Below are 60,948 nucleotides of genomic sequence, written 5' to 3'. Positions count from 1 at the left end.
GCTGACGCACCTAAAGCTTAGTACGTGCTTAACAATAAAAAAGTTTTTATATCTTGCTCTAGATTGATCAAATTCAGAATAAAATTGATGCATAGTAGTTTTAATTGTTTGCTTACCTGGATTCTTTGTCATTAAGTTATATGTTCTATTATTAAACAGTAATACAAGTTCTAGGTTCATTGGTTAACCCAGAAAACTGGCCAACAGTTGCCTAAATTACTAGGCATCCTCTTACTAAGCGGAGAATGGGTTTTGTTGGGGAAGAGAAAAGGGGTTTTATTCAGTTGACTAGAACATGATATGTTTTCATCATCTCGTGACGTCTCTACCGTTAGTCACTTATCTGACCTACTAATTTTGAGAAGACAGTGGTTTCAGTCATCTTTAGCTACCTAGTTATTAAAGACAATAACTTAAAATAGTGTGCTGTGGTGAACTGACAATTAAAATAATACACTATAATTCTATATAATACAATATATTCTCACTGAATCTTATTCTCTTTTAAATGAAGCGATCTCATGATTTAGCAAATCATTGACTTCTTTCACTTAGAGATTTTGAATGTAGTCATCTAAACCTCACCTCCGTTTTCGTTTTCCCTTTTGTCTTTCAGTGAACCTGATTGGTAATTTTTGCAAAAAAAATGCAATGAAACTGTATAACCAGCAGATGGCAATAATGACTTGTAAATCAGAATTTAACATTTTAGGTAGTTTTAACTTTTATTTTTAAAAAGAAATATCACTGTTCTTGTAATATATCAGTTTACTAAATATGAAATTTAGGAAAATTCCAAATATACCTCTGATAAAAATAATTACATTGCATATTTCATTTTTCAAAATAATTAAGATATTCATCATGGCCAATGTTTGGTTTTCCATTTAATATAGTAATGACTTTGCTTTAATTGATTCAGATAACTTTTAATCAAACTTAAATGTTACTTTACACAAATACATAGATGTAAATTTAAGTGGGTAGCTCAGTTATGTCTCTGTCTAGCATGGTTATAGGGAACGGGAAAGATAGAAGTAGTTTAATGAACATCATTTTGAAAATTTAAAATTTCGCACCTGAAATTTGATCATTTAAAATACTAATTTCACTTCACTTGATACTCTCTGCACAAAAGATGGGTTTGTATTTGTGCTGTTTCACAGTTTCTTTTACGTTAAAGTACTTCTTTCTCTTTTATGGTGCAAGGAGTTGGAATTGCCACCCCAGGGTTTATCGCTAGTCTGTCATTAGTCCCAAAGATGGTAACAAAATTCTTAGGATCTCATAATTCTGTCAGCTAAAATTGAACTACATATCCAAGATTCTTTCAGAGCAATTTGATTTACTAATTTTATTTATTTCCATTAAGAAGTTTTTAAAAGGTAAACCAGCCCAGCCAGAGGGGCCCGGTGGTTGAAGGGCAACCAGGAGGAGGTCACAGTTCAATCCTCAATCAGGGCACATGTCCTGGCTGCAGGCTCGATCCTCAGTGTGGGGTGTGCAGGAGGCAACTAATCAATGATTCTTTCTCATCATTGATGTTTCTATCTCTCTTTAAAAATCCATAAAAATGTATTTTAAAAAATAAAATAAAACGGTAAATCAAATGGGATTTATATTTTACATTTTTGCATCTTACATTTTTGCAAGTCTTCCAATAAATTCACAAAGATGAAAAAAACGTTTTTGCTTCAATATGTATCTCTATTTTTGTCTCCCCAAAATAGGATAGCCATAGGTATATGCTTCTTGGTGGCTATTTATTTTCTAATTTAACATGTACTATATACATGTTAAAAGATTTTTTTTCAAATTTTTCTTCAGTTACCTCTGCTGAAAAATATATCTTTGCACATGTATCTATACTAATAAAAGGGTAATATGCTAATTAGAGCGGATGTCTTTCAGGTGACCTTCCGGATGTCCTTCCGGACAAAGCCGCTGCAAAGGGCCCAGGCTCAGGCCAGTAGTGGCAGCAGCAGCAGGGTAATGGGGGCGGTGCCTTCCCCTGATCTGCCAGGTCGCCTCCTGCAGAGGGAGGCCAGACTGCGGTTTAGGCCAGGGGCCAAGGCAGAGCCGGTTAGGGGTGATCAGGCCAGCAGGGGGGCAAGGTAGGGGCAATCAGGCTGGCAGGCAGAGGCAGTTAGGGGCGATTAGGCAGGCAGAGGGGTTAGGGGCAATCAGACAGGCAGGCAGGCGAGCGGTTAGGAGCCAGCAGTCCCAGATTGCGAGAGGGATGTTCAACTGCTGGTTAGGGATGTTCAACTGCTGGTTAGGCCACGGGGATCGGGCCTAAACCAGCAGTCAGACATCCCCCGAGGGGTCCCAGATTGGAAAGGGTGCAGGCTGGGCTGAGGAACACACCCCCCCCCCAATGCACAAATTTTGTGCACCGATAATGAACAACATAAACTGATGAACAAAAACAGACCCGGAGACAGGGAAGCATCGATCAGACTGTCAAACCTCAGAGGGAAGGTAGGGGAGGATGGGGGGAAGGGGGAGAGATCAACCAAAGGACTTGTATGCATGCATATAAGCCTAACCAGTGGTCACGGACAACAGGGGGCTGGCGGCATACATGGGGAGGGATTTGGGATGGGAATGGGGGGATGAGGACAAATATGTGACACCTTAATCAATAAAGAAATTAAAATAAATAAATAAATAAATAATAATAATAAAAATTAAAAAAAAACAAATTTTGTGCACCGGGCCTCTAGTCCTATAGAATAAAAGCCTAAAATGCTAAGTGTCCGGTCATCCAATTGTCAATTCAACCAATCAAAGCATAATATGCTAATGATATGCTAAGGCCACTTAACCACTCACTATGACATGCACTGACCACCAAGGGGTAGACGCTCTGACCAGTAGGTTAGCTTGCTGCTGGGTCCAGCCGATTGGGACTGAGCAAGATGGGCCAGACATGCCCTGGAGCCCTCCTGTGGTCCCTCCTTGGCTGGCCAACCTCCCGTGTCCCTCCTCAGCCCCTATCGTGCACTGGTGGACTCCCTCGGGCTGGCCTGTGCTCTCTCGCAATCTGGGACTCCTCAGGGGATGTCAGAGAGCCGGTTTTGGCCTGATCCCACAGGCCAGGCTGAGGGACCCTACTCGTGCTTGAATTCGTGCACCAGGCTTCTATTATATTATAAAACAAGTGTTTTAGACTAAAACCATTACATATCTTGATTGATTCATTTTTAAACAGTAACTTCACAGCCATTGAATTACTTTGTATGTCATGCTTAAATCCTGGCTGGAGGCAGGCCTTCTTCATAGGAGAAAGTGGAAAATCACCACAAAGCAGACAGCTTGAATGTACACACATCTGCGTGTGCTGCTTTGCATACCACTGCCAACGTCATGCAGATGTCCAGAGGAGAAAAGGCATCTGTGATAAGCTGGAATTTCTGGGAGTTCTGGTCTACTTTCTGTGTCTACAGGGGCCTATTCTCCTTTTACCACTGGAGCTCTCTCAGCCACCCATACTCTGAATGGTTCCCCAGGCCTATGTCCGGTGAAATGAGACCTCCTTCACCATGGGCAGCCTTATATAGGCATGTTTCATTAAAAGGCATGTTTCATGAATTAATGGATGAAGGAGAACTCCTTCAACTCCTACATGGGGAGACAGCCCGATTGCATAGTATATGCTCACTGACTTCAGCAGAAGGGTACTCAGTATACATTGTTAATTGACAACCAACATATGCACAACCACATACATATGTACATATAACACACTGGTGACAGCTCCATGGACAGACTCCAACATATTGAGATTATTTTTACTTACCACCAAAGTGACTAATACAAGAATTAGCACATTCAATACAAATAGGCAGAAGTCTTAGAATATATTAAAGAACAAATTGTAAAATATATATGGGCAGATTAAGTGCAAAACAGCAAACACAGCAAAGATACATGAGGCATCCGGATGCTATGTTTTATATTACATGATATTTTAGATTGATTTAAGATTTAACTTCGATTATGACATAGTGGTCTAGAAATATTACCGGATCGGGCCCAGTGTGTTTTGGGCTGTTTATTTCTCTACCTCTGATGTCCTCAACTCTGAAATAAAAACTTTGGACTACATGGCTTCATTCGATTCTAGTTAGGATGTGGACATATATTTATATAGCTGGAAAGATGTACCTGTTGAGTCATCCAGTGCCCTGTACCAAATTCTCTTCCTCCCAGGGCTTCCCTTCTCTCCAGCTCTGTGTTCTGATTCCAGCCTGAGGGTCTGACTCTCTGCAGTTCACCCCACAGTGTGTGTCCCCCATCCTGTCCTCCAGTGGCGGCACCTCTCACTGCCAACCCCGATGAGCACAGTGTCCCCATCTCCCCTCGCTCTAACCTGTTCAGCCCAGCCCCCACCGGCTCCCACGGCACTCCTGGTCTCTTCCTCTGGCTCCTCCCTGACTTCACTTGCTATCCAGTCTCTAAGTACAGTGGGATCCATTGTTCCTATTTTCTAATCACGTCCACCTTCGCGTAGGCTACATGGAAACTAGAACCTGTGCCTAAATGAGTAGTAGGCACTTATATCAAGCCCAGCAGACTGCTCTGTGGGCAGCAACATCCTGCTTTCACATGGCTATTACCCACCCACAAAAGAGGGAGGTAGAACTCCAAAATTCCCTTCTGGCCTGCAGTCTGTTCAACTCTTCCTGAGACACTTACCAGTGACAATTTAGTCGATTAGGAGAAAAGGTGTTGAGTTATACAGTCTTTACATTTTTTAGTTAAGGCCCTGTACCTGGGCTCAGAAAAAAAAAAAAGGCAAGAGAAATGGTGTGTTGTTGTTTTTTAATTCTTATATTTCACAGCTATTTGTGTGAGGAGTTAGTGTAGTGTGTTAGTTACAAGTAAAGGCAGAACCTGGGGATCTGGCTTTCCCACTTACTGAAGGCCACGTAATCTCTCTAAGCCTCAGTTTTCTCATACTTTAAATGGGAGTAATAATAGCTCCTACCTCATAGATTTGTTGCAAAGATTAAGCAAGATAATGTATATAAAGTGTGTAAATACAGTAAATGTTTTATAAAAGGTAGCAATTATTACCATATCAAAACTCAGGATGGAGAAGAATTATTTACATTATCTTCCCAAAGAACCAGCTATAATTCTTCTCGAAAAAAAATGGGGGGAGGGGGTAAAAATAAACTAATATAAATTGAGAGCCCAGGCCACACAATGCTCTCAAATAGGCAATATTATCTTCTTTTTACAGATAAAATAAATTGAGGCAGGGAGAAGATTCTAGACCACTCACTCTTAACTCACAAATACACAGGGTTTTACTTCCCTGGAAGTTCTCAAAGTTGACAAGTTGGGCCCTAAAGAATGAAAAGAGAAGATTTGCTGGCTATCTTTTTTCTTTTGCATTTTAAAATAACAAGCTTTAGTGAGATATAACTCACATACCATAGCATGCATTCTTTTAAGTGTAGGATTCACTGACTTTAGTATATTCACAAGGCTGTGCAGCTGTCACCACTATCTAATCCCACATTCTCCCGAGTTGTGTGGTGCTGTCTCATTGATGTTTTCATTTGCGTTTCCCAAATGACATGGGAGGTTGAGCATCTTTTCATGTTCGGTTGTGATCTGTTTATCTTCTTTGGTGAGCTCTCTGTTCAGAGATCAGTTGACTGTATTCATGTGGTGTCTTTTCTGGGCTCTCCATTCTGTTTTGCTGATCTTTTCTATTGTTTCACCAAGAGCATACCGTCTTTATTACTGTACCATTTTGGTAGTTTTGACATTTGGTCCTGTCAGTCCTCCAACTTTGTTCTTCTTCAATATTGTATTGGATATTCTGGGTCTTTTGCCTCTCCACCTAAACTTTAGAATTGGTTTCTTTTTTTAAAATATATATATATTTTTTTGTTGATTTCAGAGAGGAAGGGAGGGGGAGAGATAGAAACATCAATGATGAGAATCACTGATCAGCTGCCTCCTGCACGCCACCCACAGTGGATTCCTGTCCACTGAAGGAAGCAACCACACCCCACTGGGCACATCGGGCAACCAGATCTCTGTTTCTAATACGGATCCCCAACTAAAAGGAATCGCTTATCAACCACTGATAACAGGGATGATGATTATTGTTTTGCCATGAAAGGCGAAGAGAGGCTGAGGAACTGTATCAGCTTACAGGAAACTAAGGAAACATTTAAAAATGCAGTATGTGACCCTGCTCTGGATCTATCCTGAGGGAAAAGGTATGCCACAGAGGACACCACTGCGTCATTGGACATCACTGGAGTACCAACAGCAGATCACAGCACTGTTCCATTGTTAGTGTCCTGAGGTTGCTAACTCTACCGGGATGTTTCATGGGACCTTCTTGGTTTTAGGAAATACACTTTGAATTACTTAGGCATAATAGGGAATGGTATGTGAAGCTTACTCCCAAATGATTCAGAAAAACCACCTATATATATATATAAGAGCCTAATATGCAAAGTGTCCCCTCAGGAGTTCAACCAACCAGGAGTTCGATCGCTCGCTATGACGTGCACTGACCACCAGGGGGCGGCGCAGAATGAAGGGAGGCCCTGGCCCGCAGCTGGCAGCTGCTAGGGAACCTACCCGTGCACGAATTTCATGCACTGGGCCTCTAGTTTGTATATATTACGTGTGTATGTGTGTGTGTGTGTCCAGGTGCACACGTGCACTACTATGAGTGTAAATACTAAAAGAAATGAGTCAAAAAGTTAATAATTGGACAATCTAAGTAAAGAGTACACAGGGTTTCTTTATACTATTTGCGCACATTTTCTGTAAGCTTAGAATTATTCCAAATAAAAGATTGTTACAAGTTGGTGTTTGGCATGCACGGAAAATGCCAGGGAACAGATTAGACTTCTGCGAGCGCAGGAGGCGTGATAACGTCAGCTTCTGAAGGACTGTCATGCGGAAGAAGGATTAGGGCTGCGTTTGGCTAATCTTATTTGGTGTCAGCCTGCTGTGTAATGTCATTACATCACATCCAGGAGCTCAGGGCTGGAATGAGAGGCAGGCGTCCTTTAAGCTCTGTGGCGTCTCCATATCCTTCTGCGCAGAGGGGCCAACTCCCCGCACTCTTGAGTGCTCATGGGAGAGGGGTGAGTGAAGGGGACCAGGGGGTGGGACATTTGGAACTAGTGGGGACTTGAGAGCAATGTCTTCTCTGTGGGGTTCTCAAAGGCAAAACCCAAACCCTGTGTAGTAGTCCCGTGGGCTGTGTCTGCCCGGGAGTGGCCAGCCATGACCTGTGGCCTCACCAAATCTTCCTCTTTTCTTCCAGGGGTGGAAATGGGTACCCGAAGTCACGGAACAAAGTGTCTCGGAGAGTGGGAGGCGTAAATGTGTGTGTATGTATCAGAACCACACGTTTTTCATGAAAGAAATGAATATGCACACAAGTGTACTTCTGTACAACTTTGGGTAATATATAATTTTAAGCTGTTTACAAATAACATGTAATGCTTCAAATATTACATAATGTTGATAATACATTTCTAGCAGAAATAAATATATTGCACTTAAAAAGAACTTTGTTAGATGTTACTTCATAGTATTAGGCTTATAACTTCTTTTTTTCATAAAACCTTTCCCATGCCCTCCCCCCAGCCCCCACGCACACACTTCATTACAGTGACTGCTCTCACGCAATTCATGAAGCAAATGAGCACAGCAAACAACAGGCCGGTGATACGCTCTCCTAAAAAGGCTAATTCTTTTTTTTTTTCCCTTTAGGAAATCAAAGACTTTTTCTTTTAGGGTTCTGAAACTAAGAAAAAACAAAACAACTAAATACACTATTATAATGTACCAGAAGTAAAATACAACAAACTGTATTTTTTGTCCAGATGTAGCATTTCACCAAAATGTTTTTATTTTCGTATTGTCAGAGGTGAGGGGGTTGGAATTATTTAAGGCATGGACAGAGAAAGAAGGGCCGGAAAACACCTTGGGAATCTCTGCCTATCAAACATTTGTCAGTGAGCCTTTGCACATATAAGCACGCTGAAGAAAGGTAAGTATTGGACTGTTTTTTAACTGGTGTGGAATGAACAGTAGTAGTGAAGAAAGCATTTTGATTTTCCAAAGTGAGTTTGTAACCTTCCCTTTGCTTGTACATAAAATCCTTGCATTCTGAAATCATGTAGAAATGTATAAAATCCAGCGTCCACCCCAGGGGGATTCTCCAGAGGAGCTGCTGAATTCCGTGCAGGGCTTTCTTTCTGTCTAGGCCATCTAGATTTAGGGTATAGCCCTAGCTGGTTTGGCTCAGTAGATAGAGCATCGGCCTGTGGACTGACGGGTCCCAGGTTTGATTCCAGTCAAGGGCACATGCCCAGGTGTGGGCTCGATCCCTAGTAGGGGGCATGCAGGAGACAGCCAATCAATGATTCTCATCATTGATGTTTCTATTTCTCTATCCCTCTCCCTTCCTCTCAGAAATCAATAAAAATATATTTTTAAAAAGTTTATAGATTTAGGATATAATATTGTTATCCTGGTGATAACTATCAAGTGCATACATGTTTAACAATGAAAACAGTTTTCCTTAGCTAGTGAAGGGAAGACTGGGTAAAAAGAGGGTTTTTCTTACAACATGTGACCCTGCACATTGCATAGCCAAAGTTTTGAACTTGAGTTACCGAGTCGTGGCGAAGCTTGACTGCCTCACTGATGGGGTGGTGCAGTCACGCCACCCACTTGATTGGAGCCCTATTTTCTCCATATAATTCAGCTTCAATACAAGCAGGACAGCCTGAAAGGCGAGTGAGAACTTCAGAATGGGGATAACTACCCTAACATCTTTTGGAAAAACTCAGAGGCAGTATGGGGTGAGGATGCTTTACCTAAGAAGACTCATTTCTTGGGCTTTTACAGGATTTCCTTTTTCCAAAATTGAGCTGCCAGGTGTTTCCTTTTTCTTCTTTGGGAGGGGTTGGGATGTTGTTCAATGATAGAGATGTGGATAAGGGTGGAGGAGGGGAGACCCCCCCAAATCCGTGGGACTCCCATATCAGAGCCCTACAGCGGAGTTTTGCTAGATGGTGAGTCATCAGGACGCTTTGTATTGCTCCTCCTGTGTGCCCACCCACCAGGAACGGGGGTACACCGTCCGGACAATGTACCATTGCTATAAACTCAGAGGGACCGGCAATGAAATATAAATTCATTACTGTAGACCTCGTGGCCCCATAATTTGGGATGTATCAGACACAATCTGAATGTGTTCGTCTTCGCACTGCTAAGGGTGGGCAGAGGGGGGAGGGGGAATTTACTAAGTAGAATAAATAACAGAACTTAAGAGTTATTGATAAAATGCTTTTAAAACAAATGACAGATGCAGGCCCTACTAAGCTATGAATTCATTTCTTTGGGCTCGAGATACAGCAGTTGTGGCTGGGCCTCTTTCTATCAGCTCTGCGCGTTAGCCATGCTTTTGATACCTGAGGGGAAACCTTGAATTCGCGCCACATAACTCATGCTCTTTCTTAGTCAGCTGGCATTCCGTTACCTAGTTCTTGTAAGTACTTTTGGTAAAATACACTTAACAGTTTTAAATCTTGAATGCCCAAGGAGTTAAGTAAGAATCAACCATCTGAAAAGCTCATAGGACTCGGGTGGGGTGAACGCCTACCCTTGGTTCCCATGGCGACAGTGACTGACGGGCGGAGCTCCACGTCCCTTGTGCTTTTTTTTTTCTGATTCAAACAAAACCCAATACTAATACATCCCATTTACCGTTTCAGACGTGACTCTCCGATAGCATGCTTTGCTACCTTAGTCTTCTCTAAGCACTCTACTTATTGTTAGTCTTATTGCTTGATTACCAAGGAAAGTTACGAAGTCAGGAAATACTGGTGTAAACCCATAGTTAACAAAAACACGCACCCTCCTTTGAGACACACCGATTGGGGAAAAATGTCAACATAGTATGAAAATGACCCTTTCATTCTCACTGAAAGGCAAGTTCAGGGACGATTTCCTCCAGCAGACCAGCAATCTACCAGGGTCTTGAGTAGCATCATGTAAAATAGCATCTACTTCTGCTGTTCCCGCTGGAAGCAGCCACTGTCTTGAAAGGAGCCACTGGCAACTGGCCAACTGTTCAATATCAAATCCCCATCCTAAGCTCTGTGGCGACTGAAACATTACTCATCACTGCTTCTTAGAGGAAATGCACACTGCGCTGCTGTGCTTCAGATAAAACTACCTGTGGCGACTATAGCATCGCGTGCCAGGAGCGGTAAGCCGGCCTAGTGTCGGCCACAGGACCCAGATGCCGGGTTGCCTCAGCCCATGCTTCTCCATCCGTAACCCGGGGACCGCAGAGAACGGCCGTTGCCAAGTCCGACGACAGCATCCCATGCACCGGCGGTGCTGTCTCGCCTTGTCTCATAAGCCGCAAGCGCCCGAGAAGAGTATTTGATGTGGCGAAGCCTGACGTGAAAACAACCCAATAAAAAAACCCCAGGGGCGTCGGAGGTGGTGAGTGTATTGCTTTTACTCTGAAATGCACCTCCACTCTCCGCAGCAACCGTTCCCATCCCTTCGAACAGAGTCAACACTTTTGCAGTCAGACGGAGTAAAATGGTTATTACATAGAAAATTTAAATTCCATTAGAATAGAGTTTGGGGGAGCTGCGTGAAGGAGACGGGGTGTATCCTGCAGCTAACTGCATTGTATCTAAAGCTGATGGTCTATAAACTTCATTAAATGTCTGCGATGAGGGTCACCAACTGCTGCAAAATACCAACTGCCCTACCCTGACCGTAAATATTTGGATCTCTGTTGCCTCAAAATAAGAGAGAGAATATATATATAACTAAAATAGAATGAGTTACTATTCCACATCAGAGGAGGGACTGAGGAGACAGCAAGAGCTGGAAATAAAGTGGATACGTGTCTAGATTTACTCATAAGCAATGCTTCAGTGTCAGGGAGTCATTGAGCAACATGTCGTTTCCTCGGACAGGCTAGAAACATGGGGAGGGCGTCACTGAATGCAGAGTGAGGAAAAGGGCAGATGAGCGAGGTGGACGTCTAACTCCGTGTGAGCACGGGCTCACTGGTGGCTACCCAGGCGCTCAGAACGGTCCCTCGCAAATCCCTTCCGTCGCCGTGGCAGCTGACCCAACCACAAGCCAGACCCACCCACCACACGAGAATGTGGCCCGGTGCCTGGTACCCTCCTCAGGGCCTCCCAACGCCGAGGACAGACGCAGGGGCCTTGGCCCCCGTGGCACAGACGTGCCTTCCAGAACAGGGCCGCCAGCTCTTCATCGCCGCTCAGGGGACAGGGCTCCCGTGTCCTCCTGGAGCCGCTGGAGAACGCGCCCCAGCGAGGAGATCAGTAGTAAAAACAAGCCCCCGGATTTACACGGTCACACACAGAGCCTTGGCTTCCAGACTGTGTACAAAAGAGTCTTCCTACCTACATGGCAAGGGTTTGCAAGGACGGAATGAGGAAGCAAGAAGACAAGACGGTGAGCAAGCGCCCGCCAGGCCCTGGCCCCTCATTATCACAGAAAGAACGGCGCAAAGTCATTGCCAGCCGCTCACACAACAGGATCATCCGCTGATGGCGGCGCCTCCCCCAGCAAGCGAACACAAAGCAAACCCCCACATGCCCACACCACAGCGCCCGCCGCGCGTCCCCCCGCCCAGCTCCCACAGGAGAGACGGGCTCCCAGTCGTTCTGCCCGATGCCGCGGTGCTGGGCAGCCTGGCCTCTCTGAAGACTCTCCTCACCTGCGGGAGGCAGAAAGCAACTCTACACTGATTTTACACAGGACTGCATGGACGCCGCGTCTTGAACCCCTAGGAATAATGCACTTTAAGATTCATCTGCCTTGTGTGATTCAACTGTCTGGGGAAACTGGCATCCTATCCGTTGCAGAACTTAGGCCGGCTGAGACCTTTACACCGATTCTTTCTCGAACCCAAGAGCCCCCCCACACACACACAGCTCCAGATGAATCCTGGTCCGTGGTGCATTCCCTCCGGCTTCGCTGGGAGTCCAGCTCTCCTCCTCAATAGAGCGCATGTCTCCTGGAGATCCCTCGCGCCAACCCTTCTCCCCCCCACCCCCCCCCACCCCAAAGCCTGTCCTTAGTTCCATACCCACTCGCACATTCGGGGTTGGGGTTCTCCTGCTTTCAGAAGAGTCATACGAAAGGCGTCATGACGGCGGAGGAGTGGCGCAGTCCTTGGATGGCGGCGTAGGGGCCCTGCTGGAAGTAGTGGTGGTACCGGGGCATGTGGAAGGAGGGGAACGTGGGGCCGCTGCCCTGCATGGAGCTGGCGATGGCCGAGGGGGTCAGAGGCATGCCGAGGCGGCTGTAGGGCGGCAGAGAGCCCTGGATGGGGTGAGGAATGGGTGTTGCTATGGACGCTGTGCTGGTGCCCAGAGCCGTCAGGGACTGTGGGTGCTGAAATCCAGGGAAACTGGAGGACGACGACACCCAGGAGCTGAGAGACAAGTTGTCGGATGTGGTGAAGGCTGACCCTGAAAGGGGGGACCACGCGTTAGACCGGAAACTCGACGTCAATGTGCAAATCGAGACGTACACAGGGTGTCCCCCAAAACTGTATACACACGGTAACAGCTGATAGCTCAATTTTAAAAATGAAATATACTTTCATAATCACTGTCTTAATAATGATTCAAAGGATGTGTATATATTTTGGGGACACCCTGTATCATTTATCTGTAAGGATCATATTTCTTATTTTAAGAAATACGTCAAAGATCTATAATCCAAAAAGACAAACATGTCGACCATGAGGCAAATCTACCTTTCCAGATACAAAATCATGTATTACATATTTGGAACAGAGCATTTCCTAAGTAGGTAAAGACAGCTCATCCGATGGCCTGCATACGCCCAGAGAGTGGCCAAACCTCCGCATCCACCTGATGGGCAGGGGCCGATTTGCTTCGAAGGAGCTGCAGGGAGCCGACACCTGTCGGAACCTCCGAGGCCTCCCCGTAAGGAGGGCGGGCCAGGGGAGTCTCCCAGAGCTACGGGGTTTCCAAAGCCTTTGAGAGAACCCACATGAGCGTTTCCTTTTCCTTTTTTTTTTTTTTTTCAGCTTCCACGGTTCTTTATTAGCTATTCGACAACTTACAAAGTAACTTTTTCTTACCTCGCGGCATCCAGATGCCTAAACGAGAGTGGACATTAAATTTTCCCACCGGATAATTTCTAGTCGTGTATGTGGGTGTGGTTTTAAGAGATGTCCTGTTCTTTGACGTTGTGTGCTCTTTCTATGTGACGGACATTAAAATATGGCAGAGGGCGCTCTGTCCCTGCAAACACCCCTGTGCCCCGGGCCGGGCACCTCTGGTCTCCCAGGTGCAGAAGGCTCCTCCCTGGGCCTTTGGACGGAGGAACTTCCAGTCCCCCTCCCCCTCCCGCTGGGCCACTGCCTCTCCATAATGCCCTGCACTGCGAGAACCTTCTCTTTGAAGTGTTTCCCGTTTTAGTCATCATCCTCACGAGGTATTCCTGACCGAAGGAGGACGGATTTTCAGATTATAAAACTGAGGGTCAGGCAGACTAAGGGACTGCCCCCCAAACCCTCCAGCTCTTTGGTTAGGAGGTCACAGACAGGTAACGCAGAGGCTCGAGATTCTTCTACAAGAGATCCAAAGCCCAGGAAAGCTTCGGGCAGCAGCATCTCTTAAGACTCAAGGGCAAAATACTGAACTCTGAGCCCTCAGGGGCTGTCCCTTCCTGAAGAGGCTCCTGAAATAACGTTGGGGCCAAGCGTACCCTGAGGTCAAGGTCTCATCCCGCGCCTGCCTCTCTCCCTTGGGCGCTGGGCATTGGGCTCCCGGCAGCTGCACCTCCAGAGCATCTTACCTCGGGTTTGTGCCGTCTGCACCTCGTCCCCCAGCACGTCCTCATCGCCGTAGGTGCGGATGGGTGAGCGGGCGTAGGAATGCTTCTGAATGAGGCTCTCCACGCTCTCCCTGGGGGAGAGAGCAACGCGCCCAGTAAACGGAAAGGCAGGTACTCAGGGAGCAGAGGGGCCTCACAGATATTTACTAGGAAGATCAGTGTCTCAGCCAAAAGACCTCCTTCCGGGAAAGATGACACGCAGAACATTTACAAATGATTCCACTGTAGAGCTGTGGAGACAGCTGTAAACAAAACTCAACAATCCAGCCCTAGCTGGTGTGGCTCAGTGGATAGAGCGTCAGCCTGTGGACTGAAGGGTCCCAGGTTCAATTCCAGTCAAGGGCATGTACCTTGGTTGCGGGCTCGATCCCCAGTAGGGGGCGTGCAGAAGGCAGCCGATCGATGATTCTCTCTCATCATTGATGTTTCTATCCCTCTCTCCCTGTCCTTTCCTCTCTGAAACCAATAAAAATATATTAAAAAAAAAAAAAAACGAAACTCAAAAATCCATGCCTAACGAGGGAGGAGGCTAGAGGGAAGAGAGAGACAGTAGGGAAAGGTGTAGCATATTAGGCGGTGACAGTCGTGCTGTAGAAAAATAAAATGAAGCGGGATTCGTGATGAGAACTGTAACTGTGAGGATTAAATGAGACACGGCATTTGAGTTACCCCAAACTGTGTCTGGCATTTAGGAGGTACTCAGTAAATGCTAGTGATTTATAAAAGTATAACGAAAGCAGGTAAAAACGTTTTATTGTCTTAGGTTAGATTTTCTCCAATTTAATTCTACCCATCTGAATAATCCTAATTCAGAATAGTATGATCCCAATAAGAGGGTTTTTCTCAGTGAAGGAAGCTGAAGGCAGCAGAGAACTTGACTGGAATGGTATCTGTGGTGCTTCCATAAAATTACATCCACCACGAGAGATAAAATGGTAAGCTTTAGTGAGTCTGTGTCACTTGTTTAAGAGTGTAACCTACTTTTTAGAATCCCTTAAACAGACTTGTTGAGTCCCTTGAGTTAGACTTGTTAAAATGAAAATATCTGATCACTTCGTAAGAGGTACCAGTAAACATATTAAATGGAATAATGTTATATATGCTAATAAACATATGAAGGGAAAGGATAATTTGGCATGACATGGACCCTAATCAATCAATTTGCCCCTTATCAGATATAGGGTGTCCCCCCAAACATGGATACACACACGCTGAATAATTTTAAAGGCAGTGTGGCTTCATTTCATTTTCAAAATTGAGCTGTCAGGTGTTAAAGGGTGTATCATTTTATGGGGGACACCCGCATTTTCATCTTTGTATGTCCCCACGCTGATAATGTTGGACCCCCAAAGCCTGCACAGACAATGTCACTGACTCAAGGACCTAATTCACTACAGTGTTGGGAGAGGGAGTGTCTTCTTGGGTAACCTGGGTCCTTAAGAAAAAAGTCAAGTGAGCTGAGCAACCCTTACTGAAATGACAACCCTTACTAACAGGGCATTCAGGCCCAGGTCCTTTTAGCCTGAGCCTCGTGCCAGGCTGCTGAGATATGCGGTTATTTCACATGAGGAAGGCACTTGCTTCCCATGCCCTAGAACATATTTTCTCTCTGCACAGTCATGAAGGAATGACCACCCGTGGGCCCATTAGGGATGGTGTGTCGCTGAAAGTGTATTCCTCTTCCCATTTTAGGCACATACACTGCTCAATCCGAGCATTTAGCTTGAAAGCAGAGTTTAGCATCTGCTCGACACACACACACGAAAAGTCATTTTCCGAGCAACACAATGCATCACTGCCTGGTGAAATATGGTGCTTTTCTAGAAGAGGCACATCATATTCATTTTGTCCTTGGTAGACCACTGGTATTGTTGCTTATTCTCGTCTCTAGGAGGGAGGGGGGAAGGGGATTTTATCGCAGTGATTTACTTGTGCCGGGCCGGGGAGGGAACTGCAAGCAGTGGCAGTTCTTATACAAAGGATGGCCTAATCGAGTTACTGCCTTTTAAGTGATTGAAGACAGTGGTGCATATCAGGGCCATCTCTTCCAAGATGTTACGAGGAGTAGACAGCCCTTGCTGTTTACGTCTAACCCCTGTTTCCAGCAAAATGGAAAGTGCGAAGAATTTATTTAGCCTGGAAACCGATAGGGAAGATTTCTAAAATACTGTATCCTGAAAAATAACAATGACTCGCCTCATACGTTAAGTGATTTAGGTATTGCAAGGTTTAACAGCGCCTTGTAATGCTCAGTGCTGTTATATCCCAAAGCTAGAGGTGGTAGTTTTAATGGACCTACTTTGGATTTAACAGATAAAAGAAACGGGGACTATGACTGAAGGTCAGCCTTTCTAATATCTACGACTAAATTACTTCTCTAGGCAGAAAGAGCACATCAGCCCCGGCCAGCGTGGCTCCGCTGGTTGGGTGGCATCCTACGCATCGACAGGTTACCTGTTCCATTCCCGGTCAGGACACATGCCCAGGTTGTGGGCTCGATCCCCAGTAGGGGGCGTGCAGGGGGTAGTCCATCGATGTTCCGTGCTCACAGCAATGTTTTTCTTTCTCTCTCCCTCTCCCTTCCTTTCTCTCTAAACACCAATAAAACTATTTTTTAAAAGAGTACATCATATCTCAGGTATTTTTTTAAGATTTCTTCCGACTACTTTGTAGCCATCAGTTCCAAGAATACCATGTGAGAGGCACCGTCATGTTCAGGAGGTGGGCAGGACGGAGGGTAGCTACAGTGCCCATGTTGATCCCGCCAAAATGATCCGAACCATTTGAAGTCATTTCAACTATCTGTTCAGACTCTGGACGAGCAGAACCAACAGACTCTACCCGTTTGGAACGGACCGCCCTTCCTGTGTCTTTGAAACTGGAGAGCAGATCCCTCCTTGAACCGGACCTCCCTCCTCCCTCCCCTGCTCCTCTGCACCAGCAGGCACCTCATGCGTCCTCCGCTGCCCTGTAGATGGGCGGCAGCTGCGTGTGTGCTGAGTGTCTGCGCTGCCCACTGCGGGCCTCGGGACCAGCGGAGAGCAGCGCTTTTTCTCTCCGGCCCTGGTGCCCACGCGTCAGTGTGTGTTAGGGACTGAATGCCTGTGTCCCCTCCAAGATTCGGGGCTGAAATCCTCCTCGCGGATGCACTGGAATGAGGAGGTGGGCCTTTGCAGACAATTAGGTCTCGAGGACGGAACTCTCGTGAGTGGGATCAACGGTCTCATAAGAAGAGACGGGGAGGAGAAGATGGCTGTGTGTGAACCTACAAACACGGAATCTGCCCACACCTGGATGTGGGATTTCCCGGGTTCCGGAACTGTGAGAAAGAAATGTCTGGCCCTGGCCAAGTTTGGCTCAGTGGATAGAGCATCAGCCTGCGGACTGAGGGGTCCCAGGTTCGATTCCGGTCAAGGGCATGTACCTTGGTTGCGGGCACATCCCCTAGTAGGGGGTGTGCAGAAGGCAGCTGATCGATGTTTCTCTCTCATCGATGTTTCTAACTCTCTATCCCTCTCCCTTCCTCTCTGTAAAAAATCAATAAAATATTTTTTTTTAAAGAAATGTCTGTGTAAGCCATTCAGGCGATGGAATTTTTGTCCTAGCAGCCCGAGCAGACGAAGACAGTGGGCATCAGAACTACCTGGAGGGTTTGTCAGAACAGGAGTGTCTGCCCTGCGCTAGAGTTTCCGATTCAGGAGGTGTGAGGAAGGCCTGGGATTGTGACATTGGGGTGTTTCTAGGCGATGCTGCTGCTGCTGACCTGGGGGGCCCCCCTGGGAGAACCCTGCCCCACCCCCCCCACCCCCCCGCTAGCAGCTAGGAGCATGCTTGCTGCAACCCACGTAGCTCAAATCCTAGCTCTCCCACTGGCCAGCTGTGTGCTTGTGGGCAAATTACTTCACTTCTCCAACCCTCAGTTTTCTCATCTGTGAAATGAGGACATTAATATGATCTAGCTCTAGAGTTATTATTAAGAATTAATGAATGAACACATTGTATTTTGGTACCTGGAATATAATCAGTGCTCAGTAAGTGCTTATAGATAACAAAATTCAATGATAATTGTTATTATTGAGGATCCAGGTCACGTGTTCCTACCACTGGTCACACAATCATAATCATTTTAGATGAAACTGAGACTTGCAGTCGCTCCAAAGTGCCAGGCTGCGTTCAAACCAGCCTCTAATATATACATGTCAGAGCCGAAATTAAATAAAAAGTAAATGTTATTTCAATTTACATTTTAACTTTCTCTCCTAAATATGGACCTAGAAAAAACTGTGTCCTGGGAGAAAATGTCAAATCCATTAAAATCAAATCTAACTTATAGGAAACAAAATATTTCAAGTTGTTCTTGCTCATCAATTTGCTCATGTTTGCATCATGTCTTGCTGGGCCTTTGTAAATAACTCCTTGTCACAATATTTTTCTAAAGATTTATGCAGATAATTTTATAAATTACTGGAAGACAACATATCAATATTTATAGCTTCCACAAAGTACTTAATAAATGAAAACTTTAGATAATACCATTTGAAATGTATTATAAATCATTAATTTTAATTTGAAAACGGAAATATATTATGCAATCCATTTTGGAAAAACAAAATAAGTCTAAATTAATCTTTGAAAAAGCTTTTAGACTTTCGCTGATTTTCATTTATCTGACTCAGTCCTACCCGTTTTTCTTTTCAGTAGTAACAGACAATTCTGATTTTACTTTAGCATTAGCAACTTAAATTAGTAAACTACACTGAATAAAAAACAAAGGCTGTTATGTTTCATTTCCTAAGTCTCACGGCTGACAACCAGCAGAAAGGTCTCAGGCAAAAACGCGGATGCCTCGACTCCTAAATCAACTCCAGTAAATTGTGAGGCAGGAACCAAAGTCCTTCACACACAGAAAGGCAGACGCGCGCCAGGGGAAAAGGAGGGAAGGTGACATTAACTGTGAGTCCCTCTGCTCCCCGCCCTGGCCCGCTGGTTTGTCTGACACTCTTATAAACAAGTGCTTCCTCCTGAAGCTGCCGGTGAGTGAGGTGAGGGGCAGAAGCTCGGCTTTGCTAGTGAGAGGAATGTTGTAGTGAGCGCTTCTGTAATTTGAGAGAAAAAATGAGTTCTGCTAGAAGCCACCCCTTCCTTTTTGTGGCTATTGTCCTGTATCCGATAAGCAGGTTTTATTTAAAAGCAGACTTTCATCCGGCGACCACACAAAAATCGCTTTCCCTGGATGCGTGCAGCCTCTTAGACGGAGTCTACCTTCACCGGGGCCATGTTTAAAGGAGAAGTTTCTTTCCTAAGAAACTGCGAGATCAGAATGGTTCTCTGCAGCTGGGCTTTCCTGTCTTCTACAGAGAGAGGGTGTGGGGAGCTGATGGGCTGGGTCTCTAAGGCTCGTCACGGCTCTAAGGATTTATGAACCTATAAATATAGAAACCAACGCGAAAAATTTAACTAGCTATTTTGAAGAAGTCCAGTCCTGGCTGCAAAGAACCCTGAGTTCCAACTCCAAATCTTCGAACCAACTGAGCGACTCGGGCAGATCGCTCGCACTCTCTGGGCTCGTACTTTCTTGCCTCGCTGGTGGAATGACAGGCGTCAGCTGGGTGGCTCCCCGCATCATCTCAGCCTCAAAATAAAGACCTCCTACAAAGCTCCATTTCCTCCCCGAGTTTAAACATGGTATGTTAGGGCACACTCGAAGATGCCCTCAATAAAATTTAAAATATCCTCCTTTATGTGTTAGTCTATGTTTAAGGAGGAATAAACTGTGTTCCAGCAATTAAAGTTATTTTTATTTAGGCACGATTGGGATATTATTTGTCGCTCATTAATCCCAAAGAGAAAGTTCCATTTTAAACTCCTTGCTTTCTGCCTCTTCATTCTGAGCGACATGGACTCCTGAGCCAGCCCCTCCCAGCAGAGGGGACGCAGACGCCCTCTGTCCTCCCCCATCTCAGAAGCCGTGGCTCCTGCTGCAGAGTGTGGGCCCCCGGGAACCCCGTGGGTCACGGGGAGCAGCTGCCGAGCCCAAGGGCAGAGGCCACTGTTACTGGCTGTGCCCAGTTGCTATCTTCCGTACTTTCACTTCCGAGTAGCTGGCCTCTCAGAGTCGTGGCTGCCCTGAACATCCAGGGGTTTTTGCTTTGGGAGTGTTATTTTCTTAGCAGATTTCGTTGAAAGGAATAGTATACTATTACTTGGATTTTATCTTCAAAGTACACATGAGCATGCGCGTGGCTGGAGGGGGGATTCAGAGAGACGGCGGCTCACATTTTACAAGTCTGAGTACTTGCTTCTTACGCACTTCAAGTATCATATTATTTTGCCATGTTAAAATGCCAATCTGGAAAATAGTCAAAAAAAAAGTATTTTCTGAGTCCTTAACAACACACTGGACGGGCGATGGTTTAGGACTCTCGCTGACACCGACTTACCCCAAGGCCTCTTCCCCTGCTCCCCGCAGGCCTTGCAAGTTTCTAGCCCCCTCAACGAGAAAAACTAGGCAGCCTCGTTTTCTATACTCATAAGACGGACAGAAATAACCTAGACGATGAAATCTACAGACGCTTCAGAAAGGGTGCATCCCTCGGTCACCCTGCTCTGTCATCTTGCTCTGGCTGGAACTGCAGGTGCTAAAAGGACCCCAAGCGTACGCCTCAGCCTCCGCTGGAAGACAGAAGGGTCAAGTGCGGGCAGAGAGCCCACCCCGCCGCCGCCTTTGTCAAACAGCATCACCACCGAGACCTCGAAATGAAATGCTACGTTCCTTCCTTTTAACCCTGAAAGAGGAAGAATCATCCTGAGGAGGTCAAATTCCTGGGCAGGAGTTTTCCTGGCTGCCAACATTCCCACCGCCCCTCGCAGCTCTAAGCCGGGATCAGCAGAGTTTCTCTTACGGGCCGGACAGGAACTATTTTAAGCTTTGCCGGCCTTATGGTCTCTGTCAGATACACTCAGCTCTGTCTTTGCAGCACAAAGGCCGCCACATACAATATACAGACTGAAAACCATAACGGTGCTTCAATAAAACTTATTTATAGACAATTCGATTTAATTTCGTGTTATTGTTGCATGTCACATATTATCTTTTAGTAATTCCATTAAAATGATTTTTATATTTTCTCAGCCATTTAAAAATGGAAGGACCATTTTAGCTTGTGTGCTGGCCCAAACAGAGAGGGGTGTACTAACCCATACTCAAAGCCATTTACCTGCTCAGAGGTGTGCCCACTGACCCCACGCTACCCCTAAAACCTTCGGCCCCAGGTACTCCTCCAGCCAGCCTCGAGCTGAGTCAGAACCAAACTCCACTTTCTTTCTAGCACCTCAGTCATTAGGAAAGGCCTAGAATTATCCATAAACTGTGAACCTCTTTATCAAATCTGCCAAAATGCTTGCTGTTCCCTGGCTGGGGGTAGATAAGACTTCTATCATTTCCCGGAATAGTAGATTTGCAACTCACTCTGCTGAAGTTTCCTTCCTCATCAAAACTAACACAGTGTTGTTGAGTTCGGAGCAAAGAAGCCTGATTCTCACTGGGCATGTGTCCAGATGTCATGTGTTTGAAAGTGTTATTCAATGCCAGGGCGTTTTAAACGTATTTTGTAGAGACTCTCAGTATGAATTCCGAACCAATGTGCTGAGATAAGCCTATGTATTTAATTCTCTGCCCCACGGATAGGACTGAGAAAGCAAAGGGAGCTCAGGAAATTGGGGAGAGTGCCAACTCCTTATTTAGGTATTTGAGCCACAAGCAAGAAAGGAGGGAAGCATCAGCCAGCATGCCATTCATCTGTGGACAAGCAGAGCTACCTGGGATGGGGGGCGGGGTGCGGGGAGGAAGAGAGGCGACAAGGCCTCATCCTCACCTGAACCCCACCCCGAAGCAGCAGAGGTTGATGATAAAGGCAGATCTTGGAGCAGCTTTAAGAAGACCCTGTATTGTTAAAGCAAGGACTGTAGTCATGAAAAGGACACTATCTGGGAATGTAGAAGCACAGTTGGAAATGGTGAAATAACAGTCACCACATTGTAAGAGAACTCAGTAAAGGCAGTAAACCGAATACTGGATGCTGCAGAAAACAAAATCAACGAATTAGAAGATTCATAAGAAATTCTCCCAATAACTGTAAAAAGTAAAAGAGATGAAAAATGTTAAACAATAAATAAGAGAAACAGGGAATAGAGTTAGGAGATGTAACATATGTATAATTGGAGTTTTGTAAGTTCTGAACAGAGAGGACTAATTAGAAGCATGGAGGACTAGGAGGAGGACGAGGAAGAGGAGGAGGAGGAGGAGGAGGGGGAAAAAGAGAACATTTTTCTGAGCCCAATAATGACTTGAGTTTTCAATTCAAAGGGCTTGATTATATTGTAAACACTAATGAAAAAAATCTACATTGCATCTCAATCATTTTTTATTTATGGAAAGTCATATTTTCCGTCCATACTTTTTTTTTTATCTGAGCCCTTGAACACAACCATCAAGGCTATGAGAAATCCAGTGGGAATTGTGAAATTAAGTGTGTTGTTGTTCTTAAGAATATTGGATGATTTTTTTACATTTTCTGGTCTAATAGAAGCTAAAACTGTTATCTCTAATAATGACATTTCAACTCAGATATGATATATATCCAAATTTATCCCCATGTGTTGCCAATTCTTAGGTTTTCTAACAAAATAGAAAGTTCTGTGCAAGAGTGATGCGATCCAGCTTTCTTTCTTTGACAAGATCATTCTGATTGGTGTACTGAAAATGGACTGGAGGGCAGAAAGATCAATTTGTGATCATCCCCACAAAGCCTCTAGGAATGAGATGAGTGTCCTGGGTAAGTGCGGGGGCAGTAAGGGAGATGGTGAGAAGTAGCTGGACTCCTCTGGGTAATGGAGGATTAGCTGACAGTTTGGGTGTGGGCAGAGAGAGGAAAAGAGGAGCCCTGATTACTCCCAATGTTTGGGCCCGAGCAACGGGAAGGGTGCAGTTGTCAGCCGCTGAGACGGGAACTGCAGGGAGGAGAGGTGTGGAAGAAGAGAGATGGGCATCTGTTTTAGATGTGTGGGATTTTAGGTCCTTGTGTGGGGAGAGGGAAAAGTAAAAGAAACAGCCAGTCAGATCTTTAACGCTAGTGAGGCCAGAACCAGAAATGCAAACTTAATAGTAGTCAGCCTATAACGGTACTTAAAGGCATGGAACTGGGTCAAATCACCAGCAGGAGAAGCAGACAGGGAAGAGAAGTGGTCTAAGGATGGAGGCCGGGCGCACCTCACTGTAAACAGGTGGAGGACAAGAGAAAGAGCTAGCAAGGGGGAGAGAGAAAGACAGCCAATGAGGGAGGAAAAAAACCCAGCAGAGTGGGGCCGTCGTGGGAGCCGAAAGAAAACAGGGAGAAAATGGACAACTGTGTCAGACCTAGCTGATAGGTCAAGTAAGATGAGGACTGAGGACGGACCACTGGACTTAGCAATGGAGAGGCCATGGTGACCTGGACCAGGGCGGACTGGTGGAGCAGTGGGGGTGGAAGTCTAAACGGCACGGTAGAAGAGAGAAAGGGAAGAGCGGGATTGGAGAAGGAAACACACACAACTCTTTTCAAGGAGCTTCACTGTAAGAAGGAGCAAAAGCTGGGAGCATCAGTAACTCAAGAGACAAATGGGATCAAGAGGAAGGCGTTTTTCCTTAATGAAAGAAACATCAGGACATTTGAGGATGCAAAAGAGAAGGAAGTAGTGACAAAAAAAATTTTAAAAATTAAAAAGCAAGTAAAAGAAAGCAAACATTTTGTAAGTATAGCAATATAAGATTTAGACAAAGTAGAATTAAGACAAAAAGCATTAAGTGGGATAGAAGTTAAATATCTATTTGATAAACTGTGGGACAAACTAAAAAAGTAAAGAAGTATTAGCCAAAAGAATACTGCACCCAGATGAATTTATGAGCAAGATTGCAAAATCTCCAGGTAAAGGATCACATCTTTGCTGTTTAAACTGGTCCAGACAATAAAAAGAAGGAAAATGTATTTCAGCTCATCTAAATAGATTAGCAGAAACCAGATACCAAAATCTAACAGAGAAGGCAAGAAGAAACAAAGTCAAATCTGTTATGAAGAGTGACATAAAAAGTCTTAAATAAAATCAGTAGATTAAAGCTAGAAATGTACTATAAGAGAGAGAGAGAGACAATCCAGACAGGATTTATTCCAGGAATACAAGAATGGCTCAACATAGACAATATGACTATAATTAACTACACTGCTATTTAAAAGTACAAAAGTAATTAAAATGGTCTCATCAGATATTAAAAGAGCATTTAATATAACTCCAATAATATTCAGGATAACATAAAATTCTTAATTTAGGCACAGTAGACTATAAAGATACCCATCTGAAACGATAGCCAATGAGAATCATATGTTATGAGAAAACACTAGAGGCATTACTAAAATAAGTCAAAAACAATAAAAAATGCTATTATCATTACTTTTCAATAGTGTCCTGGAAATTTTAGTCAGTGCAATAAAACAAAAAAAAGACATCTTAAAAAGTATAACTACTAGAAAGAAAAATATAAAATTATCATTTTTATAAATGATATAGCAATCTAACTGGAAAACTCAACAGGCTAAAAGGAAAAATTATTGAAACTAATATTTTTAAGTTCAGTAAAATGGCGGGATGCCAAAGACATTTAGGAATCAATAGCTTTTTACAGACTAAACTGGGCAGATTTCTAATGAAAAAATTCTATTTTCAAAAGCAAGTCCTCTCCCACCTGCCAAAAAAAACAACCACCAAAAACCACTCTTAGTACAGAAGTGTCCTTTCCCCCTTCCCCCTGCCACAAAAAATAAAAAATAAAATGCCAATAGACTGTCTATAGGTTATTTATTTTTTGGGATCATCAGATAGATACTTCTTTCCCTGAAGTAAAATAGCTGTAAATTACATTATTTTAAGAAATCTCTTGGGGCGTTTGGTTTGCTTCTTAGCTGTCCATTGCAGGTATATGTGCAAAGCACCTAATGAAAATACTTCCTACTCTGGCGAACCAGGTGGATTTCTTTTTTCAGAGGAGGGAGATGCTGTCCCTGAGAGTCAGGCGACACGTGAAGTATGTGAGACATTCAGGATCCGAACTGAACCTCGTCAAGTAAGATCAAGAAAACCTAATGCCCTTTAGAGCAGCGGTTGCCAACCAGTGGTGGTCCATGAGGTCCGAAAGGTGCTGACTGCTGTTTTAGAGCACCCCAAAAGCTGTAGAGGGGCTGAAGCTCACAACGATGAGCCTGCAGGTATAAGGCAAACACCCTCACAGGCGTTTTTGTCGGGGTGTCCCACAGCAGTTGTAAATCTGGAACAGGAAACTGGAAATCACTGAGGTCACATACTTACACCATCATATTCAATTAGGTTAGAAAAGTGCCAATTCTGTCATCGTGTCATGAAAAAGTGCATTTTTCTCTCAGATCCCTTCTAAAGAAAAGGTCCCTGAGCTGTTACAGATGGGGCTGTTTTCAATCAGTTACAAGGAGCAATTCAATTACTAGGTGGTTTAGTGCAGTAACTGACTCCAGACTAATTTAATTCCTTTAGGTCTCTAAAGATCAATTGATCTGATTTGTCCCATCCCCAAAGGCTGTTTAGGGAAAATTCAGACTTAAAATACTTGGAAATGAAATCCAAAACCTTGGCCGATTTCACACAACTTGGGTCATCTTGCACATTTCCAGTTAAGTCACACAAGATGCTCTCACAGCCTCCAGACCGCCGAGAGCGAATGAGCGCCGTGTGCGTGTGAGTGCCCTGAAGCCAGGATGCTGGTTCGGGAAGCAGGCATCAGCCGGCCTGTCGTTCTCCAGGGCAGGAGGTCTGGACACGCCCATCTCAGGAGCACGTGTGCAGCGAAGGGGTTCTGCTCACTCCAGGAGCAGTTTGTTAAGACCATTAGAAGTAGACTTGGATGGGGCAAAAACCATGCTCCTCTAGTAAAATAAGAAACCTGCATTTCTAAGCTGCTTGCGTAAACGCCACTTTCCTCGGTTCTCCTAAGAAACCTGTGAAGCCGCAGGGTGATTTTCTGTTTTTCTAGATGAGGACAACAGACTCAGAGGTCAGGTGACTTCTCCAGGACCCCTCAGCCAGTCAGAGGCAGAGCTGGGACTCTAACCCATGACTCTGTCTCCCAATTCACCATGTTAGCCCTTGATCTGAGACAGAAGGTATGGCGTCTATGCCATGAAAACACATCACTAACGCCCCCGCTGAGCCACCATCTTCATTCTTGTTTGACCCCAGACTAACCCCGAGGAAGGTTCACTGATTACAATGCCACCTGCAGAATCCCAATCTGAACCGGCGCCTCGGGCCCTCCAGAAATAGATTAAAAAGGTCACGCCTCCTGAGGAGCCCTTGTACACGGACTCACGTGTTCCCCACGCTGCTGATCCCACACTGTCACTGAGGTGGGTCTCCAGGCCTAAGTCCCACCTATGTCCCAACTCACCGGAGGGTCACCCGCTGCCTTTTCTGCTTCTGCAATGGATCTTCAACCACAAGCTCCAGCTTCTTTCTCTGATCTCAACACCCCCACCCACTCTTCAAACTCTCCAGCTAATGGATCTTTTCCTCCTACTCAAATCCCACGGCTGCTGCCCACTTTCGGCCTCTCCTACTGGCTTCATTGCCTCCCCACAAAGCCTCTATATCTGCTCCCCCAAATTAAAACCACCCCTCTACGATCCGCCATGTGGAAGGCTGAGGGAAGGATCGGACAGGTGTTGCTAAAACATGTAATTATCCCTGAATCTGAGTTGCCAACACAGGCTAGGAAGAAGTGCGAAGGTCAGAAGATGCGACCACGTGGTAGATAATGAAGAGTGTGGCAAAGTGTGGCAGTTGGTGGGAAAATAACACCAAGATTTGGAGATAAAGTAAAACAGAGGGTACCCCACCTGTCAATAAAGACTTCAGGCCACATAAAAGAACAAGCACAGGCGATGAGGAGGGTCTGACCGTCTCATGTATAACATGGCGATTAGAGTTGATGATACTGTTGCATAACTGCAATTTGTTAATAGAGTAGAACTCAAGTGTTCTCTCTCTCTCTCACTCACACACACACACACACACACACACAAACACACACACACAAAACACACAGAATAAGTACAGAAAGTTACATAGTATGTGTAAGAGATATAAACAATCAGGTTAAAAAAAATCTTCTCTCTGAAAAACACATTTTGTTTTTACATTTCTGTTGAGCAAACCATGGATCTCAGTGTCGTCATTACTGATCACATCGATGGTCTCACTGTGTGAACCATTTGAATGAAGTTAACAGTGGGGTGAGTTCCAGGCACATGATTGTCACCTGTCATCTTAAAGGTCCTGAGATCTGACATCTCTCCTATGAAATAGCATCAGTCTAAGCTCTGGGTAAAAGGTGAGCCTTGAATTAAATGACCCCTCCCTTTTTTCAAAATCCCAAACTACCCTTGTATGGGTGGTGTTAGCAAATATATATACCCAGTTCCGAGGTATCAAGATTCCATTTCTCTGGGGATGCCACTCGAGACGTGGAGCTTAACGGCATCCAGAGGACGGAGACTTTGATAACAACGCCCTATTTTTACAGCTGAATAAAAGTCCCGACCAAAGGAACCACTTCACGGAGAAGCTGAGCACAGCGTAGACGCGGCTGCGCAGCGGTCACAGCTTAAGCACGCCTGTATCTACAGGCTCCGAGCTGGAGGGGAAGGGGACAGAGACGGGGAGATTGTGTCCAGGGAGGTCATGGCTCTCTGGCGTTGAAAGGAGTGTGCCCGGACAGACTCGCTCTCCTCTTTATCTTATCTGGACAAAGAAAGTAAACAGAAAATTCTCATTACCTCTCGATGTCCGTGAGCCTGGAGGAGTCCCGAAATCCTTTGGCAAAGGGGTTGCTGTCTATTTTCAGCTTGGTTATCTGGAAGGGGAAGAACGGGTGACACAATGAGGTCATTTCTGAGGTCCAGAAAATAAAAGCAGAGAGAAAGTGTTTGTTCCTTTCCCATCCTGGCTCCATAAGCACATCCAGTGTCTGTCAGTATCGGGAGGAAGGTCGAAATTGCTAGAGAGTTCACAGGAGGGATGGCTGCGAGGGGGTGGTCGGGGAAAGCCTCGGAGAGAAGGCGGCATCTGAGACCAGGCTGCGGGTCAGTGGATGGAGACCATTAGGGGCGAGCCTCTCCTGAACAGTGTGAAGTATTCGGACAGTCGTCATCGGCTCGGCTCCACTGGGGAGGGGGCAGCTGTCCGGAAGGCCAGCACCGGTGGGGAACGGGGAACAAAAATAAGAACACTGCCTCATGCTGACTTGGCGACATCATTTATTAATACCATGGGCACATACATACCAGTATATACCATAATAGATAAAAAGATTAAATAATAGCTTCATGTTTAATTCTATATTGAGATACATGACATAAATAGATGCTATAAAGCTTTTAGAATATAAACGTACCCCAGTACCGCCCCCCCTCCATCTTACTAAATTAGACTCAAATGAGTCAGTCTTTTGCTGTCCACCCATGCAATGTTATTGGTAGACTCTATGCTTACATTGGGGGGGAGGGGAGTTATTTTCTACTAAGAATCATTGGTCTGAAGTATTAGTTGTCTATGCTGTGCTAGCCCTAATTCCCACAGAATTAATATTAATGTGAAAAGATCTATTAAACCATACGCACTGCATCTCCAAAGAATAATACATTAGGTTTGAAGCAAAAAATAAGTGAACAAAGAAAGGAAACAGTGATTAAAAGATGCTTGTAAAAGTCCTGAGTGTCAGCGCTGGCAGGCACCTAGCACTGACCCAGCTATGCGGTGTGTGAAGAAGAACCGGGGCCCTTTAAGGGAGTCCCAGCTCATCCACATCACTACGAGAACCCACGGCAATCTTCAGAGAGACACACCACCCGTCTGAACCTGGGGAAAAGCTGTGGGCGGAGGCCCGTCCTCCTCCTTCAAAGGAAGGCGTTCCCACCATAAAGCGGTATGAAATGCTCCTTTGCCAAAAGCACCGTTTCCTCAGATCCGTGTATCTATTGTTCCCTTCAAGCCACCGGCACCTAGAGAACTGCTTTTCTTATTACAAAAGAAAGGCTTTTCTTTTTCCTTTTCAAATTTTTAAGGTACTTATTTATTGCCACATTTTTCTTTTTTTTAAATGTATCTTTATTGCTGAAAGTATTACAGATGCCCCATTCCCCCCCATTGGCCCCCTCCACCTCACTCCCGCCCCGCCCCAGGCCTTCTCCGCAGTCTTGTCTGTCCATGGGCTATGCACGTATGCAAAGAAGTTCATTGGTGAATCTCTTCCCCCACTCGTTTTCTTATGTGAGCTGACCAGTGTACAAGCTGCAAACGAGCTCTTTATTCCACTTAGAGGAGAGATTCCCACACTCTCCTGACTAGAGAAGGCACTTCCCTGTCAGGCACCGGGCCATGCCCGAGAAATGCTCACTTTCAGCCCACGACGTTCACTCTAGAGCAGCCACACACACACACCGGCTAATTTCCTTTTCAGCTTGGTTCATGGGAAGGGGGGACAGGGGAGGAAATAAGCTCGGTAAGTGAGAAACCTGCTCCAGTGGCAGGAGCAGCCACGTGGAGGATGCAGACAGAGAAACACACAGGAGGCCCAGGTGACCAAGGCGTCTGGGGAGACCCTTCTCTCACCAGCCGCGGACCCCGAAGGCTGACAGGCCGAGCCCGTTTGTCAGAGTAGGGCTTCCTTTGGAAGCTCCATTTCCAGGACGAAGGAGAACATTTTTATGTGTTGGAAATCAACGTACAAACATCTTCTGAAGCCCAAGCAATCAGTATGTTCTAAGATGATAGAATACCGCCAAGATTTTAAATTCAAAGACAGGAGCTGTGTCTTTCTACTGGATCATTATGTTAAAGTACTTTTTATTTCTAAAGCGCTTTATACGTCATGAAACACTGCTTCCACAATAATTCATCAGCAAAGGGTTAATAGAGATGGATTGCTTATCACGTCCCATGCGAACCGTCGGATGGTGCAAAGATAAATACATGGTCCTGCCCCAATGGGCTTAAAAGGCCACGGAGCAGGCAGAGGGACACGGGGCTGAGCAGGCAGAGGGACACGGGGCCGAGCAGGACCGAGGGGACTCAAGTGCCAGTAAAGAGAGGGGCATCGCACCCACTGCCGTGTGAGCGACCTGCAGGGTGAGCCGACCCCAGGGGGAAATTTCAAACTGAAACTGTGCGACAGAGCGATGAAGTGAAGTCTGCTTCTAAGCTCAGTGACTCACGGCAAGCTCATTGATAAAGTCACAAAGTAAATGGATCTGCCAATGAACGACATTTCCTGGAGACCATGGCAGATACTATAGCTGCTGGGAAAACTAAATACTAATAACATGTGATTTCACTTCCAGGTGGAATTTAAAGAACAAAATAAATGAACACACAAAATGGAAAGAGACTCATAGATAGAGAACAGACTGATGGTTGCCGGAGGGGAAGGGGGTTTGGGGCTCTGGGTGGAAGAGGTGAAGGGACTAAGAAGCTCACATTGGTAGTTGTAAAAAAGTCCCAGGGAAGTAAGCATGACATAAGGAATATAGTCAGTAATATTACGATAACTACGTATGCCGCCAGTTGGGGTACTGGAAATACCGAGGGGAACACTGTGTCAAGTATATAATGTGTACACTTCAAACTAACACGTAATAAAAGAAAAGAAAAACCAAGGACTTGGGAAGAAGTCCTTTTACACCATCCCTCTAAAATGTGAAACATTGAGCTACGTTTGAGTATTAACTAACTAAAAGGACAGGAAGTATTCTCTATCTGTTATAACTGAAGAAAGACTTTTGACCCACTTGGTCCCTGAAAAGCATTTTGAACATAGAATTGGTTGGTCTTTATTTTTCCAAAGGGTAAGGGTGATGCTGGTAGCATTGTCGTGGAGAATAAATACTCCCAACACGTGATGTTGTTCAACAGGCGTGTCACCACATCTTACCGCCCTTAGCTTTGAACGAGAACATGGATTAGCTTCAACCAGTTTTCCGGTTTCTTTGAGATTTTCTCTCGTTATGGGAATGCTATACTTCCAATAGTCTTTAAATCCCTCCCTCATGAGCCCTAGGAGGATCAGTGGTAACTTTTTTCTTTCCATTTTGATGTAATTTCAAACAACAGGAAAGCTTAGAGAACAATGCAGGGTGCTCTCATACGCCTCGACTTCCCCGTTGGTCACAGCAATGGTTTAACTGGAGTGACCTGGTTAGAAAAGTTGCTGGAGACATAACCAGCTATTTACTTCCTCTATGGCCCGTGTTCTCTAGTTCCAGGGAAAACAGCTGCTTTTGGAAGTTGGGGGGCGGGGAGCTCTTATTACTAAAACTGGGGGGACCCTGGACTCACACTCCCATCTTGGACAGGTTTTATGAGGATTGTGAGCAGCACAGGATTGTGGGTTCCAGTTCTTCACCAGCCACTGTGCTCGCTGCGCTATCCCCCGGCTCCCCGGCTCCTGGGCTGCCAGCAATCATCACCAGAAGCATTTGCTGAACTTGGCTTCCAGAGAAAGCAGTCGGGAATATTTTTCATCTTTTTTTTAGCAGTTAAGAGACGAAATGAACTCTTCTTCCGTTTACAGAAGGAAAAAAAAGCGTTTTACTGGATTTTCTATCTTAAGATAAAATAATTTTTAGATAGAATTTTAACGTTCTAGGTCAGTGGTCAGCAAACGGTGGCTCGCGAGCCACATGCGGCTCTTTGGTCCCTTGAGTGTGGCTCTTCCACAAAATACCACGTGCAGGCGCGCACGTACAGTGCGATTGAAACTTCGTGGCCCACGCGCAGAAGTCGGTTTTCGGCCTGGGCGAGTCTATTCTGAAGAAGTGGCGTTAGAACACTCAAGGGGCCAAAGAGCCGCATGTGGCTCACGAGCCGAGGTTTGCCGACCACTGTTCTAGGTAATCATGCATTTTTAAAGATCAGGCACAGGTTTTATTCCATGGGTATGTAAATAAAAACCAGTCATTATATAGACATTCATCGCTGAAGGTGTGGCTTTACACCCCTGTATGAAGTTTGGGACAACTGGAGAAGTCACACATTTGAGAACTGATGAGAGAAGGGACCCGAGTTACAGACAGTGATTCAGTTGGACATCACTTTGTTTGTCCCTAACACAGAACACCTGCGGCCTGTAACACCGCTGAACAGTGTCACCCGTGTCAAAGGTAAGGATCCAAAACTAGTCAACCAGTGAACATAGCATGTAGAGTCTTGCTTAGCCAAACCACAGGTATGGCTTATAATTCAAAAACAAATTTAAAAAGCAGAAATCTCTTATATTGGGTGTGAGGAAAATGCATTAACAGGTAAGGACAGCACACCGTGCTGAAGAAATCCTGTAGTTAAGTGTACATGCACGTATATGCAAATCACCAAGCGATTCAGGTCAACACATATGCACTCTTCCACATCTGATCTTAATTAACAGAACACAATGCATGTCCTAACAAAACACTCACTCCTCAGCACCCCCTTTCCTGTGGATAAATGTCAGCATGACGGGGGGGCAGAGTTTGACTACCAGCTGTGCCAAAGAGAAGGGGACCTTCCAGGGGCTGATCCGCCACGTGACATCACGGGTCTCTGAATACGCCGAGGTTCCCAGGCGCGAGGTGAAATTGGCCCTCGGAGACCATTTCTCCAATTATCAGGGAAGGATCTGTCCCCAGGCATTTAACAATGAAGCCTGACCTATACTTCAACTCCACAGCAGTGGTCTGCCGCTCCGAAAACAATGTGTGACCTTTAAATCTCAAATTATAAAATAGTTTGCTGAAAGTATAATGTATTTAGCTTTTATCTAATAATGTAGACAAATGTGATCATTTCCTCGCCAAAACCCGAGGCAAAAAAATAATAATTTGTAAAAGTCCCATTTTCATTACTTCTAAATAAAACTACCAGCCATAATAAATGAGATGCTTTTTCGCAAATTGGAAAACTCTGATTTGGCTTTTAATGGATGTAAAAATTACAGTCCTAGCTAAAGGTTGAGACATATGAAGGTGATCCTCAATGCGAACTTTTAAATTTTCTTCTTCTCTCTTCTGTTTTTTTGTGCAAAGAAAACTTCTAATATTTCTACTATCCTCAGTAAATATTTATTGTATCTCCTATATACAGGGTGTCCCGAAAATATAGACACACTTTAACAGCTGATAGCTCAATTTTGAAAATGAAATGTATGTTAATAAACACTCTGTATAATTACTAGTAGTCAAAGTGTGTGTATACATTTTTGGGACACCCTGTATTTATTTTAGGAAAGCCAGTACACAAACATGACATAATAATGAAAAAGCAGAGGTGGGAGGCCTAGAAAGAATCGAGGATAACTTTAGAAAATTGTACAGGACTAAAGAAAATACTAACCCTCAAACTGATTTATTCACCCCGTGTATGTTTATTAAACATGAATTTTGATTGGTTTTTATGAGGTTTATAAACCATTCAAACTGGCTTGGAAAGCAAGTCTTTGACCCTTACTTGAATTTCAAATATATACTTGGCACTGTGCTGGGAATCAGGTAAAGGTAGATGCATTGAAATAAACTGACTATTTTCATTGGGCAACATTTTCAAACCCAGTTTCCAAACCTTGACACTGTCAGTGGTAATGTCCTTGGCCTGCAATCCAGCATGATGCCACCAAAAAGGAGGAATGCAGATCCAGATTTGTGACCTTGGGCAGGTGTATTAACTACCCTGAACCTGTTTTCCATCTACAGAATGGGGCTCAGTGGTGCCTTCTGGAGGGGTGTCAGAATTAAATGAGATATTGAGGAAAAAAGGTAGAGAGGTTTTTCTAAATTAAAAGTAATAAATCCAAACCATGGACTTTAGTTGGATTCTATCCAGTTCAGAGAGGAGAAGGGGGTTATAGAAGACATTTGTTGGCCCATCCTGAAAACTGTAATATTAACTGAACTTCAGATGATATTAAGGAGTAATTCTTAATAATTGTCTTAGCTATAATAAAGATATTATGGTTACAAAAATAATACTCTCATATCAGTATGCACTTGCGCGAGTATTTACAGGTGAAGTATCATGATGCATGCAACTGAGTATGAAACGATTAAATAAATAGGAAGTATGGATACATACAGAGACAGAATGGGGAAGGGGAGGCAAAGTGGCAAAATGTTAATTTTTGAATCTGGGTGGAGCACGTGAGGTTCACTTTACCATTTGTTTAACTTTTACATATTTGACCTTTTCTTTTCTTTTTTAAATATATTTTATTGATTTTTTACAGAGAGGAAGGGAGAGGGATAGAGAGTTAGAAACATCGATCAGCTGCCTCCTGCATACCCCTCACTGGGGATGTGCCTGCAACCAAGGTCCAAGGTACATGCTCTTGACCGGAATCAAACCTGGGACCCTTGAGTCTGCAGGCAGACGCTCCATCCACTGAGCCAAACCGGGGAGGGCATATTTGACCTTTTCTAACAAACATATGGCTGCTACCAGGTGCAGCCAGCGCTAGTGGCCATTCTGACCGCCGGTTTAAGATCACTGCCATCTCATTACACTGGCAGGTAAGCAGTGAGCACTTGTTGAAAAGGGGGAAAAATGATCATAAAGAGGCGAAATCCTCTAAAAAGGATGTCTCGGAGTCCGTCAGAGCCACAAGCCAAGAGGACAGCAGGTACCTAAAGCTTAGAGGTGAGCACACTGACTGCTGCACCTGAACACGTGGATTCAAACAGAGCGGAGTGCGGAAGGTCACCTTGGACGGCTATTTAACTCCGGGCCTCTGCTCTCCCGAGAAGGTGACACACAAATACTGTTTTCCTGTCACAGACAGTCATTGTGGAGATTACATAAAACAATGCACTTCAAATGGTGCCTTGCACACAGCAAGTACCCAAATATTAGCTGTTATAATTATGTCAACTACCCCCTCCTAGTCCCGTGAACCTTGGTTTGAGAGGTCCTGCTGGCATTTACTCAGGACTGCTCCTTCACTTACGAAACCTAATCTAAGATGCTCTCCTGCGAAACTTCCTTTACCTTTGCTTCTACACCTTAAGATGATTAGTATGATAACGTTTGTGCACTTATGTACCTCATTAAAAAATATGCCACTAACATTTTAAAATGCCAACGGTGACAGATCCTCTTCGGGCATTCCAGAGAAAGTCCTTAAAACCACACGCCTCACTTACAGAGTGCCTCGCGGTTCCCAGGCATGACTATGCACAGTCTCTCACCGGATGCTCACAGGACTTCCCCAAGATGGTCTGGGCAGTTGTTAGCCCCAGTCCCAGGTAAGGAAAACGGCAGCCATATGGTGACACGAAACCCCCTCCAAGTTGTATAGGAATCACAGGTGCTCACACCTTACCGTCACACCTCCTCTCGGCCATCGGCCCACATCCCTGCTCTGGGCTCCCACTCCCTTATCTGAGCAGGGCTATCTGGGCTTTCAGCGTGGTCCTTTTTTTAAATATTGTTATTGATTTCAGAGAGGAAGGGAGAGGGAGAGAGAGAGAGAAACATCAGTGATGAGAGAGAATCATTGATCGGCTGCCTCCTCCACGCCCGCTACTAGGCATCGAGCCTGCAACCGGGCACATGCCCTGGACTGGAATGGGACCGGGACCCTTCAGTCCGCAGGCCAACGCTCTTTCCACTGAGCCAGACCAGCTGGGGCTCAGCTTCCTCTTGTTGCTTTTCCCGAGAGACCCAACACCCTGTCTCCTCTGATGGACCAACCCACTCCAACAGTCATCCACTCGGAACCCAAAATATAACATCAAGACAGGAGCACAGCCAGTGGCCCGTAACTACTCAAATGAAAGCAAGATGCAAAGACCTAGCGAGGGGGCCCTCCACCGAATAACCTGACGGTGTGATTCCTCCTCCTGAAGCAGACAGAGCACAAGGAAGCCCGGCCGGTCCTTCCCGGCTGTGCAAGCCACTCGTCCTCCCTCAGCCTTGGCTTCCTCACTACCGAATGTCACTATTAGCCCCAGCCCGCAAGCTTATGCTCACCGTGAGAGAAGAAAATACATGGGCAAGTGTCTAACAGCACCCGGTTCTTACTAAGACTTTGATAAGTATTTATTGAATTGAACTAACCCATATGGATGAACAAATGCACACATTTTAAATGTGAGGTACAACAGAGAGTAGACAATAGATAACTCAGTATTATAAATTACATATCTTGATGTTAATTAAATACACACTGCTTGCCTACTACAGTTTACTACATAAAGAGACATTTAAAATCATTCTACTAGAATGACCACACCCTAAGTTACAGCTGAATATGCCTCAGAAAGTGTCTAAAGCATCAGTAGTGTGGGCAGTCGGCTAGAATATGGGTGCTAATTTAGCAAAAAAAAAAAAAAATGGAACGTCTATATTTTATGGGGCAACAATGAGTCCATGGTTATGTACCTTAGGAGGCTCTATCAGGGAGAGGAAAAGGAAGCAGGTAATTTCTCGAGAAGAAAATTTGAGAAGCCAGAGAGGGGCAGGTTTGGGTCAGAGAGTGGGCAGTGAACAACCTAACCAGGAGTACACAGATTCTAGAAAAGCTGGTGCAATACGGACCTTCATAACCTTGAGTGTGGTTCACTCAACACACGTGGAGGCCCTGGCTGATACTCAATAGCGTTCTCCAAAGAGAACTTCTATTTCAAGTACTGGGATCCTTGTTCTCCCCACGGAAATGGAAGAACCTCCTAAATCCTTATCTTATTCAGGAAGTGAACTGTGAACGGGGCACTCACCAGCTGGTTCTGATAGGCAGTCACTGCCGTGAAAACCGTCTCTGGGAAGATGAACGTCCTGAATTCTTCCGACTTCAGATTGAGCAACGACGCAGTGTGGTCTTTCTTCTTAATGATGTGCACCCGGGGCTGGTACTTATGCATCGAGTTCAAAATGATCTACAACAAAGAAAGGGGGGACACTGGATGCTAGGTGTTCGTATTGCTCAACAGCCCAAGCTGCAATGAGGCAAACAAAGAACCATAAAGTCTACAGCTTCAAATTCAGTTTTTTAAGAGTAGGATCTACCCTGTTCCATTCCTACAGCAAATCATTTTCACAGGATACTGCAGAGTCATCCTTGTCAATCACATTTCATCAAACCAACGGCAGAGAATCCAGGTCAAGTATCTTTCTAAAGATCTTTTCTAAGTATCTTTTCTAAAATGATGGGAGGAAAGTCATGTGGAGAATACATTTGTTTTTAAATCAAGTCTTTAAAATATTTCTCGTTTGTTAGTCTGGTTAGATCAAAGGATATATGTCTACACTTTCCAAAGTAAGAAATGATATATGCTAGGTGGACAGATTGTTATTAACGGGGGTGTGGTATTGGACAGACCTGGGTGAGAATAGTGAATCTGCCACTTTCTAGCTCTATAATCTTGGAGTCAGTGATCTCACCTCTTCAAACCTCACCTCAAATACAAAACCAGGATTAACCCCATAGGGTGTGGTGGGGATTAGAGGATGTAACCCTTGTAAATCACATAGCAAATAGGAAGTGCTTGTTATTTAAGAGCACGGAATAACATCACAGATGGTTCCTTAAAAAGAAATCTTATCAGACGTGCGAAGAGGCCTGTGTCAGTGGTGTTTGTTCTATTAACTATTGCTAAGAGCTCAGCATTCCAGTTTCTCCCTTTCCACATTTTGATAAACTCTTTATTGACCCAAAATCATCAAACTGCTTTGTTTTTAATTGCAAGACTTCTCTGTGCTTTAATATTCGTAAGACTCTCTACACAGGGGATATAGAATGAGTAAAAAGCACTTTCCCAAACTTCTTTCGACATCGTTTCAAATGGTTGGCTTGGACCTGAAACCAAATAAATTGCTTCTGGTGTTGCCAACATCCATTTGCCCCAGGGGGCCTTGTTTCTCGAGACCCAGTCAGAGTAACCAGGTTAATTCTGCTCTGCTGGTGGCGCTGTTCAGCGGCTGGAAGCAGGTGAACAGGTTTCCAACTTATCTGGACATAAACCCTGTGGTTCTATTGCATCTCAGGTGAGTGTGCTCAATGGAACATGCTTTGGGCAACCCCCAATGGGGGCGGGTCCCAGCCCCATTCCTTTTATGCTGCATTATCTGACATACCACTGACAGAATTCAGATGTTTAACCCAAGAAGGGGCTTTAGTAGCCTGCAACATGCATATTCTCTTTGTTTCATGGGCAAAGGCACAAAGCAGTTGCTCAAGTCTTGGGAAATCCACGGTGCTGAAGGCCGGCCCCCTTGCATAACAATGGCCTCCTGACAAGATGAATACTTGGAGGTTCTCACAGAGGATTCACAGCGAGAGGGGGGGAGGGGCAGAGGGCCAGGGGGAGACTAGAGGGAGGAAGTTTTGTGTGACTTCTCCATTCCATCCCATCCCGTCCCGGGGAACCCACCCAGTCCCAGGTGCTGTACTTACATGGCCGTGCTGATCCAGCTCATTGTTGGTGAGCTTCACCTTTTCAAAAGACACCATCTGTTTGAGTAGCTGCTCACCAGTGAAAGGGGAGTCCGGGTGCACATACAGCCTGAGAAAATTATGAGAGATTCCATTGAGGCATTTTTACAAAAAACATGCTCTCTGTGGGTTATAAAATATTCTAATTCTAAAGGAACACAAAACCCCTGTATAAATGGTGACTTTTATTCACCCTGTATAATGTCAAATTTAATAATATAGCAATACCCAAAGAACTCTAAAACCCCTAAATGTGTTTCTTCATGTACAATGCTCTAAAAGGGGAAACACTTAATAAATTTTCTATCATCTGTGGAGCAAGCCATTTTTAAAGATGGGGTTTTTCCTATCTACCTAATAGGCTATTGGGCTACTTCTGTAAAATATGAAATCTAATGGTATAGGTAATTTCAAAAGAAAGATTAGGCTATACTCATTGCATAATAAGTTCCCAGGATAAGCATTGCTAAAAATCAATAAAAACAAAGAATTAAAAAAAAAAGAATTCTAGAGACTCCAATCATTTAAAATTGAAGGTGACTGAACTTAAAGTTTATATTCTTTATAAATTCAGGACAGAGTAACTTTAATGCAGGGACCTGGGAACTTTTAACAGTCCACACATCAGAACGTTGTTAGGTGATGGCAGTGAAAACAAGCTGAGGAAGCTTCAAATTACTCAGTGTATTCATCTGTAAAAAAGCCTAAGCAAAAAAAAAAAAAAATGTATCTATCAAGCATTTATCATCTATTGATCAGCTGCGACGTGCAAAGCCATCGTTCACAGTTAAATGCACAGCATTTGTTCTATCCGAGGATCCCACTAAGCACAGCTCTCTGTCCATCCCAACCACCTGACATAAGCTTTTCTGAGGTCGGAGGAGATCACAGAACCAATGGGAGGGGAAGGAGATGTGCTGGATTCAACAGCACAAGTTCCTTCCGGGCGGTAACCGGTTATTTGTAGATCCACTTTCTATAGGAGAGTGTAACTATAGCTAAACATAAACATCACGTTTGGGGCAAAGGCCAGGGGAAAGGTCACAAAACCTTTCCTTGCAGTGTCCGCGTGAAGGACAAGAAGTGGGTGCCCTGGTCTGTCACGGACGGGGATGGAGATGCTGAAACACAGCCCCCAGAATAAGGATGCTTCCTGGACCCAGGCAAGAGCCGGGAGGCTTTCTTTAGGTGTCTGCTTGCCTGCCTGCTTGTTGGATTGCTCCTTTCAGGAGGAGTGCTCAAAACTGCCGTTCAGTTGAAGAATTCTTTGATGACACAACCATCATGGCTTTTCACGTGTCACCCGTCCAAGGCTATACCTTTATAATGCAGTTGTTTTACCGATCAGCCCCACGTCCCAGCCTCCCTGCCAAAAAGACGGCTCCAGAACATGTCAAGTCCCAGAAGCTGCTGAAATGTTCTCCCTTCAAGTATCAATTCACCAAATGTAGTCACATCGATAAAGCTTCACACACCTCAACATCAATTACTCTAAAGAAAAGGAAACATTCTATGCAAAAAAAGAGCACTATTTTAGGTCGCGTGTAAAGCCTTGCCCATTATGATGGTCAAATGACATTGTCACGCAGTATTTCTTCTGATTAGGAACAACTGACTGATGAGGTTCAGTCTGAAATAAAACGTGTCCAAGAACTAGAGCCACAAGGAATTTCCACCATCGGTACAAAACAGATCACCCTCCCAAGTCCCCCTCCTTTTCCTTCTGGAGCTAGAAAATACAGCACTCTTTCTTTTTTAAATAATAATAAAGAATAGTTGCTTAAATTACCTCGAGTATTTCTATGCGATCCTATTTCTATCCTACTGAATATTTCTACACTAGATGTTTTTACCTGGTATCGATATAAATAGGCTGAACTGAGATGAATGAGAAAACATACGGGAAGCCCTCTTCTCTCCAGGTCCCTGGGACTTAAAATTCCAGCAATAGCTTACACATGCTTCAGCTCAGATAGTGTATGGGTACATGCTTTCCTTCTCCAACCAGAGCAGATTCGTAACATAAACAAGGCATGTCCTCGTCCCAAAGTCCTGCTGGCCTGCCCCGCTCCCCTTGCCTTCAGATAGGAAGAAAGCGTATGCTAAGTCAGAGTGATTAACTTCTCAGAGGAAAGACTTTGAAGGAAAACAAACAAAAAAAAAGATCTGTTTGTAAAAATGGTTAGGAATCTGCTAAAATCTCTCTCTCCTTTAAAAGCTTGAAAGTAATGTGAATCCGCTATTTAGTCGTAGTAAATAGTGGAGAATACTAATTATATTCACTTTAATATCTATTGTAAACTGTTTAAAAAAATGAGTACCAATTTTTTAAAATGTCTTTAGTCATTTAATATGGTTTTAACGTGCTGACCTGGGAGGGTCCGGGATGTCCGTCCTGGTCTCCGTGGGCATGGGAAGCTCTGAGAGGCTCCTCTGGTCTCTCCTCTCCCCTCGGCAGCCCAGCGCCCTGTGGGCTCAGCAATGGCACAGCTGCCCAATCAGCTAAGGTTCCGTGTGAACCGTGTGTGGAAATGGTCTGTGTAGGTTCTGTGCCTTGACTACGACTCCAGACCACACACTTACAAAGAACCAGCTGGACCAGCACCGTTCCTGAACCTTCCCATCGAAATGAAGTTTCAGCTCTGATAGGAACTTCCAGTCAATTCCACGCATCAGCCCTAAAACAACTTGAAAGCTGTGCGCCGTGGCTTTAGGACCCTGCGTGTAAGGTCAGCTGGGAGTCTTTGTATGAAGACTATCGCTCCGCAGCCGATCGCTGTAGCTGTTCATTGTTCACAGAAGCAAGTATGTGAACAGCAGGTCTAACCTCCCCCCCCTTGCCCAACTGGGCAAAGCAGCAATAACAAAGGTTTACCTGTGTGATTTTTTAAACAGGGTTCTACTGGGAAAATGTTATTTCCAATGAAGAGCACAAAAATAAACATGTGTGATCCCTAATATCCCAATTGAGTAATGTTTCATGTAAAAAAAAAAAAAAGCTAACCTGATGTTGCATTACATTCATCCACTTAAATTTTCAACTTAAAATCTCTGAACGCTTTCTGGACAAAAACCACCACATTTTACCAGAATGATATTTATTATGTGCAGATACAACTACATTGTTAACAAATATTTACTATTAGCGACCACTTTACCAAATTGCACTTTTTAAAAACAGGATTTTAGGGCAGCCACTTCCTACTAGTGTTAATCAGCCAACTAGCAATGATGAGTGACATATGAAACGGGCCCAGATTTCTAACACGAATATTCCAACTGCCATTTGAGGAAACTCTGACACGAATGAAGAGGAAAAGGCACCAACCCTGCCTTTCTCAGAGACTAGCTGGTATAGTCGATCCCGGAGGGTCTGGGCTGGGAATCCTACCAGAGCTCGGAGCTTTAAAAACAGACCTGCTTGGAATTCAAACCGCCAGGGAAGAGGCATTCTGCTAGCAGGGGTCACAGGCATGTTTGGTCAGGCGAAAGTCAGGAGGCACACACCTGGCCGGCAGCGGTGGGTCCGCCTTGCCAGCCACCAGCCAGGAGGAGCGGTGGTAGGCATAGCGGTACCTCTTGTTGTCCACGGGGACGATGTCCATCAGGACTATGTACTTGGCCTCAGGATCTACGCCGGAAAACGACACCCGGATGGTAGGAAACATCCTCCTGACACAGGGAGACAGAGAAGACCGGCCTGAGCTCGCACAGCCTGAAGAGCCGCTGAGTTAGAGGGAAGGGAAGGGAAGGAAAGGGTGGGACACCCCCCACCCCCGCCCCGCCGCCACTCCCAGAGGCTCCAAACCCTTTCTGTTTCCTGTAAAGCCAGAGATGTGAATTGGGAGACCTACGTGCTAGACAGTTTTACAAGAGTCTCAGGGCTGGGGAAAGTTGTGTTTCGTTTCGTTTTGGATGCCCAGCGTCTGTGATTACGGAGAAGCCTAGCTTTTCAGCAAGCTCACTGGGCTGACCCTGGGTCTCCGGAGCCACCCAGCCCTGCAACTCCCCGGGGCTGCTGGGAGAACACGCTCCTGCCACAGAGAGCGGAGCAGGATTCTCAGTTTGGGCTTGGGGGACCTTGGCTGTATTTCCCCGAGTCTGAGAGCTGGAGCCCAGGGCCACCGAGCTCCAGGGCCTGGCTTCCCGCGCCCTGAGCCTGCCCAGCAGCGCGCCCAGGGCCTGGGAGCCAGCCCCTCCCGCGGAGTGCCATCCTTACAAATCTCACTCTACCGCCCGGGCCCTACTTCTCCTTTAGGGGGGACCGGAGCTTCTGAAGATTGAGCCCACATAAAGGAAGCTCCCTGCCTCCCTTGCAGCACCCAGCCACGCCCCCCCCCCCCCCCCGCACCCTGGACTCGGGTTCCTCCTTCCCTCCAGATGCCGAGCCTGCACCCCCAAACCCTCCCGGGCTGCGGGGGCGGGGGGGGGCAGACATTCCTGGTCCCTGTGCCCTTCTCATCGAGACGGAGGTGAGGTTTCCCACGGCCAGATCTTGAGAAAGCAAACGCCTGGGAATTCTCTGAGCAGCACTTTCCGCAGTACGTCTGCGGGAAGAGGCCCTCCCCGAGGGAGCGAAGCAGCTTTCTCTCCGGGCTCAGAACCCGCAGGGATTCACCCAACTCCGGGAGACGCCCCCAAGCCACCCAGGGAGCACCCCCACCCCCCACCCGCTCCTCGCCCGCCCAGGCCCCGTACCTGCCGGACTTGGTGATGATCATCTCCGTGCCCAGCTCGTGGAATTTGTCCCAGAGCTCCTTGGTCTCCAGGCTGCAGGCGATCTTGGCCATTTCCTCGCTGGGGATGATGGGGGTGGTGGGGATCAGCGGCTCGGTGCACAGCGAGGAGGAGGCTGGGCTGCCGCCGCCGCCGCCAAACTCCCCGTGAGCGTCCAGGCTGGGGAGCTCGCCCAGCGGCTGGGCACAGGATGACTTCTCCACAAATTGTTCTGCAAGAGAACGGACCGCGACAGCGGATGCTGTGAGCGGAGACGCAGGACGGAGAGCCGCACAACTGAACCAGGGGCCCAGATGTGACCTGGGAAAAGTGAAGCTCGGAAACCGCAGGAAGGCAGCTGAGGACCCACCGTTCTGTAAAGCTAGCCTGCACGTCCGGGGAGCGGCGCGCCCGGGGCCGGCTTACGGAACCAAACGAGTGCGTCCCAGAGGCAGGGTCTGTTACCACTGAAGCCCACACTGGAGAACAGACGTGTGAGGGCCGGGAAGGCGGTGATCGCGATGCATAAAAAGCAAGGATCCTGTTTGCATCCCTCCCAAGCCCTAGCCGTCACAGCCTGTGCGAGCTGGTGCCAGCGCTGCCCCTCGGACAACCGAGAGAAAGCCGGTCCGCTGGCTTGAGAGGAACTTCCCCCTCTCGGAGCCCCCTCTCCACAGAAAAAGGAAACATGGGTGCGCGTGGAGAGGCGGTTCAAAATAAAAAGTGAAGCCATTTCACTTCTCGGCCTGCCTCTCACTTCATAGGCCTTCGGGTGTCAGATTAGAGCATTTGTACGGTGTCCCTCCCGCCTGAGATCTTATGAAAGACTAGCATTTGGCTTGTTACGTCACAGGAGTGCGCGCTCTGGGCCATTTCTGGACAAAAAGGTGTGAGGATTGAGGAAACCACCCCGAACCCCAGGCTAGCAGGCATGTTCAAGCAGGAAGGAGGCTTTGCCATCCACCAGGAGGCGGGAATACCACCACCAGGAACCAAACATCTCCCCCCGCCCAGCTGATAAGGGCCTGGGACTCCACCAGTCACTTTGATGGAGTACAGGGGGACTTCTGTAATTATCCCAATTATCTTGCAGCCCTTAAAAAAGAAACTACTTGAATCTGCAATGTGAAACTGACCTCCAAACAGCTCTAGTCTAAGTGGCCCCCAGGAACTGAAACCGGTTCTAAATGTAGTAGGTATGTACATCATAGATGCGTCGTAGAAAACCTTTTGTTGTCTGTATTTCTCCTTGACTTAGGGCAGCAAAGAGAGCATTTTTACCTTTTCTTCTTTTACAATAACAATCCAGCTCCTAGGAAGGTTTCAAATTTAAAATGATCCAATTCTTTATCTTATCCCTATATTTTCAAGTGGAAAACAGAGAGATCCGTGCTATGGGGAAAATCTTATCCTCTAAGAATATGTTCAGAAGCTCACTCACATAACGCCTTCCCAGGGAATGAGGAAGGAGCCTTGGGAGTTTTATTTCCTGACCATCGAGAAATGCAAACTCCCTAAGCCTCGGACTCACCAGCGCGTCAGGGCTGGGAAGTGGAGGAAGCAGAGGAAGAAGAAAACGACACGGAAATGCTTTCGCACAATGCCGAACGTCAATTACGTCTCAAAAAAAAGTTTCTCTAAAGGAAAAGTCTGAGGCTGTGCTTCTGAATAGCCTTACAGGGTTTAAAGGGCAGTCAGGAGACGCGTCTGGCCCCCACCCTGGCTTCAGCAGCTCAGTAGGGTTTCACACCGTGTTCTCTCCTAACAGAACCCCGTTTTTCTCTGGCCGGGAGTCCACGGCTTACAGTCACCAGCGGTGCTCTGTGGCACTGACCCCTAAAGGGACCGGAATGACTTCTGGCTCCTCCAGGGGGATGCTTAGGCGAAGACGGGGTGTGTGGTGAGGGAGGGGGTGGTGGCTCTGTGAGCTGGGCATCGTTTAGAATTTAGATCGGGTGTTTTTTCTCAGGAAAATAAACAGACAAGGAGGCAATGGTGAAAGGACAGTGGCGCTGAAGCCGGCTTGTGTCCCAGGCTGCTGTCTGTCCTGGGAGGAATTTTAACCTGAAATGGTCTTTTCCTGCTGGCTACCAAACTGTGATGGGGCAGCGAGAAAGGATCCCGGAGCCCCCAAACAGGAGTGGGTGCCGTTGGCAAGTCCCATAACCACAACTTTGGAATTGGTGGTTGATTTTTTCCCCTGCCCGGCCTGCGTTTGTTTGACTGCGTGTTTCCATTCTGTTGGCAGGTTTAGGTTTAGATGGGAGGGTGGGTGGGAAAAGCCAGGGAAAAGCGAGGGCCGTGGAGGAGAGACTTTTTGACTCTGTGTTTTCTGGAGCCCTTCTGGTTTCTTCTTCCTTGGTTCTGAGTGGCTACAGGGGTTTTAATTCTCTTTTTTTTTTCTGCCCAGGCCCCTTGGTTTTCATCTCTAGGGCTTCATCTTTCATATTATTGTTGTTGTTTTGGATGTGAGATGTTAAGTTGTTGGGGAAAATGGGGGAGGGGGGCGAGGGGAGGAAGGAAAAAATTGGGAGAGTTAAAAAGAAATATTATCCCGTTTGCCATTTGATGTTTTTCACTGTTTTAGGGCTACCAGCTGGTCGGGATATGAAATGATTATGTCCTGGGGCCCCAAGAGGTGACAATGAGAACACTTCTTTCTCAGTTGTAAAGGGGCAGTGAAACCACGTAATTCCCTTGTGCTAAGGGGACCATCATCCCTTTCCTCGCTTTCCTCCCAGCCTCGAGTCTTCTATAAATGGTAAAGGTTGTTACATAAACAGTATGGCTAAAAGTTGAGGAATCTGGGAAATGGTTACTGGCTAATGTTTTTGCCAACCTCTCCTGAAAGGACGGCACTTAGAAAATGCTGTCTTATTGATAAGTCCAGAACTTCGGAGAAGAAAATGGCTCTCGCGGGGAGGGCTGGCTTCTCCTACAGCCCTCGACGGTGGTTTTCAGAACTGACCCCGTTTAATGCAGCCTATCCAGTCGGAAGGAAAACAAAATTAAACCAGTTTCTTGTGAAGTCGCCTGCAGTCTCCTTGGATTCAAAGGCACAAGCAGGTGTTACCCGCGTCGTAAAGCCTGTTGCGTCTTTAAAAATGGGTTTTATTATTATATATCCTTATTTATTATTTGTTATTATGTATATGATCCCAAAAGAATTATGCACCCACACCCACTCCTCCTGGGATTCCAGGCAAAGACGGGGGAGCGCCTACCGCCTGAACGAGATGCGAAACCGCTTGTATTTCAGACTCTGAAGTTCCCGAAGAAAACGTGGGCCTTAAAGGAAAAAACCTCCCACCCCCGACTTATGGCCGTGGCCGGAGAGCCAGAGGCTGCCGCGCGCGACCCGGGACCGGCGGCCACCCACCCTCCGGAGCCCCCGCAGCCGGGGACAGGGGCAGCCGGACGCGCCGCTCCCCGCCTCTGCCCCCCGCGGACGGCGAGGCGCCGACTTACCCAGGGGTTTGATGGTGTTCTCCGCGGCCTCCTTCTCCTTGGAGCCGCCGCTGGACATGAGCGCCGCGATGGAGAAGGCGTTGGCCCGGGAGGAGAGCTGGGGCTTGGGCGACGCCGTGAACTCCATGGCCCCGAGGACGCGGTCCTGCCCAGGGACAGGGCTGGCCGAAGCGCCGTCCAGCTTCCCCGCGGGAGACAAAGACCGAAACGCGGCGCAAAGTTTCCGAGTGCAACCACAGCGCGGCCGGGGACTCCGGGGCAGTCCGTCCCGACCCCCCGAGAGCGCCACTCCGGCCTCCGCACTCCCCGACCGCGAAGCGCCGGAGCCGCAGAGCCTTCGGACCGGCCGGAGAGCGGGGGACGGACCGGGCTCCACCCGGCGCGCAGACACCGGCGCGCGCGGCAGGACCACAGGCTGCGCCGCTGGGGACGGGCACCCGCTGCGCAAAGCCCGGGGGTCCCGCAGCACCCCCTCCGCGTCCTTCCTCCCTCTCCCCCGCGGGGGACAGCCGGAGGGGCCCCAGCCGCGGGAAGCCCGAGAGAGGGCGCGACAGCAGGGAGCCGGATCGCCGCGCGGCGCGGCCCCCAGGACACTGCGCCGGGTGCCCGCCGCCCCGCGCCTTAATTTGCTGGCGGCGCCGGTCCCCGCGGCCCGCAGCCAGTCAGCGCCGCCCCACGTCACCGCTTCCTGGTCCCGCCGCCGGGGGCGGGGCCGCCGGGCGAGGGGGAGGGCGCGCCCGGGGCGCAGCGCCCGCGTGGCCTCGCGCCGCACCCGCCGCAAAGCTGGCACCCTTGGGGAAAAGGGGTGCCACCACCCCGCTGATGGGGCGAGAGGGAGGTGCGCGCTGTCGCGAGGGGGCATCTTTTCGCGACCTAAAATCCGAGAGCCCGGGAGGGGCGCAGCGCGTGCACCCAGCCCGGAGGGAGACGGGGGTTCTGGCTGCGTCCACGGGACAAAGATGAGTCTCCCCGGCGCTCAGAGTCCCAAAAGGACGTTTGGAAACGCTGAGGAGAGAGGAAAGCGGCGCCGGAGAGCGGGCGCCCACGGGCCAGCCCCATTCCCGCGGTCGCCCCAGGGCTGGGGCCCGGGACTGGGTGGTCTCCAACATCGGGCTGCTGGACAGTGGGGCGGCGAGGCGCAGCCCCGCGAACGGCGCGCTAAGGGGGGTGCTGGGAACCTGGCGCAAAGGACGGCGCACTCGCCGCCAGGGTTCGTGCTGCCCAGCGGGGCGCCTCTCCCCCGGGTTCCCGTGCTGCTAGGGACTCGGGGAGACGGGGCTTCGACCTCTGGGCAGGCGGGGGCGGGCGCTGTGCGGGGCCGCGGCCCCTGCGGGGACACGCGAGGCGCGGCGGGAGAGGGCGCGCCCACAGCGCGCGGGCTTGGCTGACGCGGGGCCTCTGCCCTCGCAGACTCGGCGGCGACCCGGACTTCCCACGGCCTTGCGGGCGGCGGGGGGCGGGGGGGAGGGACGGAGGGGGGTCGTCGTGTTGGCCTAGTTCAGCTTAAATAACTCAAATTCTCCGAATTCGCGGGGTAATCCGCTTCCCTCGGAGCGGAGCCGGGTGAGCTCGGGCGGACACACACAGGCTGAACGTGTAAACATTTGCGCTCCTTTCCAGCCGTCCGTCTGGCGAGTAAGAGCCTCTTGGGTCTTAAAGGAAAACAGAATAAACCCCTCTTTCCCACCAGCCTTTCACTTTCCTCGCCGCCTCTCCGCTTCCCTGGCTCCTGAAATAAACCCGTGCGGAAGGCGGAAAGTCAAAGCTGGAGGACATTTGGGGGAGTAAAACGACGCGAGCTGGGAGAGGCGCGGGGTCAGCCTGTCCTGTCATCGCGTGTCCATCGTTCCTAACCAGGTGCTGCATGGAGGTGGCTCAGACGCGTTTTCTGCAATCAGCCTCCATGCGCAAAGTGTGCATGCGTACGTGCTGGGGAGTTCATCCAAACCACAGGCTTCTGTGCTGGAAGGGGCTCTCTCTCTCTCTCTCTCTCTCTCTCTCTCTCTCTCTCTCTCTCTCTCTCTCTCTCTCTCTCTCTCTCAGGCCGGGTCTGGCTCGGCGGAGGGCGTGTCTCCCATGCAGTGGGCCCAGCCGGCTCAGGGCTGACAGGAGCCCCGGGCCGCCCTCCAGGCCTTGGTCCTGATCCCCGCCCCGCCGCTCGGCTGTTCCTGCGGGTGGACGGCAGGGCTACCGCGGGCCGAGAGCAGAGGCTTCCGACGAAACGGCGGCAAGAGAGAGACGAAGCCAACCGGCGCCTAACGATCAGTTTCCATTCCTGAGTCTTTGCTCCACTGCTGTGTGGGGACAACCCAGACCCTTCAGCTATTCCAGTCTCCCCGCCCCCCAACACCACCTCAATTCCAGAGTGACACTTCCCTCTTTCCAATGCTAGGCGCACGCTGGCTCCTTCCCTGCCTCACATGCTCAGAGTTTGACCGGGAAGGAAGCCTCAGGTGGAGAGTTTTGGTGGTGGAGGTGGTGGTGTGTGTGTGTGTGTGTGTGTGTGTGTGTGTGTGTGTGTGTTAGGGGGGTGATGTCAGAATTAGTGTGGAACTTAATATGTGCTCTGCTGGTATTAGTTTTCAAAAACTTACTTTACCTCATTTAAAAACAACAACTGGCCATTGCTTTTTCTACACACAGGGAATGCCGTATTTTTTCGTAGTTGTCTTAATGGGTCAGACTGGAGCTTGAATACTTTCACGAGAAGGCATTCGTAGAACAATTGGCCGAGAAGGGGAAGCTGACCCAGTCCTGGCAGCGCTGGGTCTCCTGCCGGAGGGACGGGCTGTTGGCCCTGTCGCAGGTAAAAGGAGAAGGAGGCTCCGCGGGCACTGAGGCAGGGGGCAGCCAGCAAGCCAGGGGAGTGGGAAAGGCCCCTTTCAACAAATCTGGGCGCCAGAGGGGAGCTGTTTGGGGCCGCCTAACAAGCTATGCATCTTGCTGGCGTTGAAATCACTGCAGGAAAATGTATAGACTACAACGTAATTATCGGGGCCCCGTGTCCCTTCCTTAGATTTATTGCCTTTGCAAATCAATACAGCGCTATAAAAAAAACGGGGCGGTGCCCGGCAGAGAGGTGCTGTCAGGAGGTGACTCCGAGGCGTGAGGGCTGAATTCCGAGACCCTCCAACCCCACCCCACCCCCCGCGTTAGGGCAGGTTGACGGGCAAAGCCACCAAGGAGGCTGGAACGAAGCAACCCCATTAACACTCCCCCCCCCCCCCCCGCCCCAGGCCCGTCTCAGGCTGCGGACAGGCCAGACGTGGGTGCTGCTTGGACACAGAGAGCGCCTTGGACTCCAGGAGACTTTGTCATGCCTACAACCCGTGTTAGCCCGAGACTTTGCTTGCGTGGGTTCCCGACACCTCTCCGTTTCCTCACCTACATCAAAACAGGACCAACCATTTATTCCTGCCCGGAACACGGCGCTGCGGCTGGATGCAGTAACGCGCGTGAAGCGCCCACACCATTCAGTAACGTTAACAGTTACCCCAATTTAAGGACAACATTAACTACAGAATTTTATTACATTTAATTTTTGAACTGCAATTTCGCGATCCATCGCAGAGCTGTAGACAGTTTTGAAAATGTGCGTGGAGAACCGGGGGCACTGGGTGGTGTAAGGGAGCGTTAAATCCTGCTGAACTGGAGGCTAGGGATTCAAACCTCTGGTTACACGGCTGCGTTTGGTTATTCGGACTCCCATTACATGGAGGACTGGTCGGTGCCTCACACCGCCCCCTTCCAAATTCTCATTTGCAGCTTCCGCAACTCAGAAGCCCATCCCCTCCACAACTGCCCCGGAGTCCCAGGCAGGGCCTTGGCTGACAGGGCAGGGACTGGGCCGCTGGTGTCGCTGGGAGCCAGAGCTGCGCTGGGGCAGTGGACAGGGTCAGGGACCCAGAGGTCATCAGGCACCTGCGTGTGAACCCCAGACAGAAGGGGGGGGGGGGGAGGAGATGGGTTTCTCAGCAGGAGGGCAGACATCCCGCCCCATCCTTGCTGGTGAACGCTTCAAAAGCACAGTGACGGCCCACCTGCGGGCTCAGGGGTTGAGCATAGTCCTTGAACCTGGAGGTCAAGGTGCAATTCGTGTCAGGGCACGTGCCCAGGGTGCCAGCCCGCTCCCCAGTGTGGGGCGTGCAGGAGGCAGCCGGTCAGTGGTTCTCTCTCATCGCTGATGTTTCTCTCTCCCTCTCCCTCCCTGTGTGAAATCGATCATAAAAAATATTTTTTAAAAAGGCACAGTGATGGGCCTTTGGGTTTCTCAGTTCGGTGTGCCGCAGGGGAAAGACTCACCAAGAGGGGGGAGGGGGGACCGCAGCCTCTCCAGGCGGCTCTGCAGGTCCCCGTGCTCCCCCCACCCCCACCCAGGGCAGCGCCCCCCCCGCGCCTCGATGTCACGGGGCGCAGAGAGGGCGGGTCCCAGCCTTTCCTCGGAGGAGCTGGGGACCAGGCGCACACGCATACCCTACCGAGCGGCCCCTGAGCCGCGCCCCGGCCAGCCCCGCAGCAAGCGTGGCGTCCTCGCCCAGCGCCGGGTGCAAGGGCGAGGCAAAGGTCAGCTCCTCCTCGGCCCGCATCTGTCACCTGACCGTCCCAGCTGGCCTGTGTGCGCACATCCCGCCCGCGACCTCATGTTGGCGCCCAGCCATCGGCCCAGGAGAGGGAGGTCCTGCGGCCACAGCAGGTCGCACCAGGTCCAGGACCCTGTCCTCAGGTGGTGAAGGGAAATGTCACTGGTGGCCGGAGCCCGGTACTGTGACGTGACCCGCCCTGGGCCTCCCCCGGTGTCCACCCCGAGGCAGTCCTGGGCCTGGGGGCAGAGGGCAGGCGGCTGGGCTCCAGAGCCTCCACCCAAGATGCTCCCTCTGGGCTGCGACCCTCCCGCTGCACCCCGCACACTCCCTTCCCGGTTCTTCCCAGGAGCTCCCGGCTGCAGGGACCGCCAGGGCCGCAGGCTTTCTGACTCAGGAAGGACCGGTGCGCTACGGGGTGTAAAACTCGCAGCGCCATCCCGAGACAACAAAGAGATCTCTGACCCTGTGAGCGAGGGGTGCTGACCGCTCTCCCCCGCCGCTGGCTCGCCTGCCCTGCCCTCCTCCTCCTTCTGCAACCCTCCTCCTCTTCCTCCTCTTTCTCCAGCCCTCCTCCTCCTCCTCCTCTTTCTCCAGCCCTCCTCCTCCTCCTCCAACCCTCCTCCTCCTCCAACCCTCCTCCTCCTCCTCCTCTTTCTCCAGCCCTCCTCCTCCTCCTCCAACCCTCCTCCTCCTCCAACCCTCCTCCTCCTCCTCCTCTTTCTCCAGCCCTCCTCCTCCTCCTCCCCCTCCAACTCTCCTCCTCCTCCTCCTCTTTCTCCAGCCCTCCTCCTCCTCCTCCCCCTCCAACCCTCCTCCTCCTCCTCCTCTTTCTCGAGCCCTCCTCCTCCTTCTCCAACCCTCTTCCTCCTCCTCCAACCCTCCTCCTCCTCCTCCAACCCTCCTCCTCCTCCTCCAACCCTCCTCTAGGGATCTCCCTGCCTCCCCGACCAACCCCCGTCGCTAGGGATCCTGTCTCTAATTAAAGCTTAGATCGTTTGTCCCTCGTGAATTAGTTGCACGAGTTTTGCTTTTTTAAATTACCGCATTAAAATATTATTTAATTAAATAAGATATTTAATTACTTAAATAAAATATTATTTAATTGTTACTTAATTTTTTGCGCCCCCTTGAATTTTGGGCTCTCGCCCTAGCCTCGGCCCCATCAGCAAGGTTTAGAATTTGATTGAAGTCACGTTGGTGCTCAGCGTCAGAGAAGGGATTCCAACGCACGTTTCTAGCTTCCAAAGCTTCTCTCCTGCCCTGACGCGGGCACTGACCCCGTGAAGCGGGAACTCCCACGGGGAGGGAGGAAGCGGACAGAGGAGGAATGTGGGAGCCCAGCCCTCCAGGGCACACCCGCGGAGCCGGCCTGGATGGGCCGCTGCAGCCGGACGGGCCGCCCAGCATGCTTCCTGAGCTGCAGGTTCGCAGATGTTTAAAAGGAACTCAGAGCGAAGTGAGAGGACTGGGGAGAGGAGCCAGCACAGCAGTGCCCTTCCCCCCACAGAGTGGCCCCGTTCCGGAGGCGTCACCCAGGTATACTTAGAGGTGGCGCATCTGGGAAGATGGCCAGCCTCCCACCAGCCAGCTGCCCCTGTCCTCTCGGTGATCGCTGGGGCACCTCTGCCTTGGGTCTTCAGGAGCTGGCGTGGAGCTGTTTGGTTACAAACCATCCAGCCGATCCAGAGGTTCAGAAGATCAAGGCGAGGAAGATACAGACAGCAAGTAGCCCTCCAAGGCCCCTGCCACCAGCTCCCACTGTGAGTCACCCCAGAAGCCACCAGGAAAGCTCATCTCAGTCCCTGCTAAGGGCAAGATATACCCAGGTAGAGCTTGGGCGCCTAATGCCAGAGCCAGCATGCTCCAGACGACGTGACGCATGCACGACACAAGGGAACAAAGACATGTGCACCGAATAAAAGGCAGAGCGTGCAGAGTACTGGTTCACTCATCCCGTGTTGTCTGAGGCGTACTCTGGGCTGGGCACTGTGCTCGGTTCCAGGAACAGACCAGCCATCAGAGCCCTAAAGTTCCTGCCTTGTGCAGCTCACCTGCTGGTGGGAGACACTAGCAAGCCTGTGAAAACCACAAGAAAGAGAAACTGTAACAAAAAACTTGAGAAAACAAGGAGCGGAGATAGCAAACTCACCCTACTTGGGGCATTCATTCATTCTGGCCCAGGCACCGGCTTACTGGGGTGGGGGTGGGGGTGGATAATTTGCACACGATCATCCCTGCCCAACAAGGATTCAAAGGCCAGCTGGAGATGTATAAAATAGCATGGATATATATTAAAAAAAAACATACACACATTCATTCTCCTCAACATCGAGCTAAAAGAACTCTTGGGATGTAGGGGCATCACGGCTCAAGGTTAAGCACAGATAAGACAGAGCTAAGAACGAATAACGAGCCTTGCAGAGGAAGGTGCTAGGGTCTGGCTTCTGAAACACCGTCTGGAGCCAGCTGTGCTCTCTCAGTTTCCACATCTGTAAAATATGGCTACTGAGGACCATGCCGACGTCCAGAGTGTGTTGTGAAGATGAAACGGAGTAATGTCCCCGTGGGGTCCGAGAACCCTGGGACTTGGGAAGAAACCCCTTTGTGACTTAGGGCTGCTACCCATGAGATCTGATCACCAAGTGTGCTCAAGAGCTCCAGTTGCCACGCTCTAGGGATGTAAGGAACAGCTTTTTCTCTGGGTCCTGAGATGCCCTAGGTGTCACTCAGGGACTCACTCAGGGACTCACGTGCCACGGCGAGGAGGGGGCCGGGTCCTCGCCCATGTTCCAACGAGGCCTCTGCTAGGAACACTCGCTGCTTTGAAAGGCTGGAGGCCCACAGCCGGCCTCCCCGCCGCATTCTCTCCTGTGAACTGAGGCAGTGTGACGGCGCTTGGAGTACATCCCAAGTTCCCGATGCTGGTTTTTCCGTGCATCACCCAGAGCCGTTGCGCACGTAATACGTGCCGGGCGCTGCGCTGAGGCTTTGCAAGAAATAGGTAACACTGGTCAGAGCATCGGTCGGGTCGCATTAGCAGGCGCACGTTCACAGCTGCAGAGAATGAGGCTCAGGAGGCTAGCTTGACCTCCACCCCACATGGAAGTCCAGCGCTCACTCGCTTGGGCTGCTGTCTGGAAGCAGAGGCAGCTCGGCGAGGGCTGAATTCTCTGGGTCTGTTTGTAAGTCGCAGCCCCTGTTGCCTGCCCCCCCCCCCCTCCCAGGACCAGGGGCTTCATGCCTCCAAACTGGGCCCCGCGCAGCCTCCTGGCGCGCCCCGCACAAAGGCCGGCCGCGCGAAGGTCCTCCCGCGCCTCCCTCCGAGGACCGGGCTCAGGCGGCCTTTGCAGATGTTTCTCTTTAATGGGGCGACCACCGGTCAGCTGCATCTTTAATGGGGCGACTACCGCGTCAGCTGCAGGTTGCCGGCGGCCACGGAGGCGGCTAGGCAGTTAGAGACAGGAGTCTGTGAGGCTCACTGCCCGAGGACCCCCCACGTTTTGGAGGCAGACTGCCACGTTTTTGCGGTTCGTGGGCCCCTGAGCTGTGTGGTCTGCTCTGAGCCTCAGTTTCCCTCGCTGTGAAGAGGGAGGCGGCGCGGCGCCCCGAGGCCCGCAGAGCGCGCCGGAGCGGAGCGCAGCGGGGGCGATGCCACGGCAGGAAGCGGATCCTGCCCGCAACCGGGCGGCGCGGATGCGTCCAGCCCCGGGGCTGGCCAGGCGACCTCCCGCCTCTCGGTCTGGGGTCCGCTGCGCCCTCCCACCAACCTACCCCATCCCCGCAGCCACCGCAGGTCCCAGACCTTCACCTTGGAGAGGCCGAGGGGCCCACGGCGCCCTACACCCGGCGCCACCTCCCGCCCCCACTTGGTGACTCTAAAGCGGCGTTCCGACTCCTAAAGACTCCTCCCGGGCCACACTGTTGGGGTCTCTTTGAAAGACTGCATTTTTGGAGGAGCAGACCCAAACCCATTTCTCCGAGGCTCCCACCCAGGACCCGCCGCCGCCGCCCCCGGGGCCGGGACGCAGACGTCCGAGCCAGAGCCCCCGCCGCCGCGGCCGGATCCCGGCTCAGGCGGCGCGGGGACCGTGGCGCTGGCGGCGGCGGGGCCCTCTCGGGCCGTCCTGCCATGTAATCAGGGCCATTATCAGGCTCGGCTTGCAGGATGGCGCCGTCCGAGCTTTCCCCCCATTAGCGCAGGGCAGGGTGGGGGCGGGGCCCCGGGCCGCGCCGGCCCGGCCGCAGCTGCAGCGCTCCCGGGCGCTGGGAGAGAGGCCGCGGCTTGGGCCGCTCCAGCCCAGCCTGCCTCCGGCTGCCCGTTGGCTACACTTTCATTTCCCGGCTCCCGGTTCGACCCTCACTATCTCTGTGGCGTTGGAGCCAGTCACTGAGCTTCTCTGAGCCTCAGTGTCTCATCTGTAAAATGGGCACTTAAGATTGTCACGAAAATTAACGAAAACGATGCACATTAAGTGTTAATGCCGATTACCTAACACACACACCTGGTGTTACTGCTATTATTACACTAGAATTGTATCTGCTTTTTAAAAGGCTGTTAATTTTATTATTATTATTATTATTATTATTATTATTATTATTTAAAAAGAGGTGAAGAGAGGGAGCAAGGTTGAATAGTTCCAAGAGGTCCAAAGATCCCTTACAGAACTGCTGGTTGGATTCACGACTGACAGGGTTGGAGTCTGACCTGCCACTTCATCTCTGTGTCTCACTGGCTGTACCTGTAAAATGGACAGAACACTAGCGACCACATCCATCACTCCTGTGCACGTTAATGAGTAGATGCTGAGCCCAGAGCAGGCTCTCCTTAAGCACAGGCTAATGCTATTGTTCACTAGCAAAATGTTTTTACAAACCACAGACTTCAGATTTAAAAAAAAAACAAAAAAAAACTCCCTAGAAGCTGGCTACTGTCTCCTGATTCTCGGGGATATTCAGGGGTCCAGGGGCTCAGGGTTAGAGCTGAATGCCAGGCCTGGGAATGCTGGGAAAGGGAGTGTGAATCACCCTGGCCTCGGGGGTTTCCTCTTTGCATTCCCATCACAATGCTCTATTGACACGGTGCATTTAAAGATAAAAGCTCAATGGCAAAATCAGTCACCATTATTTTCCCGATGGCTGCTAAAAGATTAGCACTCACAGCAACCCCAGCATTGTCAACCGTGGGTCGGTCCGCTTCTAATCGGTAAAGTGTAATTAGCAAAGCAAGACTAATTATTAAAGTGACCTTCTAAGTAGTGAATGTTTGCGAATGGTCCTTAAGTGGGATGTGCTGGGCACACAGCCCAGTCCTGAAGGACTGTGCTCCACTTGAGCCAGCTCAGGCCCCAGCCCTCCAGTTCCCCCAAAGCCTAGAGGGATGGTCCTCCTCTGGCAGGGAGGGCAGGTGGCTCATAGTAATGGTTACCTGATTTGCACCTACGTGTATTATCTTATTTTAGTCCCCCCGTTTTACAGATAAGCAAGTAAGGCACAGAGAGGTTGTGTAACTTACTATAAAGCACGCAGCTAATAGGTGGTGGGGGACAGGTTTGAGTTCTTGCCTGCGTTTCTCCAAGGCTCCTATGCCCCCATCTCCCGGATTTTAGCCCCTACTCTTTGGCTCCGCTACAAACATTTCCCAGCTGATGGTGAGTCCAGAAACAAACAGAGCACGCCGGCCAGTTCTCTGCTTCCAGCAGGAGGGGAGACAACAAATCCCTCGCAGGGGTCTGAGGGCCTCTGCTGCGCAGGGTGACGTCTTGTCCGTCCCTTCCCCTTTATGCCACGATTCCCTTTTTGTAACACGATGGCATGCTTTTTATATTGTATAATGTTAGGGATGCAGGGTCGGGCAAAAGGGAACGCGTTGGCCCACCCACTTACATAGTGTAGGTGTAGTTTCAGGAACCTTGTGATCCGAGATGCAAAGGAAATCTGTATTTCTCACCTCTGGTTTCTTGGTGCTGTTCCTATTTGGGGGCAAGCTTTCCCCTGGGGTCACAGGAGGACGATGAGCAGGTCTCCAGGTGGAGCCGTCCTTCCTTGTGTGCGCCCATTAGTAAGTAGTCTCTCTCCTTCCGTTGCACCTGCAGAGAAAGGAGCCCAGGAAATGTCTTGACATCTCCTTGGCCCTGGTTTAGGGATCATATGCCTTGAACCCAAAACCATGATCAAAGGATTCGGGTACCCTGGTTGGCTTAACCAACTCGGGGCCCTACCCCTGGAGCTGGGGGTGTGGAACTCCTCCCAAACCACATGACCGAGACCAGGAAAGGGGTGACTTCATTAAGGAAAAATGAGATTGCTACTGGCCATACTCGAGCTTGGGAAACCTTGCCTGAGAAGGTTTTTATTTCCCTTTCAGGAAACCTGGACTGTGTCCCCCACATGAGGCTTTGCAGGGCCCAGGTTGCCTCAGAGGGGGCCTGTGTTTGTGCATTCCGAGAGCTAAGAAAGGCCTTTACATTTTCAAATGGTTGGAGGGGGAAAGCCGAAAGAAGAATCGTATCTTATAATGAGAAAATTATTTGAAATTCTAATTTCAGTGCCCACGGAGTTTTATTGTAGGGGTTGGCCAACTTTTTCTGCTAAGGGTCAGACAGTAAATATTTAGGCTTGCAGGCCATATGGTCTCTGTCACCATATCCAACGCTGCCATTGTAACATCATAACAGCCACCGACAATACGTAAACAAGCGAATGTGGCTGGGTTCTGATAACACTTTATTTATGCACACTGAGATTTGACGTTCACACAATTTTCACATGTCACAAAATATTATGCTTTAATTTTTTATTGAACCATTTAAACATGCAAAGATCTTTCTTTCTTTCTTTCTTTTTTTGGCTAGTGGGCTGTATAAAAATAGGTGACTGGCCAGATGTGGCCCACGGGCCATCCCTTGCACCCCCCAGGTTTACTGGCTGCTTTGACAGTACAGAGGCAGAGCGGAGGAGCTGGACAGAGACCACGTGGCCTGCAGAGCCTGAAATATTTATTAGTTGGGTCTTTACCAAAAAAGTGTGCTGCCCCTTCCTCTTGAATGGCACTTCTCAAGCTTTAATTTGCATACAAAGCACCGGGGAGGGTGACTTGTTACAATACAGAGTCTACCCTAGCCTGTGTTGCTCAGCGGTTAGAGCTTCCACCCTTGCACCCAGGAGTTGCAGATTTGATTCCAGTCAAGGGCATGTACCTGGGTTGCAGTTTGATCCCTGGCTGGTTCGAGGCCCCATGCAGAAGGCAACCACATCGATGTGTTTCTCTCACATTGATGTTCCTCTCTCTCTCTCTCTCTCTCTCTCTCTCTCTCTCTCTCTCTCTCTCTCTCTCTCTCCCTTCGGTCTCTCCCTCCCTCCTTTCTACTCACTCTGAAAAGCAATGGAAAAAATATCCCCGGGTGAGGATTAATAATAACCACAACAAAAATGCAGAGAGTCTGCATTTCAACCGTTTCCCAGGTGGGACCACTTTTGGAGGCGTCTCCAGTCATTTTCCTCTGGGTCTTCTATAGAAGAGACCTCGGGGGAACACCTCTCTTGCTCCGCCCCTACGTGAATTAGAATCATTTTCGCAGGCGGATTCTTAGAGAACGCTTGATCGAGATGCTTTAACAGAGATGCAGTGACTGATTCACTGAGGATTGGGTAGTAGCCAAACAATTATCCTCAGAGCTGGTGCGACTTTAGTAGTGTTTTTTTTTGTTCAGCAAAGGATGATACTATGTATTTTAAATGCCAGGAATCATCTAATTATTATAGAATAAAGACTTTTTTTTTTTTTTGGTTGGCTAATCTCCAACAGGTGACTGATAAAGGAGTGAATGCTGTTTATAGCATCTTGATGTCACACGAAGGCAGCGGTTTAGGGATACTGATTGCCAGCCAACTGGTACCACCCTCCGTTCCTCACTTAGCGTGTATGACCTGCAGGATCTATCTGTGCTCAGATAGGCTTAAAGAGCAGGGTTGGGTTTTTATCTATTCTGTATATAGTAGCAAGACAAACTGTCTAGAAAACCCATTAAACCCTTTTTCTGTTGGCTTCCTCTTTTCTCCTTCCCTTCACTCTTTCCTTGACGGACATCCGTCTTGAATGTTTTATCTTTGTCTCTAACTTTAGTAAACTTTCAAAGAAAGAACCTTCCAAAAACACGCAGCTTTTATATCTGAGCCAAGAAAGAAAAGAGGAAGGGGGGGTGTTGGCCAGACATGAGCTTCGGGGCTCACAGAATGCGAATCAAACTCAGGTCCTGGACAGCAAGGAGCAGCACCTGGGAGCCCCGAATGGCAAGGCGTGGGGGGCTGTAGAAACAGGACAGCCTGGCCCCTGATTGAGGGGGGCTCTGCAAGGTGATGTGAGACATGTCACCCACACTGTTCTCACAGCGCTCAGGACGCCGGGGGCCCCCTGAGTGGAAAAGCACCATTTGTGTTCTTCTTTCTCTGACTCGCTAATGACTCCAAGCTGGCTCCTAATTCAATCTGTGCACTTGGTCACATAACCCAGGCCTGCCAGCACCCTCGGCTTCTGGGAGAGGGATTGGCCACCGGGAACGAGGAGGCGGGTGGAAGTGAATATTCCATTCAAAGGCTGCGAAGTCCAGGGCATCTGGAGGAGCTACTGATCTATTATTAACTCAGGTTTTAGGGCTTCACATTGGCCCCTGCTGGGTATTTTTGTTTTCATTAAAAGTAGCAAAATTTAAAGAGAAACTCTTTTTTAAGTAATGTAAGTTAAGAAGCAGATCCTCCGATCCAAGCCAAGCTTCTAGATGATTCCGATCTTAACCAACTCTTTGACCAGTAGATTAAAGTGAATAATGATGATTTTTTTTAGAAGGGCTATCTCAAATGTTCTTAAATAAACTCTTATTGAACCGAGGCATGGTGATAGAGAAAAGCAATATTTTTTCTTCAATAAAACAAACCCACAACAACCATCCCGGATACCTTCCTTGTCAGGGTCGGGGTGGTGGAGACTGAGAGCCTTCCCTTCTGGACTCACGACTTCCCATAATGCACAGCGGTTAGCCTTCCACTTTGAAAGGCTCCAGAGTAAAAGAAACCTGGAAATGAAAATCCCCTTAGGCCTCTCAGAATAAATGGCGTGGATTTGTTAAGTACACAGACTGGCCCTCTTAAGAGGGAGATAACCACTTACCTATTGCTTCAGAAAGAGAATCGAAGCCAATTGAAAGTCTTATTTTACATTAGTGATTTTACACCGATAAAAACAACCACCTGGGGCCCTTCACAAGGTGTTGTTTTAAAACAAAAACCAAATGAATTTGGGATCTGTTTACATTTCCAAGATAAAGCAGCAAAGTGGAGTGAAGAGCCTGCCAGAGGGGTGGGCGGGAGGGGGGGGAAGGGGGGTCAGCGACCGATCTCTCAGGACTCCTGGGTCAGCTCCGCAGGTCTGTGAGCCGCAGGCATTTCAGCTTCCAAAGGCAGAGAAAAGCTTCTGTCCTGCACTCTGCACGGTATTCCCCCCCCCCCTTCTTGTTAATTGTGGTACTTTCGTGAGATACAAGTGAAATAGAGGATATAACATTCCCCTTGAAAATGATAAATTCTAACAAAAGGTATTTTGGAAGGTGTAAGTCGGTTTGTTGAGACTGTAATAGTTACATGACCATTTTAACACCCAGTCACGGTCCATTTCCCTCTTCCTCC

The 60,948-nt window shown here is 48.3% G+C and overlaps 1 protein-coding gene across 1 annotated transcript; it reads right to left on the bottom strand.

Moving 5' to 3' along the window:
• Positions 1-12,160: 12,160 nt before the first annotated feature.
• Positions 12,161-46,814, bottom strand: TBX20 (T-box transcription factor 20). The gene is made up of 8 exons (XM_054726417.1): positions 46,688-46,814; positions 43,202-43,451; positions 42,011-42,175; positions 38,465-38,573; positions 36,789-36,947; positions 27,828-27,904; positions 13,897-14,006; positions 12,161-12,536 (listed from the first exon to the last, which is right to left on the bottom strand). Exons 1-8 carry the CDS (start codon positions 46,812-46,814, stop codon positions 12,196-12,198), a joined length of 1,338 nt encoding a protein of 445 aa, XP_054582392.1. The 3' UTR covers positions 12,161-12,195.
• Positions 46,815-60,948: the final 14,134 nt, after the last annotated feature.

This window comes from Eptesicus fuscus, chromosome 14 (genome assembly GCF_027574615.1).
Source record: "Eptesicus fuscus isolate TK198812 chromosome 14, DD_ASM_mEF_20220401, whole genome shotgun sequence".
In the NCBI taxonomy this organism is placed as follows: Eukaryota; Metazoa; Chordata; class Mammalia; order Chiroptera; family Vespertilionidae; genus Eptesicus; species Eptesicus fuscus.
This window is presented reverse-complemented; position numbering and strand designations above follow the sequence as displayed.

Bases quoted from the DNA above. Each gene is read 5' to 3' on its own strand.
- TBX20 (XM_054726417.1), bottom strand. From the start codon at position 46,814: ATGGAGTTCACGGCGTCGCCCAAGCCCCAGCTCTCCTCCCGGGCCAAC. The intron at 42,176-43,201 runs GTACGGGGCCTG...TCCCTGTGTCAG, and splicing joins ATCATCACCAAGTCCGGCAG to GAGGATGTTTCCTACCATCC. The intron at 14,007-27,827 runs GTAATGAGAATT...TCTCTCCCCCAG, and splicing joins AGGCTCACGGACATCGAGAG to GGAGAGCGTGGAGAGCCTCA.